The sequence below is a fragment of the Chenopodium album genome, chromosome 12, assembly GCF_948465745.1.
Source record: "Chenopodium album chromosome 12, dcCheAlbu1.1, whole genome shotgun sequence".
Taxonomy (NCBI): domain Eukaryota; kingdom Viridiplantae; phylum Streptophyta; class Magnoliopsida; order Caryophyllales; family Amaranthaceae; genus Chenopodium; species Chenopodium album.
The window spans coordinates 39,613,828-39,671,722 of NC_137845.1; the positions used below are offsets into that span (position 1 = coordinate 39,613,828).

The 57,895-nt window shown below is 36.0% G+C and overlaps 2 protein-coding genes across 4 annotated transcripts; both read right to left on the reverse strand.

The window, feature by feature from the left end:
- Window positions 1–17,167: 17,167 nt before the first annotated feature.
- LOC145572382 (replication protein A 70 kDa DNA-binding subunit B-like) lies at window positions 17,168–21,199 on the reverse strand. The gene is made up of 9 exons (XM_081631359.1): window positions 21,168–21,199; window positions 18,998–19,141; window positions 18,652–18,913; window positions 18,460–18,559; window positions 18,245–18,375; window positions 17,854–18,171; window positions 17,599–17,777; window positions 17,404–17,524; window positions 17,168–17,302 (listed from the first exon to the last, which is right to left on the reverse strand). The coding sequence occupies exons 2-6, from the start codon at window positions 19,139–19,141 to the stop codon at window positions 18,071–18,073; spliced, it is 738 nt and encodes a 245-aa protein (XP_081487485.1). The 5' UTR covers window positions 21,168–21,199; the 3' UTR covers window positions 17,168–17,302; window positions 17,404–17,524; window positions 17,599–17,777; window positions 17,854–18,070.
- An 8-nt stretch (window positions 21,200–21,207) lies between these two features.
- LOC145572381 (uncharacterized) lies at window positions 21,208–49,572 on the reverse strand. Of its 3 annotated transcripts, XM_081631357.1 has the most exons (6): window positions 49,006–49,572; window positions 48,182–48,220; window positions 43,762–43,939; window positions 43,589–43,654; window positions 29,192–29,665; window positions 26,109–28,887 (listed from the first exon to the last, which is right to left on the reverse strand). In XM_081631357.1, exon 6 carries the CDS (start codon window positions 27,839–27,841, stop codon window positions 26,126–26,128), a length of 1,716 nt encoding a protein of 571 aa, XP_081487483.1. In that variant the 5' UTR covers window positions 27,842–28,887; window positions 29,192–29,665; window positions 43,589–43,654; window positions 43,762–43,939; window positions 48,182–48,220; window positions 49,006–49,572; the 3' UTR covers window positions 26,109–26,125. The 3 variants fall into 3 exon arrangements, 2 of the variants coding, with proteins under 2 accessions (XP_081487483.1, XP_081487484.1); XR_014096817.1 differs by lacking the exons at window positions 26,109–28,887; window positions 29,192–29,665; window positions 43,589–43,654 and adding exons at window positions 21,208–21,273; window positions 25,479–25,556; XM_081631358.1 differs by lacking the exon at window positions 43,589–43,654.
- Window positions 49,573–57,895: the final 8,323 nt, after the last annotated feature.

Here is a 57,895-nt window from a genome sequence, read left to right on the forward strand (position 1 = left end):
CGGTACACCTGGTCAAATATAAGAATTTTAAAAACGCCGTAAGAAGATTGTGTACAAATATAAAGTACACGAGCAAAAAAAAAAAATATTCAAAACGATTACCTCCTTCATTTAAAGGATAGATTCATTATTTATATTCCTTGATTTATGGAATTGATTTATTATTTACATTCCATATTAAATTAGTAAATAGAATTTCATTTTTTTTTATTATTTTTTTTATTATTTTTTTTATTTTTTATTTTTTTTTTGTTAAGAGAAAAATTTTGAGTTTATATTATAGAGAGAAACCATGGTATTTTTTGAATTTTTGAAATGAGTTAATGTTTCTATAGAGTTGATTTTATTTTTCTGATGGTTTTTTTGATTGAAAGATGTAATTAACGAACTCTTGTTGAGAGAAAAGGTAATTTTTCAACTTTGTTTTTGTGTTATTTTCTTATGTTGAAGATGATGTTTTTCATATACAGATAATGTTCTTTTATCATTTTCTAGTTGGAATGAAATATATTCATTAAGTCTGAACTATATGTTCTTTACATTATAAATAATAATGTTCTTTAAGGTATAAATTAAACATATTTTTTGGGTATTAGTAATAATACAAATCATGTTATTTTTACTTGAATAATATACTCTTAAATTTTGAATTTATACTTTTGAAATTTAAAAATGATATTTTGAATTATTCTCATTACACTGTACACGTTTTACAATGCATTACTTTAACCATAAAAATTGTTAGTTGCCTATTAGTGAAAAATATAACAACTGAATATTAATAATCTATTCATTGAGACATATCAAATAAGATCCAACATGACTATGTTATGTCTTATATATTAAGGTAATTTAAAGCAACTCCAGCAGTTAGCTAATTTATCTTGTTGCTTGACATGCCTCATCAGATTCTCAAACTACATCCATTTCCAGCTACAATTAGCTCCAATGGTTAGCTACAACTTTTCCTTTTCAAATGGGTCCCACTTGCCACTCAAGATTTTGGACAATTTTCTTTTATTCAATAAAACTTGTTTTAAGATTATGTAAAGTTTATACATGTTTATAACACATGATGTCCGGAAATTTTTTGTAGGGTTTTTCTAAGCTATGCCCCCCAACTTATTGAATTTCTAAGCTATACCCATGCTTTTTCAAAGTTATAACCTGTGCCCTCCACCTCACGATATTTTATCAACAATACCCTTTGACATCCATATCAGTTAACGAAAGTTAAGTTACTTTATCAACAATGGTGTTGTGGCGTTATGAATTTGACACGTATCCCGTTCTAATTGATTTAACACTTTAAAAAAAATTTAAAAATCTAAAAAAAAAAAAAATAAAAAAATAAAAGGTTATTGTTAACATCAAAAGTTATTGTTAATAAAAATTAGTGAGGTTGAGGGCACAACTTAGACGTTTGAAAAAGCATGGGCACAGCTTAGAAACCGAAGACGTTTGGGGGCATAACTTAGAAAAACCCTTATTTTAATTAGGAAAATTTGACTTTTACCACTGACTAGTAACCACATATTGGCTTTTACCTCATCCACAAAAAAAGTTTTATTTTACCACCAAACAAATTTCTAAAATTGGATTTTACCAATTTTACCTCTTCTAAAACTCCGCGCATCACCAAGGGACGCATTTGAAAAAAAAAAGGAGAGATTACAATAATACTAAAATATTTTTATTGAACGAAAATTATTTTATTTACTGAACTTAAATTGTTTTTATAGTTTCTCTATTGTATTTGTTCTTTAACTAATTGTTACCAATTAAAACTCATTTTACTGATTTGAACATATTTTTTCTGAATTAATTTTTTACTAAACTAAAACAACATCGTATGGTCAAGGTTATTTATTTAGGGGTTACTCCGTCGATTAGGGGTTACTCGGTCAAGGGTTACTTGTTTAGTTGGTACTCGGTCAGGGGTTACTTATTTAGGGGTTACTCGGTTTCTACTCCTGCTTGAATCAACATATTGGGGTGAAGGGGGTTACTTGATCACATCAGGGGTTACTCGGTCAATCATGGGTTACTCAATCGGTTGGTCATGGCTTACTAGGCCAGGGCTTACTCGATTGGTCAAGGGTTACTCAGTTAGGGGTTACTCAATTGATCAATGATTAAACCCAAATATGTAACCCCTACCACACAGTGTGGAGAGCCACATATAAATTAAAACTTTGTGAAACTATACTTAACTTTAATTATTTTTTACTGAATATTATCTATGTTACTCTTTAAAGGGAACTCCTTTTTTGGTTGAGAATTTTTCCTTGCCAAAAATACCCTTTAGAAAAACCCTCAAATTTAATTTCTTCACAATTTTTATAAAAATTAATTAATAAATAAATAACTTCAATATACAGTTATACACAATTTAACATTTCAAAAACATGAATATAATGAAGGTAAAACTACCTATACATGAATGTATTGAGAGAAAAACTACCTTGCAGTTATTAAACTACTTCCTTTTTCGCTCTCTCATAATCTTTAGGAATATTATTTTTTCCATCTTAATTAACTGCATTTTTTTTCTTAAATTCTTCATCAATTACTTTGATATCGTATTCTTAGAAAACTATTGAGTCGTTGACATGGCTTAATTGCTCTTTATTTTCTTTTATTTTGCCTCAAAACTTTCGTTCTCTCATTTCGATTTGTAATCCCATTTATTTTGTGGAGATTTGCCACATTTTTTTATTCTAGGTATAATCAAGTAATATATGTTTGAGAATTGAGATTTTGAGACCCTAGACATGCTATGATATCAAAGAAATGTAAGTGGTCTGTTTCCAATCGTTATTCCTCGATAATTTCAAACTTTAGTTACATTTTTAGAGTTAACAATTATTATCTTTTGTCATCTTAAAGATATCTGTGTGTTTTAGATTATTTACTTTACACACAAAATCTAATTTTTTTTTGTTGGTTGGATTTACTTGGTTTCAAATTAACGTAGAATATTTTTATTTTATTTTATTTATTTATTTTATTATTTTTTTTTAAAACACAAAGCAACGAAATTCTATTATCAAACTTGACAAATCAAGCATTACAGCAGTAGTAGCACTACGAACTCTTCTAACTACACCCTCTAAGACATTCATGGCATCATTATATTCCTTCTACAATACCGCCAATGGTGAAGACTGAAGAGAATGTAATCAAGAAGTGGTGGTCAATTGTTGGTATATATCTACTATCCCTATTTATACATAAATCCTTTTATTTTACTTCTTAACTGACATTTGATTATAATTTTGTATTTTAATACCTATATACTTTGTATATTATATTAATTATGTTCGTCAACTTAGGTTAATTAATTGATAGGTATACATGGTGCCTCTTTCTTTGACATCCAACGTTACACATAAGTTGAGAATAAAGTTGAGGAGGTGGCCGGGTTATATATAAAGGTGGATGTATATATATTATCATGTTTGCAAGGTTACCACCATAACACAAGTTGTTTTATTACAAATCTATGTAAGTTTTCATCTTTTTTTTAGATATCAAAGTTTACGAATTTTTTTCAAGTGATTCAGTGTCCTTTTTTGAATTGGTTTTGTTAGTTTATGGATCTTGGATGATGTAGGAAATTAATAAGCAATTGAAATTTTTATCAATTTATATTTTTTTTTTTGTTTATTTTGCTCTTTATATTCATGTCTCTTTATGCATTTCTCAAGTACTTGCAAGTTGCAACTCTGTACATTTGGGGTTGGGGTTGTTAGATGTCATCTTTTAAACTCACCAATTATTGAAGGGCTTATCCTTTTGTAATACGGAGTGTTCCCTTAATGAAGGGTGGTCTTGACTAGAATGTACCCATGTTAATGCATGGGATATAGGTATGCTAATGCATAAGAATTGAGAGCTGGGGTTTTGGAGTGTTGTGAATAAGTGCTACAAAATAAATCTTAATTTATACTGGTATATAAGATTTCTTTATTTATGAAATTATAAAATTATAAAATATATATGCAACAAGACTTTCTAATTATATAATTTGAACTATTAAAAATTGACTTTGTTAAAAAAAATAATCTATTTTAAATATTATGCTTGCGTGCATTTCTTAGCTTGTTTGAATAAGGTGAAGAGAATAGGGTTTACCTTCAATTTTTTTTTTCGATCTATGGTAGATATTTAGTTTAAGAAAACTATGAGAATATGAAATGATGAGTGTAAGTAAGAATGATTGTGTTAAAAAGTTGAAGGTTGTAAGATGAAATAAGAGAGAGCATTTCACTAGTAGAAAAAAGTAAATGGGGAGCGGTTATTAAAATCCGCTTCGATGTCCCTACAAAAACCCACCCAAAAAAAAACATCAGATTTCAAATGGCAAGCGGTTTGGTTTGAACCGCTCCCGAAAATGTAATGGGAAGCGGTTCAAACCGCTTGCCATTTAGGGAAAAAAGCGGGATTTTAAAATTAAAACCCTTAGTTGGTTTTAATTCCAAATTACGCTCTTTCACTCCCGCTTCATCTCTTTCACTCCCACTTCATTTCATTCACTCTTTCTCTCTCAAATGCCGGCACTGTACTCTACCACCACCACCATTGCTACTGTTGTTTCTGCTTCACTTAACCCCCACCACCACCACCAAGTCGTTGCTTCACACATCCCACCACCACCAAGCTGTTGCTTTACTGTTGATGCTTCTACATTGAGTATCGAGCCGGCGCGACTACCGCAGCCACCACCACAACCTCCACCACAGTCGACCACCCGTGTTGCTGCTGCTACATAGTCCCTGCTGCCCATCCCTTATTACATTTTCTCGATCCTTTGCTGCAACTACTTCACACGGTACCACTACCACACCTCTCCCTCTCACCCTACATTCCTTCATTTTCTCACTCTCAAATTAGGGTGAGTTCATGCTGAATTTTACTTCCTTATCTATATTGTCTCAACAATTTCTCATATTTCAAAGTTAGGGTTTCAATTTTAGTTAACCCAATTTTATCTTAATTGTTTTATTAATTATTTGTTTCTATAATGTTAATTTTTACTTTAATTGTTTAAATGTTATATGTTGTTTGAATTTGAGTAGCCTAAAAGTGATTTTTTTGAATAGAATAGGTATTAGTTAACTAGTTAGCTTGTTTAATTTGGTTAGTAAAATATAATGTAGTGGGATTTTTGGCAATTTTAATGAATGAAATAGATAATTTAAATATTGGCAATGCATTATATGAATGAATGAATGGATTGTTAAGTAAGCTTAGTTTGCTTGTAGGTAGTCTAATTAGCATTATAAGAATGAATGAACTTGTGTGTTGTTGAATGTCAAATAAATGGAAATTATTGAATGCTTGCATCGTCATTTGCCTAGATACCCGTTCGAGTCTTTCTCATTAGGAGAAAGTCTTGAACAGTCCTCGGTTGGGACTATTCTTGGATGTTTAATCTCACTTAAATAGTGAATGTATATCTCTTTTTCGATTTTAAGGAATATCTCGGCTTATCATTTTCTCACCATGTTCTCTGGGTTCATATGTAGGTAAGTAATTACCTACATTGTGTACTTAGAGAATTGGGGGGAAATGCTGCCGGATTTTTCTTGAAATTGTAAAGTTGACATACATTCACTAGTGAGATTAGACGTTCAAGGATGGGTTAGGTTGGAGTGATAAGAACCTTTTGAGAGCATTCATTTTTACATTTTTACTTTATGTGCTTAGATTGACATAATATATGTTACATTTATACATTATTATTTGTAATGTGTTGGTATGTTTAAAGGCAATTTAAAACGTCAATGGATCGTGGTTGGATGTATGGTAGACGTAATACATTGGAATTCTTTAATGGGGTTCAAGAGTTTTGCAAGAGTGCTTCACAATATCATCTCTGAACGGGTGTGAATTACCTTTATTGTCCTTGTGTCAATTGTAATAATGTCACAATGGTCGATAGTGTTGATACCATTCTTACATTGTGTGTTTAATATTCCTGATGAACTAGCCAAGAGAAAATCGTTTGAAGCTTTTGAAAAAGATAGATTCAAAAACTTCAAAATTAGTTCCTTGAGAACAAGATGGATCCATAAGATAAAAAGGAAAAGACCGAAGAAAAATGTGAATGCTACTGGAGGAGAAGAGGAACTTGAGAAGAAACCGTGGGATTTATATCTATAAATGACGGTGGAGGAATGGGAGAAGTATGTGGCTATATTAACTACTACTACTGCACTTGTATGTAGTTATATATCAATTAGAGTTGTTTAATAAATTCGGTTCACTACAAATAATGATGCTAACATTTCTTAATGTGTAGGAAAAAAGTGAACAAGCTACAAGTAATGCTGAGAAGAAAATGTATAGCCATCATATGGGTTGTAAGACATTTGGAGAAAGTAGACCAAAGTGGATAAAAGAGGGTCTATACACCACATCCAAAATATCATCATCTAATAAACCGCTTTCGTCCACGGTCACAACTTCGGTAAGTCGTGCAAATGATTGGTGGTGTGCTATGCATGGGATCGACAAGAAAACCGGCAAGTATGTCATCATGCACCCGGACACAAAAATAGTAGCAGATGCACTTATAAGTAACCTATGATATTTATGCTAATATTACACCCTTATTATTAAATATTTTCATATAAACTACGTCTAACTTAGAACTGGTAACTTTTTGTGTTGTTACAGCTCGAGCATATACTTCGGAAGTAGTTGAAGGCAAGCTCACTCTAAGAATAGACAAGGATCCTTTCACCTTGGCTTTGGGAAAACCATACCACCCTGGGCGAGTTCTTGGTTCGAGAGGGAAACAACTAGGGTGGGAAAAGGTTATGGGTTCAGAATACACTAGATCAGAAAGAACTAGATCAAGTGTTGATTCGCCACACCGTATGGATGCCAAGGAAAAGAAATTAATTAAAGCGGAGATACGCAAAGAGGTGCAAGAACAATTTCAAAGTCAATTCAATGCCATTTTGAAGCATATGAACTTGTCGAGATTGTCGTTGCCCTCGATTACCCCGGTGGACTCATGTAGTCACCCAAAAGGCGCCGGGGACGATCCACTTGTTGAGAGCGAGGTTATTTCATCTCAATCAAATTGCAAAATAGGAACTTGGTCAAACGAGGTCTTATGTAGCATAATTATTTTACTATTGTAGATTCCTATTCCTACGCATGCAGACTCACTAGATTGCAAATCCGACATGTGATCCTTTTCCATATGTTAAGTAGTAGCTAATCAAATGTGCTTCTATTAGGCTTACGGTGGTTAGTTCATAACTTATGTCCTAATCAAATGTGTAGGAAGAGACGCCTTGTGAGCTTCTTCACCCTGGGGAAAACATGGATGGAGAGTTGAAGTTGGTGGGGTATAGTAGCGCACAACCGTTTGAAAAGGTCCATTTCAAGTCTAATACTAGTTCCCACTATATCTCAGTTGAGATCAATTCTATAGTAGCTGGGTTTGAGGACTTACCACTACCGGTGCCTATTGAGGAATATGACTTCTTTACGCTGCTTGATGTGAAAATTAGCTTTGTGCAATGGCCACGTGATCGGGTGAGGTTGATAAAAGGGGTAAGTATACACTACTTGTTTTTAAAACATGTCTAAAATATCTTGTAATATGACCATGTGCTTTTATGTTACTAGATTACAAAGGAAAATCAGTCCTCTAAAAGGAAGAAGGTGGAGAAGCCAAAATCCAAGGATGTCCAACCTCCAAAGAACATGGAACAATGATAAGGGTCGAAGGGTAAACACCTATCAAAGAGGAGTTCGAGAGGTTCTACCTTGAGCTCTACTGCACTAGTAGAAGCTGCTGTCCTTTAGTCGCTTTCTAAAGCTTGTACTTTTCTTCACACCCGTGTTAGTGTGGTACCTGGTTTTTAGTGGACAAATTAGTCTATAAAAGTTCCACTTGAGTATCTGATAAGACTTTTAATTAAAAACTTAGAGTCGTTACCTTATTTTTACCCGAATAAGGACGGATTGTAAAATAGTCAATTTTAAGAAATAACACTAAAAACTAACTGGTAACTCCATAAAAAGAAAATTTTAAGGCACAGTCTTGGGTTCGGGATTTAGGTTAAGAGAATCGAACGTCTGGAACTCGTCTTCTCTTCCATTCTAAAGAACGGGCTCTTACTAATGCGTTGTTTAAAGTCAAGTTTTAAGGCATGTTAGTCACATAAAATGATATAATAACTAATATAAGGTAGGTTTGAGCACCAAAGTTGCACTACGTACCGTGGGTTTTTAATCCACGCACGGATCAAAACCTTCGTAGTTCGGACAGATGCCGTGTTTTAAATAACCAATTCCATTGGGTTTTTAATTTGGATAGTTGACATAAACGTCATTTTTGTAAGTGGGATTTTAGTAATCTTTGACGGATTCACTCATAAAATTAAAATGAACCGCTTTGGTTGAGGAAAATCACCTCGATTAGTGATCACCAAAAATGTCTTTTGAACAAGACAATTCAACAAATGCGTCCCGATTGACGACTTTTAGTGGGTCAAAGTATTTTTTTATCTCACTTTGGGTTAAAATTCACTCAAGGATAATTTTTGTAAGGTTTTAAGGGTTATGTGTTTAAGCTTAATGGAATTGGCCAAATAATACACAACACCTGTCAAGGCCTTTTTCCAAATTAAAGGGAACAATAAACTATTTAATCATATCCGATTGTCAATTAATCTATCAGGTAATTATAATAGGATATGAACTTATTTTTACGGATATGGATAATTGTTACAACCTTATACAACTAAATAATTAATGTTAACCTCATGTTTGGAAATGAGGCCATAACCTTATATTAACTATCATTAATTATTAAAAACAAGTATGCAAAGTTATGATTCATTCTGGTATTATAAAAAGGGTTCAAAATAAAAATGTTCATAAAATTATAAAAGATTTTTATTTCTAAAATTTTCTTAAAATAAAAATTAAGTTTCTTAAAACGTAATTTATTTCTAAAGTCGTCTTAATATAATATTAAGTTTCCTCAAAAACAATCATTTCAGAACAAAAATTAAAGTTTATTAAAACTCTTATTTCTAAAGTCATCTCTAGATAAAAATTAAAGTTCCTTAAAACTCTTTTATTTCGAAAGTCATCTTTAGAAAATATTAAGACATCCTAAAAAAAAAATTAAATAAAAAAAACCTAAATAATTAAAGTTCCATAATATAGTGTAATATAGGTTTCACACACCATTAGTTTCTTAAAAACAAATTAATACAATTTTTTTATAAAAAATAATTAAGAAAAACGTGCCTTTTTCTCATTTTAGATAGCTTGAACGAACAAAAAATCATTAAAAATCATAGAAAAATCAAAAAAATTATTGTGAGATGTGGTTGGTAAGCTCTTGAAAAATCTATCACTTGATCTAAAGAAATGGAATTGTTTGTGGACGTAAGGGCTGTTGCATAGGTCATCTTTAGGACGTGGTAAGTTACTCTTTATTCTTGAACATCCTTTACATAAACTCTTACTTTCTTAGGTCTTTAAGCTTACTTTAAAAAGGAAATTATTCTAAATATATATTTTAGACAAACACATAAATGCATTAACACTTTATATTTTTAATGCATTTGTGATACTTTGTATTTTTATGTATTTTTATAAAGTATTTAAGTATTTACGAAAATGTATTTTTTAAAGGCTCGATTATTTTAATCAAATATTTTAAAGGGCTAAAGTATTTTATTTATAAAGTTTTATAAAATTATATTTTGGGCCAAACATTTATTAATTATTTGGGCCTTATTTAAAATATCGTATGTAAACTAGTTCTACATACTCTTATTGGAATAATCCATTTTATTTAAATAAGCCCAACCCTTTATTTGAACCCTTGTGGGTCAAATATTCCATAATTCAAGCCCAATTATTTATTGAGCCCAAACTTAACCCTATTCTCTACTCTATAAATACCTCTCAAAACCCCAAAATTTTCCCACATAAAAAGGCTAAAAATCAGATTTTGTACAATGTAAGTGTTCTTTTCTTTTTCTTTTTCCTTTATTTCTTTTTCTTTCTTTTTTTTTCCTTATTCCTCCTTTTTCTTTTTTTTTCCTTTCGTACGTGAACTCATGTTCACGCACTCATGGCCACGAGATCGCCGACGCCACCTCACGGCTGCCACGTCACCCACCTACGGCGACCACCAACCTCACGCCACCTTGTGGCCACCTCGCATCACCGTCGGCCGGCCACCACCCACAACGGACTCCTCCTCTCTCCTCCTTGTTTTAATTTAATTTATGTATTATATATTTTTGGGTATTGATTTTGATTGTTAAATTATGATTAGTATGTTTTAAAATTGTGTTTTAATCATTAAAGAGTATAAATTTTCAGATTTTGTATTGTTTTAAATTATGCTTTTATAAGGTATTAAAAGTTAGAGTTTTAATTATTAAAGTATTGATTTTTAGGGTTCTAACTTGCAATTGATTTGGGGGCTTTACCCATTGATTGGAAGTGTTAATAAAGCTTAAAGATTGTATCTTTATGGAGTTTTAATGAGTTTTTATTTAAAATTAATTGCTGGAATTTTATTATAAGTACTACTTTTGCGTTTTAATAAAAAGGGGTTGATCACCCATAAGTAAAGAAGGTTTTAAGTGGTATCAATTGAATTTTCAGATTTATTCGAGGGGTATAAACCTTAAAAAGTGTGCTGGAATTTTTATATAAGCACTATAATTATGTTTTTACTTTGTGGTTTTAATTACCCACTTAAAGAAAGAGTTTTAAAGATTTTAAACTAAAATTTCAGCTTATTAGGGAGGTTTTAAGATATTTAAAAGTTGCTGGAAATTAGTGTAATCAAGGGATTAATTGAGTTTATATACTTGGTATTGTAGGAGACTTTAAGTTGAGTAATTTCTAGCATTGTGGCTAGTTGGAAAGACGATTTGAGGTACGTATGCGCGTAGGATATTTTAATTATGCGTAGTACCATGTTAGGAAGTTAAATTGGTGTCAAGTATGAGATTAGTATCATGTTAAGTTGGGTTGTGATACTTGAATTGATTGATTGATTATCCATGTCTTATATGTAAGTATATGAATATATTGGATTAATTATTATGAGCTTGATACAAGTCGAAAGTAATTGAATCATGTTATATTATTTATTATTTATTATCAAGAAGCATGTAATTAATAAGCAAGGCTTATGTTAATTGAAAAGAGCTAAAGTTATATTTATTGAGCATGATTCATAACTTTATTCTCACCCATTTATTATTGGAGTTGAGTCAAGAAAGTTAGTTTATTTATTTACTCACCCACATAGTTGAGGTCGAGTCAAGGAAGTTAGTTTATTACTCACTCAAGTAAGTTGAGGTTGAGTCAAGGAAGTTTATTAGTGCATTTTATGCATCAAGGTAGTAATCGTGCAATCTTGTGCACAAAACTAGGCAAAGAACCTTAATTAAAATAAATAGTATGTGCTCACTAATTAATTCAAGAATTAATTGGAAGAATGTGTTGATTATTTATGTTTATTCTTGATTGATTGGTTGGAGTCTTTACTTGTTAAATTGATAAATCACATAAAGTGTAAGAGGGTAAACACCAAAACTCTTGGAACGTATATACCTTGAGTATGAACATATGGGGGGAGTTATGGGGTTTTATATTTAACCATAACTTCTACAGGGGTACAAGACGTTGTACTTTCTTTTATTATTATTATTTATGCACTAGAATTCCGTCACCAAAGTGTGACATAGTAGGTGCCAATTGGGGGTGGCTCCCTGATTAGAAGCTCCATTTTTAATGGGCTATTTTTAAGGAAGGAAACCCGTTTGATGCATTATCCAAAGCTATATATTAATTAAGTAAAGTAGATTCATGAGTCAAAGGTAAGTTAACTTGTGTTGCATGGAAAGCATGTTTTATTTATTTATTTATTGTCTATTGCTAGAATATTTATGTTAGTGTGATTATTCCTATTGGTGCATATGTACTCAACTTTTGCTGATTCGTACTTTTGTGTTGTGTTTGGCTTTTCTTTGTATTGGCCCTACTATGACCCATTTTATATGGCGAGTAGTGAGGTTGAAATAAAGAGAAGTACAGGTAGAAGGAGCATATCAAGCATGATGGGATTGAGCGAAGAGGGTTATATGTTTCTTTATTTATTGTATTGGATTATTTATGTAATTGTGACATTAACATTAATTATTGTTTATATTCTAGTTTGTTTTTTTTAGAAAGGGTTTTAATGGTTCCAAGTTAATGATTTAATGTAAGTTGGTTTTAAAGTTGAGTTTGTTTTATTAAAATTATTTTATTTGAGTTTTTAAAAGTTAGTCTTCCGCTGTGTGACTTTAAAAATAGCCTTAGCCGTTATCACGGTGGCGGTAATACTTTGGATATTTCCTAAAAAAAAAGTTTATTTAGTGTTTGAAGGTATTTTAAAGAAAGGGAATTTCCAAGGTATTACAACATTAGAAAAAAATGAAATGCAAAATGCAATTAACCCCCTTTTTTATAACCTATCACCTCACTAGTTGGCTTGGCTTTCTAATATGGAGTAATGAAAGATTTAGGGCTAATTTATCACCTAATATCTTCATTACTCCTATTGGTAACATCACATGGAAACAAACATATTAGATAGCATAATAATAATTAAGGAAATTAAGAAAAGTAGAAAATAATACCTTGAGCTAGATGTAGCTATTTTTTAGATGACCCCTTTTGCTTACCAAGTATTAAAAGATACTTAATTAAAATGAAATAAGAGAGGCTAAGTGATACTTTTTGGAATTTTTGAGATATGAAAAGAAGCTAGTGAAAATAAAGCTAATGAACCCCCCCCCCTTTTTTTTTTTTTTGAATTTTTGATTAAAGAAAATAAACTTGAATTAATAAAACTAGATCTTGAGAAATAAATTTTTTTTATGTTTTAATCTAGACTAGGAACACTTAAGCAATTAAACTAAATTTTTTTAACAAAGATAATAAAATACAATAATACTTGAACTTGAAATATTTTTTTTGTGGTTTTTTTTTATAGGAATTAGAGATAATAACAATACTTAATAAAAGTAAAAATAACAAATTAACTAGATGATGCTTTTTATAAGCTAATAAAGCTAGATTAGAGAGATTTTAACTAAAACAAAAGAATAAAGGAGAATTTTTTTAGAGAGAAATTTTACAGAGAGAATTAGTAGGATTTTTTCGTGTGTTAAAATGAGAAAATTAGGAGCATATTTATAGGAAAATAAAGGGATTAATTTGTAAATAAAAAAATATAATTCAAGATTTAAATTGTAAATATCAAGATTTTGGTAATAATGAAAATTTTGATATTAAATTCTTTTGTTTTTTATATAACAAACTAATTAATCAGTTTTACAACACTTAAACTGATAAAATAAAGAAAACAGTAACTAAATCGGACTAATAATGATATAAAAAAAGGTTCTAAAATGCCATGGTATTACAAAAAAGAAAAAAAAAAATATATAACTAGGTCATGTCAAAACTCAAAAATACTCACGTGGGATACGTATGACAGAGTACCTAAACCTATTAAGTGATTATTCATGAATCACTCAATTTATTATACTCACGAAGATACTAAAACAACACTTATAAAACAAATATCTCCCTAAGATGTCAGATCTGAAAGTTACTCAAAGATATTAGGTTACAATACTTGTAGGGTCAAACAAAATATTCTCAAAGCTAAAAAAAAAACTTATGCCCTTATTATACAGTACATATAAATTTACAAAAGGACATTTAATCATACGACAAAATCTTATACGCACAAGTATTACAAACAATGACCCTTACTAAAAAAAATGAGGCATAAAGTAATGTAATTTTTTTTTTTTTTTTGAGGAAAAGTAATGTAAATTATATAAAGTCATACAATAAAAATAATTGAAGTGGTCAAAGTAAAAAAAAAAAAAATACTATGTAAAACCAAATAATATAAAGTTGACGTGGTCAAGGGTAAAGTATACTATGTAAAGTCATACAAAATAAAGTTGACGTGGTCAAGGGTAAAATATATTCCCTTATCCAGACAAAAAAATAAAGTACAAACTTTTATCATGTCTTACTCTATTAAAACACAAATTTACATTTATCAAATCATATTACTTCACTATTGACAATTATACATCAAAAAAAAAAAAAAAAAAAACAAACATAAAAAAATAAATAAATAAATAATAAATAATAAAAAAAAAATTAAACCAACGTAACTAGAAATGCATTTTCCGTAGTTTAAAAAGCAAAAAATAATTGAAATAAGAAACAAGATCCTATATTCTTGCTGCATGTTTTTTGGGTGAAAACAAAGTGGAGATAATTTTATGCTCTAAGCCACTAGAAGTAATAACGCAAGTTGTCTTCCTACTCAACGGTTTCTGCACTATTGAAAATTATAAACCCAAGTAAATGGAAATAGCTAAATTGTAAAAAGTTACGTGAACTTGCCTATAGCCACACAAATGCATACCATGGAAGACAAGAGTCCTTATCGGTAGCTCCTCCACTTGAATTGTAGAAGATTTCAATTGATTTAGTGAAAGTATGACATAGTTTCCTTTCATAAATTAATTTTACGCGTTTGTTTTTTTAGATACTAGGGAGTTTTGTGCGCGCTTCGCACGCAATGCTAGGTTGAAGTATATAATGTGTAATTCGTGGTTGGAGTTGTGGCAATGTGGGGGGTTGTCGTTTTGGTGGTTCTTGAAAGTTATGAGTATGAATTGGAATTTTTGATGGGAATTGTAAACAGAAGTTGTTATCATGGGTTATGTAAGGTGAAAAATAGGATTGTGATTTATTAAGGGAATGTTATAAAATGGTTATTTTGGTTGTTAAGTTTTTTGTAATAATAAGTGTGAGTGAATTTGGAAAGATAGGCTATTTGTATAAGTAAAATAAATGGATAGTCTAAAAATTTTTTATATGGAAGAGAATAAGTTATATAAACTAATTCATATGGATTGTATTTTGTTATGTGAATTGGGCTGTTTATAGATTGGAGTAGATGATATTTTTGGCCCACTTATGAATTGGGCTAGATTTAGCAATATGTTTATGGATAGGTTTAATATTTTGATATTTACTTGACTTAGCAATATGGCCATTGACATTTATAAAGATAATACTTGTAGATTACTAATAGGAAATGATTTTGTCACCAAAAAAAAAAATTGTTTACATGAATGTGTAGAATGGCTATGAATTGGGAAGTCTACATTTTGTATCTGTTGAATTGGGAGTGAGGAAGGGTAATAATGTAGACGGGTTTTGATCACATGTCTTGAGTATCATTCGGCGATTCTGCATGACATTTAGTTGACTAATCTTAGTAAAAAAAAATTGTTTACATGAATGTGTAGAATGGCTATGAATTGGGAAGTCTATATTTTGTATCTATTGAATTGGGAGTGAGGAAGGGTAATAATGTAGAAGGGTTTTGATCACATGCCTTGAGTATCATTCGGCGATTCTGCATGACATTTAGTTGACTAATCTTAGTTGACATTGACTTTAATTTTATTAGTTCTTGCTAAAATAGCCTGGTTTTGATGTTGAATTTTAGGCTAATTTTTTTTTAACGTTCTTTATTTTTGGACTAAGTATATAATATTGTTATGATTGATATATTTTTGTACGAGGTAAAAGGTACTGAATAGAGGTAACAGGAATTAATTTTTAAGTAATGATCATGGTAATGCTAATTTACCGAAATTAACTATATTTTCTTTATAAATTTTCATTGCCATCCATTGCTACTTAAGGGAGTAGTATTGGGTAGTAAAGAAAATTGATAAAGAAAAAAAAAGGTATAAGTTTGAGGATTTGATTGCATACCATGGACATTAGAATGATGTTGTCCTTGTAAAATACACTTAAATCCATTATAGTTATAACTTTTCATTTTATCGGGGAGGGAAGGGGTATTTTCAATTTTCGAGTGATACTGTATTTTTCATCTCAGAGGATTGATATGTTTAAGGTGTTCACTCTTTTGGTGTTTTAGTTTATTTATGACTTAAGATATAGTAGTCTACTATTTTGGACACAACTTGGGTTTAGTGCTTCACGTGTCTTTGGCAATCTTGTTTCCCGCTGATTTAAGGTTATCCTATCTAATATCTTGGGGGGGTTATGATAGGGGTGATCCTAAGAGGTTTTCTTTTCGGTATTAAGTGATTAAGGTCTGTATAGTTTAAAGACTACAATTCTCAATCACAATATTCATAAACATATTACTCAGAGTATTGCAATAGCAAGCTCGGAAAACCTAACATTTCAATTCAAAAATTAAAGCTGCAAGCTTAAGATAGCAATGCTTGAATAATGTATACTATTGCAGAGAAACACATATAGTTTAAGCAGGACAATAATTAAATCTAAACTTAAATAAGTGAATCAAAGCATGGACTGTAGTTTGTGGTGAGCAATAACTATGTTGCTTTGAATTTCTATTATCTAAGTTTAGTTTCCGACTTATTCATACTAACCTGAGATATCGGTTCACTCTCACATAGTGTTATTTCAATAAAGATCAAGTTTTAGTAGAAAATATAAAGATAGAAGGAAACAAAGAGAGTTATGCAGTATATGCTCAGAAATGGGCTTGAGGAATGTTTTTACTATGATCAGCAGATGAGGTTATATAAAATGTGTTGCGGTATAACTGCATAAGTAAACTGGGAAGTAAAACAAGGCTGCTTATGGTTGGTCTAATAATCAGTGTATATGTGCATGTGGTTTGATGCTGGATTTGCAAGGAATATAGTACTTCATATGTATAGCACAACCTCACACATTGGATTTGAAAGCAAGGAGTTTTTAATATATACACTTGCTGTACTCATGCAGTATAGTAAGCAAGTTGAAAAGGCATTGTTTGTTAGCCTATTTGTTATAGTACATAGGGTTGGAATATCAACCTGTTTCATTCAGCAAAAGCAGCAGAAAGGTGATATATGACTTAAAAGCAAAAGAGATAATTTTTGGCAAATTGTTTGATAGCTACCAACATGATTAAGTAGCAATCAAGGAAGCCTCAAATTAGAACACATCCAAAATGATAAGTTGTAGGATTATCGTGGATGATGTGTTCTGATTTGAAGTCTTAGATTGGCAAAGTAGATATTTAGGAGTGGGAAACTGACTGGACCACCCATCGCAGCACCCCTGCCCTGTTTAATGCCTGAGCTGGATGAATTATGATATGCATTGGTGTGGATTTCAGAGCTGCAACAACGTGATCGAAGTCATTCCATTCATCCTGAGAAGAACAAAGGGTGTTGTTATGCCTAGGGTGGATAGTGGGATGTTTTTTTTTTTTTTTTTATCTTAATAAGGTTAACTTGATGATTGATTGGGTACCTGTATTTTCTTGTTGAAAATTTCGGGTGTAGTCAGATTGAAGATTTGCTCACAAACAGGACCAAAGGCAGTGAGTCGAAAGGTTCCAGTATCATCCACAACATCAAAAGTAAAGTTAACCCTACATTTGTAGTGATAGCTAATGTTAAATAAGAGAAATTATTGGTTGTTTAGCATAAGGATGTAAAAGTAAACCTTTCTGTGGAAGTGCATTTCTTATTAGGACAATGTGGGCAGAAGAATGACACATTTGCAGCAACGCCACATCGCTTCCCACAATTATTACAGCCAATGTAAGCAACAACATTGGTTAGTTGTGCATCTGGAATTGTGACTGTCAGTGTGTATACTTCCTCTTAAACAGTGTTATCAACCTGAAATATATTGTATTAGTTTAGAAGAAGAGTGAGAAGAGCAAAGGGATAAGGTAGACTTTTGCAATGGGATTACATTTTTGCCAATGATCTGATCAACTGTTGTGGGAATTGGTTCAGCGCCTACGGTCATGAACTCGAGCTGCCTTGCCATGTAGTCAGTAATGACATCTGGATGTGCATGGGCCCTGATTATTTAAAAAAGGTAGGAGAAGCTGATTAAGTAAGGGTCTAGAATTTAATTTGATGTGCTTGTATTATAATGTGTGTATCATGTCGTAAAGAGTTATGATTTATAAGTTTTTTTTTCCTCGCCAAGTTCTTAAGGCTTCTACTTTTTCACCAGTGGGTGTTGGGTCAATCATTGTAGACATGCTTGACTGGAGTGAAAAACCTGTGGAAATTTGCATTAGTATATTCATTTTAGTAGCATAGATAAAGTGGCAAAGGGTGAAAATAGTTGTTACCTCTATGGGTAGCGGGCTTTAAAGAAGTTAAGCTAACAACCAAGAAAGTGGTTGCCCAATCCTTGAGGTTTTCATAGTCAGAAATTACAAGCTGTCCCCATGCAGATTTGATCATTGGTCGAGTACCAGTGCTGTAAATAGAATAGACAGTAAGTGTAACATGGTTATAAATGTATTTGTGGGAGTGTTGGTAAAAGTTTGTAAAAAACAGTGACCTCTCATCAATGATACTGATATCGCGCACATCAGCCACTCTGCCTGATTTATATGTTACTTGCCAAATATTTTCAGAGTGGACCACAATTCCAAGAAAATCTAGCAAACAATTATGAAGCAGCTATATTATTGTCAAGAGATGAATGTGTTTTAAATAGCAGTATTTAGTTTAGATTAGGGTAAAAGTATACCAAACCGGTCGGATGGACCACTTGTCTTCGGGACATCAACAATAAGGATGTAATTTGGCAAAATTGGCCCTGGAGTTCGATCGAGAGCCTGGATTTTAGTCATTCCTCCAAATGTTAGCTCACATTCTCCTGGGAATGAGCTGAATTTTGGGTTAATTGTTCTGACTGGAGCATTAGCTATCTCATACTTTTTCTTGTGTTCAAAGACTTTTTTGAAGTGGTCACATTCATCGCCGAACAAAGTTGCTTTCATACTGTTACCCTGTACCATATAAGAGGGAGAATCATGTAAAATAGGTGTAAAATTTAGAAATGCAAATCAAATGTTAGAGTGGTTAGTTTGTACTTCCTCATCTTCAAAAACCAGCTTTTGAAACTGCTTTTTGTTGGGAGGAGTTCGGATAGGAGATTTTTCTTTCACAGTGATTCGAACTTTGTATGATTTGCTCACAGGTGAAAGCTTGGCCAAAGGTGTGTATTCAGGTTTCATCTACAACATATATGAATAAAAGTAAGTGTTGTCACATGGAGTAACAATTAATTAAAGTAACATTTGGTACAGGCACAGTATTGTTAGGGAGCACCACAACCTGCATAAGCTATGTACTATATGTGTACATGTATTGGATGATGAATATAATTTTTTTAATTTAAAAAAAGGAAGAAGCAATCCTATATGACGTGGCTTTTTCTGTATAATTCAAGTGAATTTATTCAATGTTGAGGCATATAACTGGCTCTTCTATGACCACATAATTATCTAAGACCACTGTTTTTATCCTTTAGTTAATACAATGTTATTTAGGCATATATAAAAGGAAGCCAAGGGTTCATTTTTTTTACAAGGCTTGTTTGCATTTCTTACTCACATTCCTATTATTTTTTCTCAAAAAAAGGTGAAGAACAATGACATCTAAAGGCAAAGATAAAGTGAATAGTAGTGGGCAATGTGGGCTTCCTAAACAGCCTAGTTTAGAAGGAATGGAAGAACAGCTTGTTTCTCTAGAGAAAAAGGTGGAACAGCTTGAGGCAGTCGTGTCTGCTCTTTGTTTTCATGAACCAAAAAATCAGCAGCCCATGTCAAAGAAAGCAACACCAAATGAAGGGACCAACAAGTACAATCCTCAGCCTATTCTTCGGTGCAGTGACATCCATCACCATTCAAGCCCTTCATATTCACCTGAAAGTGATGCTTCCTATGGTGGGTCGTTTTGAAGAAACTCTTAATTTGTGGCTAGCAGTAGTTATTTGCTTCTGTTTTCTAAATATTAAGAGCTTTATGGTGGTGCTATTTATGTATTAGCAGATAGTTACTTTGTGTTTTTATCTATCAGTTGTTCTATCTTGTTATTTTAAGTATTAAGAGCTCCATGTTGTTGCTAATTATGTATTAGCAGTTAGTTATTTGTGTTTCTAGCTGGCAGTTGTTCATTTTGTAATCTAGTTAAATTGTACTGAGTACTTATTTCTATATTGTTATAACTTGTGTTCTAGTATGTGGTAAATGCTGTGTTTTTTATTTCAAACCAAACTAATATGATATGCATTTGATCATCAAAACATTTAATTATGAAATAAATCAATTAAAAGGTTAATAATTTTGAAATTCACCAATTTTCCTATGAGACTTGTTTAATTTCATGCTCAGTCCTCATATATGGATGGAGTTTGGTGAGGGAGTAAATGTCAAATTGAGATGAATTATTATGCAACAAAAGTCCAAGCTTATTGAAAATCCACTCATATAGAGAACATGAGTTGTCTAATGATGTAAACTTCTTGTATTTTCCTCACTATAGTGTTTAAAATGATCACAATAAGTGTACTTATTAGAGACAAAATCGTACAAAAACATGTGTTAGAAATAAATGAGATAAAAATCTGGCTGGAAAAATGTAAAACAGAGACATATAAAGATTGAAGATAAATGAGTCAAAGCAAATGATAAAAAATTTAAAATATACAAGTCATGCTTAAATAATCACCAAAGTTTAATTTTTGTCAAGATATAAGTTATCAACTAACAAGAAATTAAAGCAAGGTATTCAAAGGTCTTAGTCTTTGCTATGGTTATTTTGTGCAAACATTTAATAGTAATCTTTTCTTAGTAACAAGTAAATGTTCATTTAACCAAATTTCCATTTAAGTACATGAATTTTTGGTTCAAATGTAAATAATAGTGCACATGATGAGAAATTATGTTCAAAAGAGAAGAATCACATTTTAACTTGAATTTATCCCAGGAGATGGGTGTTACTTGTGTGAGTCAGCAAAAACCTAACAGTTCAATGTTGTGTAATAAAAATATTGAAGGCCAAACAAAATTAGGGCTTGTCATGGTAAACAATGTTTTGATCTAGCTACTATGCTATGATATGGTCCTAAACAAGGATGCAATCAACATGTATAAAATGATATGAAATAGGTATCAAAGATAATGTAGGTAAATAGAAGCAAATAAATACTTAATGGAAAGGAGACTACTAAATTCAGAAGAGCATCATTAATGGAGGTACCTTATTGTAGTGGAAATGCAGGCAGATAGTGGTTGCAAATTTGCAATGAGCAATGTAGTAGCAAATCACCACAGAGAATAGAAGTGGAATAAATGTTCTTTTTGACCTGTAAGTAGCTTAAATAAGAGTTAAGTTTTTCAGACTTCAAACATGAAAGCGTCTAAATGTTAAGTGGGTATTAGAATAATGTTCTGATACATATTATTATCCAGTAGATAATAACATGTACAAAGTGAATTTATGTCAATGAGATTTGCTGTGTGGATAATATCAACAGAAGTTACTGGGATAATGATGCTGTAATAGTAATTTGTTTTTTTTTTTTTTTAAATAATCAGATAAAGCAATTGAGTAAAGAGCTGTAATAATTTCAGATGTGAAAAGGTGGAAGTGTATTTTTCTTTTTTTTTTTTTCAAAAAAAGAACATGGTATTGTTCATCAGATAACAAGATGTATGTAGTAAAATATGTTCTGAGGATAATAGAGTGAATGGTTATTGTTGAATGGAACTGTAAAAGCAAATATGTGAGCCAAAAATGAAATGTTAAAAGTTTCTTTTTAGAAAATCAGATTTTCTGCTACATGTGAAGCTTATAGGTATACTATACACTTGTAAACCTAGGATTTTACAAAAGTGTTTTTTTTCGTTTGTAAAAGATGTTAATGTATTATAAAACTTTATGTAATGAAAAACAAAAAACAAAAGAAATTAGTGTTATCATGATGTTGTCATAATTGCAGTAGATAAAAGAGTTTAGTGATAATTTCAGCTAAGGAAAAGCTAGCATGCTAGTTCAAGTTTTCTGTTTCATATGGCTCTACATAGGAGGAAGGTTCTTTAGCAGATGTATGAATGACTTGGAATAGGGTATTGTTTAGCAATTAATAAGGTGTATGTAATGCAGGTGGCAAAGTTAGTATTGTAGCCAAATAAGAAAATGACAGAAATTGCTTTTTATAAAATCAGATCTTGTGAGATATCCAAATTGCAAAGTATTTATAGATTGGAAAACCTAGGTTTTTGTTATTACTGTTTCTTCCTTTTAGTTTTGTATTGAATGCCCAGACTAACCTGAACATGTGATTAATTCCCTGTTAGGAAAAAATCCAAATAATTGCTAACAGGGAATTAATTGATGCAGGTTAATTGATTTAGATCTTAATAACTCGAAGAATCAAGATGAGAATATAAGTTGAAGAATCAAGATGTTGTATTTTTTTGTATTATATTGTAATTTTTGACTCAATTTGGTTGGACTGTTTTTTGGTTTTGTTTTTTCAATTTTTGGTTGTTGATTTTCTGTAATTTAATTTATTCGTTATTTGTCATTTTCATGTTGTAATTTTTTTTTTTGATTATATATATGTTGTAATTTTTTCGATTATAATGAATGAAATTGGTCGATTATATCTAAATTTGATGTTAATTTTTTTTTTTTGAGTTCAATTATATTTAAAGTGAAAAAGAAAAAAAAATACATATATACCTATAATTGCCACCGGTTAACCGGTGGCAAATGTCTGCCAACCCAAAAAAAAAAAAAAAAAACCGCCAAATATAATTGCCACCGGTTAACCGGTGGCAATTAGTTATTTTGCCACCGGTTTTGAACCGGTGGCCTTTTGTTCTAGGACTTGCCACCCCCCAACTGACCACCGGTTCAAAACCGGTGGCATAGGGGGGTTTTGAACCGGTGGCCAACTAGTATTTTCGCCTAGTGTTTTCGAGTTTCAGGCCCAGTAACCTGTGTGCATACTCATGGGGTAAGAAAGATACTTAAGCAGGCAACCCTAATTCAAGGTCATGTAACAACCTATTGTACGGGCATCAAGAAGTTTTAAGGAAGGCATATGCAACAAGAAACAACTTAATTTATCTAACACAACATAACGCGGCTACATAAGCAAGCATGCACTCTTACAATAAAGAAAGCAACATATGTAATTAAAGACAAATGAATTGTACTGCCACTCAAAGTCATGCAATTCATAGTTGTTCCTAACAAAAGACATACAGTAGTAGCTTATACAGAGCAAAGTAATTATCTGATTAAGGCAAGAACCATAGAATGTAAAAGACATAACAAATGCTAAAAACAGTCCCAAAGGAAAACTGTTGGCACAAAACAAAATAACAAATTACTTACAGGGGTATCTGCACCTCCACCCACTGCAAGCTCATAGCTCTGCAACAAAAAAGGGCAAAAAGAAAAGTATTTCAATACCTTCATAATAAGAAACCAAACAAGTAAATAAATCGTCAAAGTGAAACCCAGGTAATCTTAAAATGACTTTAAGATTGTAGAATTGATATAAACCAATAAGGAAACCGAATATTGATTGTTAAGAAACAAAAACAGCCTAATTAGGGTACCATTTTACTGAAATAATACTCAAGCAACAATTCTGTCAGTAGATTAGTGAATGCAAGTCTAATAAGATGCTGTTTGTACTTAATTCATGTGAACAAAGAACAAGCTAACCATGGCAAGCGGAGTCAAGAATTTACTGCTGCATCCATAATTTGTAAACAGATCCTTGAAGAAAGTTCACAAATGTTTTATTTCCATAGTCAGTATTATGAAAGTATAGTAATCCACAGTTGTGATGTTGTTAAGTAATACCAGCTAAACTTAGATCTAAATGAAGCAGTACCTCTAATGTAATTTCCATGAAGCTTAGCTTTGTATATTTCATATGAGAGAAACCAAATGAACCCTCATTTTTTTATGTTATATAACAAACAATAAAGACAAGGAAAACCAAAGCACACTGAGCTAAAACACATTGGGTAATTGAAAGCACCAAATACACTTTTCAATAAAGCAAGCATGCGCCGGCATATATGGTGTACACAGAACATGTTAAATCCATCTACTGTCAATCTAAAAGAACATATTAGCGTCAAAGAAGCATATAATCCCACTGCCCAAAACTTAATGACAATTTAAAAGAAGAGGAACGTTCTTACCCATTGTGTAAAGTGGCAGACCGCTGGGTAATTAAGTGCTTCACGAACAAAAGCAAGCAGATTGAGCATCCCAAAGATTGAGCTGTTAAAACACCAAAAAAGAAGTACACGAAACTGGACTATATAAAGAACTAAACAAATTAATCTTTTTTATTAACATTCACCACTCATAATCACATGAACACATATTTAGCTAACAAACAATTAAGTCATAGCTAACAAATTATACAATTAGAAAGTAGCTATTTATAAGATCTATCTCACAAGAAAATCACAATTACCAATTTAAAAGCCTAGCAAATAACAAATTGTAAAATTAATAGCACTGCACATAATTAGTTCACATTTCACTCACAATTAATCCTGAGCTAACACAACTACAATTAAATAGTAGCAATTTGAGAATGTATATCATTAGTAACTCAGAATTAACAACAAAGAAGCTTAGCAAATAGCACTTTGTATAATTAACACCAAGCTGCCTGCCGTGAAATAACAAACGCTAAACAAGCTTGAAATTAGTACAAATTGCAACTTGATGAGCTTCTGTATTGTTAAATTAATGGTAGAAATCATAGGCACACAACAATAATTAGTAAGCTAGTAATAGTGGTTTATTTCAACAACTCACTTTGGAAATGACGACACCAAGTAATAGGGTGAACCACGTGGCAATGCACATGCAAACAAAATGGGGTCAGTTTTGGAAGCACACTGTAGATAAGAAATGCATAGACAAAAGACATGGGTATATTAGGCATGACATTGTTCATAAACAATCAAGGGATTTGAGCATCAAGTAGGTGAACCACGTAGCAATGCAAATGCAAATAAAATGGGGGCAGTTTTGGAAGCACACTGTAGATAAGAAATGCATAGGCAAAATACAGGGGTATATTGGGCATGACACTGTTCATAAGAAATTAAGGGGTTTGAGCATCTTCTTATTTGGGTTCCGCGGCTTTTATAGGTTAGGGATTATTAATACAATTGTCCAAATTGATATTTATCGGATCCAAAATTAGTCGCGGGAGGGGAATAAATAAAAGTATTGTATTAGTCGGCAGCTTGTTAGGAAAAAATCCAAATAATTGCACGTGCATTTGCTGTGTTTTTTTTAAAGGCACACTTCTGGTAGTGTACCAGTCCAGATTGTAGCTAAGAAGCCTAATGGTAATGTGTTACAAGTTAAAGGTTTCATGTAAGGAAAAAAAATGCAGGGGGAGCTGCAATGCCTTGAAAAGAAAGCATGTAAACTAACAGAATAAAATGGTAGAACAGTTTTTAGACAACTGAATATATTAATTTAAGAACATATGTTACATAAAAACATATTTACCAAAATGATGTTATAAGAACTGAGGAAATCCAAAAAGGCTATGTTCCAATTGCAAGGGAAAGGATATTGGCATTGTACCTACATATATAGGATAAGTAAAATGTATTAGTTGGAATAGGAAGAAGGTGTTATGTAAATGAATAGTGACTGAAATAGTAAGTAAATACATGTGACAAAGTGCATTATGTTATACCAGACAACTGCAAGACATCATAAGCAACGATGTTTTTCAGAATTGGTGTTGTGTAGCTTTCAGAAGGGTATGGCGCAATGACAGTAACATTGTCGGATTTTTTTGCTCTTGACAATGCAACATACAATTGACCATGGGAGAAGCATGGCTGCGGGAGGTAAATTAGGACCTGGTTTAATGTTTGGCCTTGTGATTTGTTAATGGTCATTGCAAAGCTGAGTTTGAGAGGGAATTGAATTTGTTCAAACTGAATCGGGTATTTTGTTGAGGAGGGAGGTCGTAGGTTGACACGATGGATGAACACAAGTTCTCCTTGGCGATGGCCAAGGGCTATAGAACAAACAATGACATTATTTCTAAAGTACTTGCATATAAGACGGGTTACATTGCACAGGCCATCTGCTGGATCAATGTTTCTGAGTAAAATGACAGGGCTGTTTACTTTTAGAATAAGTTAATGTGGAGTCATACCACTTGGGGCAAGCTGGTTGAGGAACTCAGTTGGGTAAATTGCACAGTTATCATCCAGTATACTATCAAAACTCTTGTAAACAACAGCGTCTCCTGGGAATTTATCAATAAGAAAAGCATTGATGGAGTCTACTGCATCATTTAATGGTGTGAGGATGGCTCTCTCTTTGAAAATATCAGGTGAAAAGGTTGTATATTCTAATTCTGGGAATGCAGTAGCAGCCAGATGGTGAATATGTTCATCAGCTTGTTGATAATAACTCACAATTTGAGGAGGTACTTGCACAAAAGCATTTTCAGAGGACTGCAGCTCACCATTGCCCAAACTCATCAGAAATGATGCATATAGGGGATCTTCTCTTGCTCTAATGTTTTCAGTGAGGTGTAGTTTTTCTAACCAAGGCCATATATGTGAATTGACCAAGCTCGTTGCAACACCTTCTCTTTGAGTTTTTTGAGGAACAACTAGCAAAACCTGCCTGAAATATCCTCCGAATACTATAACTTTCCTACCGAATGGCTGATCCGTGTCACAAAGATCACGGAGTAAGAGATCCATTGATTCAATGTTTTCCTTGCGTGCTATTGAAGCCTCATCCCAAATAATCAGAGCCGTTTCTTTTATTAAAGCAGCTAAACTGCCTTGTTTTGGTATATCACAAGCAAGAGATGCTTTTGAATCAAGAGGGGTCTTAAATCTCGAATGAGCTGTCCTGCCAAAAGGGATGTTTGCTGCAGCTATGACTGATGTTGCTGTTGGAAGCACAATTATTCCTGCCAGCCGAACTTCTGCGTATAAAGCATTGTACAAAAATGTTTTTCCAGTCCCTCCAAGACCATCAATAAAAAAACAGCTAGGCTTTACTGCTTGAACACGAGAAATAATCTTGTCAAAGGCAACTTGTTGAGCTGAATTGAGATGTTGCCTACAATTAATACATTCTTGGGGAATAGGAGCATCCAAAGCATCGATGATGTCCTTTGTTCTGTTTAATTCTGCAGGTACCTCTTCATGTAATTGCTGAAGCTGAAAATACACTAATGATTTGCCCAGAAATTCTAAGTGGCGCTCTATTGATTGTATGGTTAGCAATCTAACATGCCCTTCATTTTGTGGGAAACTATGCCTGTGGTCATTAGACAAATCATTGTAGAACTGTAACCAAAGTGTAGTTGGGTTGCTAGGTCTGCAGAAGACCAACACAGCTGCAAATAATCGGCGTAAAGCTGCTGGCATATGTATTTCTGCTGCCTCAGTCATGCATGAGTAAACTACATTGTCTTCCTCAAAAAGACCCCTTTTGATAGCTGCTTCTTGAAAAGTGGCACAAAGGACTCCGTTTATAGTCCGTAGGTCAGCAAATGATTTAGGGCTGCGTACATTAATAAGGAGCAACCTCAGGAAAAACCGCTCACCTTCTGCTGGTGAAACAGTTTCCAGACGGCCAATGACAATGTTCTTATTTCGCCTTTGAAACCATGCCTTAGCACTGGAATCCCATCTGTTATGTTCTATGAATTCGCTGTAAAGGTATCTTGTACCTTGAGGAGAAGCTGCATTTGCCTTGAAAAATTCTGTGAGTTGAGTTTTGGACCTTCGTTCATTTAGCACCGTTGAATCTAGTTGCTCATGAGTCCTTAGCTGAACTGTTTGCATGTTTTCCAAATGCACTACCAGGTGCTGGACAGGAGGGTACATCTCAAACAAATCGAACCCGAAAATTCGCCACACTGCCTCACAAGGTGAAACCCATCGACCAGATTGGAACCTTTCAATTTCATCTATAGCAGTAGTTTCTTCGCCGGTAACATTGAAAGATACCCTGTCATGTCCTTTGTAAACATACTTGTATAAGTATTTCACAGCTTGAATAGATGAGCATATCTCTACATTTAAATGGCAATCAAACAACGCTGAGAGATATGGGTTGTATGGAATAACTGAACGATTATCAAGGTATGCACCTCAAATGCGGACACGCTCTCCTAAATCTCTCCTTTTGTACATTGGATACCCATCATCATGGTTTGTTGTTTCTTGTAAAAATTTTTTAGGGTAGCCATATTTACAATAAGCAGAGTTGCTGTTTTTAGTCACCATATATCCACACTCAGGATTCAGTTCTCCACAAGGGCCATGCATCATATGACTGACTACAATTTTCCGAAGGTGTGGAGAGCTATGAGGTGGCAATTCTGCAGAGACAAAGCGGTCAAAATCTAAAGGTGTTTTAATTTTGTAAATTGGCTTCAGGATGATAAGGAAATGTGCGTGAGGAAGACCTCTTTTTTGGAACTCGACCACATATATCATAGCAGCCACTTTTCCAAAGATATGCTTCTTCATGATTTGCTTCTTCAGGCAAATCAATTTTGCTCGGAAGATACGAGTGACAAGATCTGGCCAGTTTTGAGCTGATTCTCCTGGAGCCAGCTCAGCCTTAATTTCTGGCCAATTTGCATTGCAAGTCATTGTGACAAATAAATCGGGCTTTCCAAAACGGTGGACTAAAGACATAAAATTCAAGTATTGTCGCTTCATGTCTCGTGGACCACCAATGAAAGTGGGCGGTAAAATCACTCGGTGACCAATGTTAATGGGGCTAGTTTCACCATCTTCAATAGAATCTAAGATCCCCGGGTACAAATTAGCTCTGATTGTTTGTTGATTGTGTCGGAAGTAGTTTAGGCGAGTATTTTCAATCTTGACATACATATCAACTATGTATTGTTGAAGACACCGGCCTGCACATAGAAGCATGTTGTTTGGGCGGCATTGCAGCTTGTAAGCGTAGTATTCACGCGCAGAAATATGCCTTGCTGAAGTACCACCTGCATCTGCTAATCCTGTAAGTAACATGTCATGTTTTTTTTCTGAGGGAGTAACATGTCATGTTAATGCAAGAACAAAATGAAGGAAAACAAGATTTAGAAAGAGTATTATAGCTGAACACAGTTTGAGTGCCAAGCAAAAAATGGAAGTAGAAAATTTTGTAAAAGAGTATTATGGTTCAAGACAGTAGAAATGTTACTTAATGCAGACACTTACGGCTAGCTTCCTGTGCAATAAAATCTTCTTCTGTATGTACTATTATAGACATAATGGGGTTACCCTCTGCTGTAGGTTGCTGCTGCACTGCACTGTTGTTTTTCTTCAAACCTTGGCCCCAACCACAATAACCTTTTGGGAATAATATTGGGTATTGGAGAGGGTCATAACAACCATAATTATGGTATATACGATGCGATTTCTCTGACCTTCCTCTTACAGTGATGTATGGTCCATTTGACTCACTTGATGAAGTATTGTCTGGCCATATTGCAGCCACTTCATCTGTTGTGGGAGCATTATAAACACGCTGATCTAGTACAGTGTTTTTGTTTATAGTAATCTGTGTCTCTTCATGAATGTCGATTTCTTTCAAGGATCTAAAGAATCGAGCATAAGGATTTTGCCGAGATACTTCCATAAGGATGTCTATAATATCTGCCCGGATTTCTGGAAAGCTTTCCGTTCTAGCAGCTGACTCAAAATGGCCATCATAAAAATATAGTTGTAAGTATCTAGGGCCTATATCTTTAGGAATTAATGATGTGTTCATTTTATATATATATTTATCCCCGTCCCTTGGTCGTAATTAGTAGTGTTTTTGGCTCCTACGAGCCACTTTTATTACTAATTTGTGTTTTCCAGTGCTTTGGTAGTTTTGCTTGAGTTTTGTAGGAATTTGCGTACTTGGAGCAATTTCCCGGGTTTTTCGAGGAGCATCTACAAGTATTGGAAGACCGCGACCGCTTTCGATAGCCCAAGGCCGATTGGAGGGATCAAATCGGTGATTAAGGGCTCGGTTATAAAGATTTGAGGACTTGGGCCAAGTTCGGAGGCCCAAGAGTTGGAGATTTCGAAGCCCATGAGCATCGCCCAAGTCCACTCTCTCCGCCCGGAGGCGCGCCCGGTCGGGCGGGCCAAGTCAACATGCGCCCGGTGCACGCGCCCGGCCGGGCACGAGAGAAGCTTTTGGGGAGAAAAAGGCGGGCTCGGTCGGGCGAGCCCTTGCCCGACCGGGCGCGTGTCGTTCCTCAGAGACAATTAGCTTTCCGCTTTGTTTTGTTTTAGCGTTAACTCTTGCTTAGTATTAATGTAATTTTATTAGGCAAGATTAGGATCTCTCTTATCATTATTATTAGCCTAGTTTAGTTTTATTTTCTCTCCCTTCTCTCTACCTAACTTTCTCTCTCTAGATTTTATTTTCTTTCCTTGTTCCTCACACTCTTGTAATTCCGCCGTCTTGGTACGATTTCTCCTTTAATTAATCTCAGTATTTTACTCTTTCCGATTTTCTGTTATGTCTTGGTTAATTATTATGTTTTGTTTAGTTTTGATTATGTCCGAGTAGTTTAATTCTAGGGTTTATGGGGATCCATAATTAATATGAAGGGGTAATTTATTATTATTGATTATTGACTATGCATGATAATTTCTTATTGAATTGTTTTAATTCTTTGCAATTAGATTATGAATCGAGCAGATGTAATTTGATTGTGAATGTTTAGCAATATTGAATTGATGAATCGAGCAGATGTTAATTTGATATTAGAGGCTATTTTCAATAGGAACTTAGATCTAGTAAATTGCGAGAGCCTGTTAGATCTATGTTGGTTAATAAATTGCGAGAGCCTGTTAATCATGTTATTTATGCGATGTTGATTTATTGATTGTTATGTTTTATCCCGGAATATTAATTATTGGTGAACCTATGACCCTAGGCCTTCTTGTTATTGACTTTCTCCCTAAACTTAATCTCCGTAGAATAGTTTCACATTAAAAACAACAAATTGGTTACTTTAATAATTTAGACTATATTAATTATTTAGGAGTAGAAAGACCAGTTTCCCTGTGGATTCAACCCTACTTCCCTATCTACTTTAGTTAGAGGATTTAGGTAATACTTTTGATTAGTTTATACGACTTTACCCTGTCAAAATTTGGCGCCGTTGCCGGGGAAACGGTTTTATTTTTTATTTCTGATTGTTTTTATAGTTTAGATTATTTTCTCTTTTGCCTCAAGGGACATTAGTTCTTTGAGGTAGTACTAATATCTGTTTTTTTTTTAGTTCTTTGTTTATGCCCAGGTGTTCCAGATCAGGTTACATTCCATTCGATCCTGAGATCGAATGCTCGTTTCATAGACAAAAGAATCTTTACAGGCAGATCTTAGCAGATTCCGGGAGTAGTGATATTCCTGGAAATCCATTACCTTCCTCTAGTGATTCGGAGTATTCTTCTGATTCAGAACTAGAGATGGGTACACCACCACCTCCACCACCTCGTAAGCTTAGCGATTATTCGCAACCATCGCTGACAGATTTTCCGCATCTTTCTCCTACGCCCGATCTCGAGGGAGTCCAGTTCGAGATCAAGCCCCAATTCATTACGATGATAGAAAGGAAGCAATTCAGTGGAGCAAAGGGTGAAGATCCTAATCTTCACATTGCAGATTTCTGTCAATACTGCAATACTATTAGGCAGAATGGGGTAACGCAGGATCAAATCAGGGAGATTCTTTTTCCCTTTTCTTTATGTGGAAAAGCTAAATTATGGTTTAATGGTTTGAATAGAGCTGCACTTGGTATTACTAACTGGGAGACTCTTGCATTGAATTTTTATAATAAATATTACCCTGCAGAGAAAACAGCTTTATTGAGAAGCGCCATCCAGAATTTTGCCCAAGAGGCAGATGAAGCATTATATGAAGCTTGGGAAAGATTCAAGGATCTGCAGAGGGAGTGTCCCCACCACAATTTGGCGAAGTGGCAGTTGATTCAAGCTTTTTACAATGGTTTAGGAAATGCATCTAGGACAATTTTAGATTCCGCAGCTAGCGGTAGATTTATGAATTTAAATGTTGATGATGCAGGTCAGGTTATCGAAGATATGGCAATCCATAATTCCCAATATGGGAATGCTAGAGGCTTTGCTAACAAGGGCAAGCATCATGTTGATTCAGTCACTTTATTGCAAGCCCAGCTTACTTCTATTTGTCAGAAACTAGATAATCTTACTACTAACAATCCTAATTCTGTTGCTAATGTTTCTGCTGTTTCTAATAATTCTAATGATGCTTTCTGTGAAAATTGTGGAAGTGTAGGTCATTTTGAACAAGATTGCAGGAGTTCAATGGAGCAAGTTAATGCTTTTCAAACTTACAAGCAAAATAACCCATACTCCAATTCCTACAATCCTGGCTACCGGAACCATCCCTACCTATCTTACCGTAGCACCAATGTTCAAAATCCTCCACCTCCACAACAACCACAACAAGCACCCCCTCCACAGCAGAAATATTACCATCCTCATGCCAATCAGAAACCCCCATCACAACCCCCTACTACATCTTCTGACCCTGCTTTATCAGAAATTAGGGCAATGCTGACTAATATGCAAAAGCATATGGAGAGTAGAGACCAACAGATTGACTCTATTATAGCCCATAATAAAGTCATGGACACCCAAATTGCCCAATTGTCTTCTACCCTTCAATCTCGTCAGCAGGGAGCTTTACCAGCGCAGGGAATGCAACCAACGGATCATGCAAATGCAATCACCCTAAGGAGTGGTTCACACTATGATGGGCCCCAAATGCCCAAAGAGGATGAACCTGAATTATTTGACATTGCTAATCCTGATTCCTTTGTACCAATTTCCCCTGCAGGGCTGCAGGGTAAAATTCCTGATGCTAATATTTTTGATGATTCATTGCAGGGTACAACCCCAGGGAAGGATGCACCCCAGGAGAAGAGTAGGGAAGCACCACCAGTTATCAAGCTACCTTTTCCCAACCGTCACTTGAAGACTAAGTTGGATAAACAGTTTGGTAAGTTTTTGGAGGTTGTTAAAAATTTGCAGGTAACAGTTCCTTTCACAGAACTTATTACTCAGGTTCCTGCATATGCTAAATTTATGAAAGACATTCTGACTAGGAAGAGGGCCTTTAATGAGGTAGAAACCGTAGCATTCACTGAGGAATATAGTGCACTTTTACAGAATAAATCCCCTCCTAAATTAAAGGATCCCGGTAGTTTTTCTATCCCCTGTCATATTGGTAATGTCTTCATTGATAAAGCATTATGTGATCTAGGTACTTCTGTTAGTGTAATGCCATCGTCTGTTTGTGCTAAATTAAATATGGGTGATTTAAAAGTTACTAATATAACATTGCAAATGGCAGACCGTTCTGTTAAATACCCCTTAGGTATTTTAGAGGATGTACCTGTTAGAGTTGGTAAATTTTTTATCCCCGTTGATTTTGTTGTTCTAGACATGGCTGAGGACACGCAAATTCCCATTATATTAGGTAGACCTTTTCTCCATACTGCAGGAGCCATTATTGACGTCAAAAATGGTAAACTAACCCTTTCTGTAGGCGATGATAATATCACGTTTAATTTAGGGAAAGTTTTAAAAGGTCCAATGCTTGAAGAAAATTGTTATTTGATTGATGTGCTTGATATAATGGATGATATTTGTGAGGAAAGCTTACCACAGGTTCTTGCAAGGGACCCCTTGGAGGAAATTCTTTGTGGAAATTTGTCTGCAGGTGACATGAGCGTATGGAGCAAGGAGGTGGACGATATAGAAAGAGCTCTTGCCACCGAGGAATCTGATCTTAATGATTGTGTGAAGGTAGTAAATTTGGTTCAGGAATCAAAACCTGCAGAGGTGAAGAAACCTGAACTAAAACCTCTCCCTTCCCATTTAAAATATGTTTTCCTTGATGAGCAGGAATTGTACCCTGTGATCATTAGTACTGCACTGGATGACCCACAAATTTCTCAACTTTTAGAGGTTCTCCGAACCCACAAAGGGGCAATAGGGTACAGTATTGATGATCTCAAGGGTATAAGCCCTGATTTTTGTATGCACAGGATACACTTAGAGGACAATTACAAGCCCTGCGTTCAACCCCAGAGGAGGTTGAATCCTAATATGCAAGAGGTAGTCAAGAAAGAGGTTATGAAGTTACTTGATGCAGGTATCATCTATCCTATTTCTGACTCTAAATGGGTAAGTCCTGTACAGGTGGTTCCTAAGAAGGGTGGGATGACTGTCGTTAAAAATGATAAAAATGAATTAATTCCCACTAGAACTGTTACAGGGTGGCGTATGTGCATTGACTATCGCAGACTAAATGTCGCCACTAAAAAGGACCACTTCCCTCTCCCCTTTATTGATCAAATGCTTGAGAGGTTAGCAAACCATAAGTTCTTTTGCTATTTGGATGGGTATTCGGGATTTTTCCAAATTCCGATCCACCCTGACGACCAGGAAAAGACTACATTTACATGCCCTTATGGCACTTTTGCATATCGTAGAATGCCTTTTGGATTGTGTAATGCGCCTGCTACTTTTCAACGTTGCATGATGAGCATTTTTTCTGATTTCATAGAGTCTATCATGGAAGTCTTTATGGATGATTTTAGTGTTTATGGTTCCTCATTTGATGCATGTTTAATTCACCTAGCTAAAATCCTGAAAAGATGTGAAGAATGCAATTTGGTTCTAAATTGGGAAAAATGTCACTTTATGGTGACAGAGGGAGTAGTCTTGGGTCATATTGTATCTGATAAGGGCATACAGGTGGACAAAGCTAAAATTTCAGTGATTGAGCAATTACCTCCCCCAGTTAATGTTAAGGGAGTTAGGAGTTTCTTGGGTCATGCGGGGTTTTATCGCCGTTTTATCAAGGATTTTTCTAAAATTGCTAAACCACTAACTCAGCTTTTGCTTAAGGATGCCCCTTTTGTTTTTACTGACGAGTGTCTTGAGGCTTTTGACAGGATTAAGCAGGCTTTGATATCAGCACCCATCATATGTGCTCCCGATTGGAACCTTCCATTCGAAATTATGTGTGATGCAAGTGACTATGCTCTAGGAGCCGTGCTTGGACAGAGGAAGGATAAAGTTTTGCACGCTATCTATTATGCAAGCAAAACTTTAGATGAGGCCCAAGTCAATTATGCCACCACGGAAAAGGAGTTTCTTGCTGTTATATATGCTTTAGAAAAGTTTAGATCATATCTTGTTGGTTCTAAAGTCATTGTTTTTACTGACCATGCAGCGTTGAAATATCTAATAGCTAAGGCTGAATCCAAGCCAAGGCTACTCCGGTGGGTTCTTTTGCTCCAAGATTTCAATATTGAGATAAGAGACAAAAAGGGAGCAGAGAACGTAGTGGCAGATCACTTGTCACGCATCAGGTATGATGAGGGTAAGGATTCTCTTCCTATAGATGATTCGTTCCCCGATGACAACCTGTATGCAGTAGTAGAGAATCACCCTTGGTATGCAGATTTTGCTAATTATTTGGTGGGTGGTACTCTACCTCCTGACTTGTCCTACCAACAGAAAAAGAAATTCCTTTCTGATGTTAAACATTATTTTTGGGATGATCCTTTTTTGTTTCGTGAGTGTGCAGATGGATTATTTCGCAGGTGTGTTCTCGAATGGGAAGTTCACGGCGTCCTTACTAGTTGCCACACTTCACCCTATGGTGGACATCACGGCCCCTCTAGAACGGCGGCCAAGATTAACGAGTCAGGCTTCTTTTGGCCTACCATGTTTAAAGATGCTAACACTTTTGTGCAGGCTTGTGACTCTTGCCAGAGGACTGGCAACATTTCGCGGAGGCATGAGATGCCCCAAACTGGGATACTTGAAGTTGAAATATTTGACGTTTGGGGTATCGATTATATGGGGCCGTTCCCATCTTCCAATGGGAATTGTTACATACTTGTGGCCGTCGATTATGTGTCCAAATGGGTTGAAGCCATAGCATCACCAACAAATGACTCCAAGGTAGTCATCAAGCTATTCAAGAGAATCATATTTCCCAGGTTTGGTGTCCCACGAGCTATTATTAGTGATGGAGGTTCCCACTTCCACGAGAGACAGTTGGACAACTTACTTAAGAAGTATGGTGTATATCATAGAACCGGGCTTGGTTACCATCCCCAAACTAGCGGTCAAGTTGAGGTCTCTAATAGAGAAATCAAGGCGATTTTAGAGAAGGTAGTAGCCAAGTCTAGGAAGGACTGGAGTATGAAGTTAGATGACACACTTTGGGCATACCGAACGGCATTCAAGACACCAATTGGTACTTCACCTTATAGGCTAGTTTATGGTAAGGCATGTCATCTTCCCGTAGAATTGGAGTACAAAGCTTTTTGGGCAATCAAGGAGCTTAACATGGATTCTAAGGCCGCGGGCAAGAAGAGACTTCTCCAACTCAATGAGTTGGATGAGTTTAGATTGTCGGCCTATGACAATGCACGCATCTACAAGGAGAAGACCAAGAAGTGGCATGACAAGAGGATCCTACCAAAAGAGTTTACACCGGGTGATAAGGTCCTTCTCTTTAACTCTAGATTGAAGATTTTTCCAGGAAAGTTGAAATCTAGGTGGTCCGGTCCCTTCACTGTCACAAAAGTAAACAAATTCGGTTCGGTGGAGTTGGTGAATAACAAAGGTGAAGAGTTCAAGGTCAATGGTCAAAGACTCAAAGTGTATCATGATGGTGCTACCATTAGGGATGAGGAGGAGACTCTCCTAACTCCACTTCCTAAATGAGCTCAATGGAGGTAAAAAGGTCGTGCGGGACCTAGATAAACCAGCGCTTTGCGGGAGGCAACCCGTATTTTACTTGCTTTAATTTTTGTTTTTCTTTCTTTTTCTTATGAGAGGAGAGAGGAGGGAATTTAATGAGTTTTATGAGTTTTTGGTACAGTTTACAGGAAAGAGTTAGTCAAATTTTGAGGAAGAAAAAAAGTTCGTCAAAACTTACTCTCGGGCCCGGCCGGGCGGAGTTTCGCCCGACCGGGCGCGAGAGTTGACGTATACGGACTAAAAATTGGCCCGACTGGGCGGAAGGTCGCCCGACCGGGCGCGAGAAGAAGATCGAAAATCTTGAAAAATTGGCCCGACCGGGCAGTGAGACGCCCGGCCGGGCGCGAGGCGAAGGAACCCAGGTCCCTCTGATCGCCCGATCGGGAGAAATGGCGCCCGACCGGGCGCGAGAGAGGGAGCTCATGACGAATGTGATCGCCCGATCGGGCGAAACGGCGCCCGACCGGGCGCGAGAACTGAACTGAGTGCCATTCAAGATCGCCCGACCGGGCGCCCTCAAGCCCGGCCGGGCGCGCCTTCCCCATCTCTTTTTCTTCCCGTCTTCTTCCTCTTTTCTCACTTTATTTCTCTTCCTTCGGCTTTATCTCTCTAAAAACTCTAAATTTCCTCTGACTTCTCTCTAAGATTTCTCCTCCTTCTCTTACCCAAATCCAAAACTTTTTACATTTTCTTACTCCTCTCTTCATCCTCTACATTCCTACATAAAAAAATTCTACATTTCCACAAATTAAATTTTCGACTACTACCTAATGGCGGCTAAAAGGGCTCGAAATTTGCTCGGGGGTAGCTCCAGCTCGTCCCAACAGTACAATCCAGCTCTTCAACTCGTTCAGTGGCCGACGATCAAGATCGCGACGGCGGAGCAACGGGAGAAATTGGAGGTGCTCTACGGAAGAGAGGTAATTCCCTCACGGTGGTTACACCGTCCCACTTTAGAAGCTTTAGGTTTATATGGTTTTGTTAGGAGATTTTTAAACGATATTGGTATGCGTAAATTTGTAGATATGCATTATGCGACATACCGTGAATTAACTTGTGAATTTTTGTCTTCTCTTGTTATTCAAAACCATAAAAGTGGTCCTAAATTAATATTTAGGCTTAACAATAAAAATATCACTCTTTCTTTTGTGGAATTTTGTAATTTATTTGAACTGGAACCTGATTTGAACAGACAATGGAATGTTGAATTTAAAATGGAAGATGCTTATTTAGCTTTGACCGGCATTTCAAATGTTTCTGCTCAACATGCTAGTGCTAGGCCCATTCACCACCCCATCCCCAAATTGTGGCAAAGATTTGCCGGTGTATGTTTCCTAGGTAGAAATGAACCCCATAACTGTCAGACCAATGAACTTGCTGTGATTGGCCATTACATTTCTGGGTATGAAAAACTGAACATCGCCCGGTACATTATTCACCACCTAGGTAGGCACGCTATGGCCAGCAACCACCACACTACCCCTATCCGTCTTGGTGGCCTTATCACTAGGATAGCCATCAAGAAGGCCGGTTTTGTAGAGAGTGGACCTCATAAGATGACCAACATGGGACCCGACACCTACATGACCTCTAGGTACCTTGAGGAGCTTGGGTGGTTGCGGGTAGACGAGAACCAGGTCACCCATTGGTGCATTAGGACAGGGACTGAACAACCCTTGCCCATTTTTCCTTTGCCCAACCCAGACCTGACCGCCTTTCCACCAGGGCAAGAGTCCTACACTTACGCCCTGTTAGTTGCCCATGCTAGGGGTGAGGATCCACAACAGGCCCAGGCTCAACCACAGCTCGTAGTTCAACCCATTCCACAGCCACCATCACCACCCCGACAGTCCCATTCCGTCCCTCACGGTGACTCTGACCCAATTTGGGACCTGCAGAGTATTGGCCAGGCCATAGGTCGCATAGAGCAGACCCAGACCGAGTTCAGACAGATGATTGGTTCTGTCGACCAGAGGCTAGGCTACCTAGAGAGGAACCAGGGTAGGGGACTCTACCCCATTTATGATGATTATGCTCGTCGGGGCAACATTCCCGACGATGCTGTTTACCCAGACTGGTTCCAGCCCCCACCTCAGGGATATGATAGGGATCCCACTGCCCATGGTATTTACACAGACTATTCCTCGTTCCATGGGTACGGCCAGGACATTCCTTTTGGGGGACCGCCGGGGGGGACTTTTCAAGCTAACTATTTTGGTGGTAGCTCTTTTGGTGCAGATGGTGCAGGTTCCAGTGGTGGAGCAGGTGGGTCCTCTCATATGGACCAGGATGAGGATGAGTAGCCAGCTGGGCTACTTTCGAGCCAATGAGGACATTGTCCGATCTTGGTTTGGGGGAGGATTTTTGGATTTGGTATATACTTTTCTCTTTGACTTGGTTAGGAATGTGTGATTAGTTCCTGGTATGTCAATGAATTTGAGTATTGATTTGCAACGATGAGTAGTGTTTCATAACTCGCTATTATGCACATGTGGAGGACGAAGGCATTTGTTCTTTTAGGTAGCCTTCAGATTTATTAGATACATTTGTTCCCTTCTTGCTACCCCTGTTGTTGCCTTGACTTTTTTATTGTTTTTAGCCACATTACAAGCCATGTTTGCCCCATTGGTTACTAGTCCCAAGCTTGGCTTGGGGGAGCTATTAGTGAGTGAGGTGAGGGAGTTTGTAGTGTGCACATTATTTGCACAATTTGGGTGAGAAGTATTTTGTTCTTGATCATATTTTTGTTTTGATGAGTTTAAAAGTGTATATATTTGAGAAAAATAAAAGTGTGATGAAAAAGAAAAAAAGAAGTTCAAGAAAAAAAAAATGAGAAATTGAAAAAAAAGAAAGTGAACTTCTAATGAAAAAAAGAAAAAAAGTGTTTCATGTTCAAATTATCTAAGTGAAGGTTTATCAAAAGAAAAGAAAGAAAAATTTGAGTTTCAATGTAAATATTTGAGTTTTGAGTTCAAAGTTTGTTATTCACTCTTGTTCTATATTATCATATTTTTATGAGTGAATTTTTTTTTTTTGTAAGTATTGGGATTGATTTTTATGATTGGAGTATGTTTGGTGATTTATGTTGGAGTTAGTTTTGTTGGAGATGATTATGACCATTATTTTTGGTCATGTGTTTATTAGGATATGGCTCCCTTTTTGCATAGCTTTTCTCTCACATATTCCCAAATTTATCCTACCCTTTTCCCTAACCTTACATTACAAGCTTTAAAAGACATTTTGACCTTGTGCATATGGTTGTGTAAATATGAAAGTGTTGTTTATCAATGCAAGTTATGACTTGACATATTCCGAGTCGACTATTAGGTTGAGTATATGTCTTTTTAAACACACGAGTGTTGTGAGTTTGGGAGGGCATTGTTCATATTAAAGGGGTTGGGATGGAGAGCGATCGAGTACATCTTTTACTCGCCACATAAATGAGAGTTGAGTGTGTGAGCACTAGTCTTGAATTCTATATGCTCTTGTGGTTTGCTCTATTTGACAATTGTTGGGGAGGAAGGGTGATTAGATGGATAAGATTGGTTGATTTTGAAGCATGTTCACTTGATTTACCTTGAATCGTTTGTGCTTGATTTTTATATTGGGGTGAGGCATGTTTTATTTGTTCATTGGGGAGCTCTTTGCTTAGGGACAAGCAAAGGTTTGGCTTGGGGGAGTTTGATGTGTTCATTTTATATATATATTTATCCCCGTCCCTTGGTCGTAATTAGTAGTGTTTTTGGCTCCTACGAGCCACTTTTATTACTAATTTGTGTTTTCCAGTGCTTTGGTAGTTTTGCTTGAGTTTTGTAGGAATTTGCGTACTTGGAGCAATTTCCCGGGTTTTTCGAGGAGCATCTACAAGTATTGGAAGACCGCGACCGCTTTCGATAGCCCAAGGCCGATTGGAGGGATCAAATCGGTGATTAAGGGCTCGGTTATGAAGATTTGAGGACTTGGGCCAAGTTCGGAGGCCCAAGAGTTGGAGATTTCGAAGCCCATGAGCATCGCCCAAGTCCACTCTCTCCGCCCGGAGGCGCGCCCGGTCGGGCGGGCCAAGTCAACATGCGCCCGGTGCACGCGCCCGGCCGGGCGCGAGAGAAGCTTTTGGGGAGAAAAAGGCGGGCCCGGTCGGGCGAGCCCTTGCCCGACCGGGCGCGTGTCGTTCCTCAGAGACAATTAGCTTTCCGCTTTGTTTTGTTTTAGCGTTAACTCTTGCTTAGTATTAATGTAATTTTATTAGGCAAGATTAGGATCTCTCTTATCATTATTATTAGCCTAGTTTAGTTTTATTTTCTCTCCCTTCTCTCTACCTAACTTTCTCTCTCTAGATTTTATTTTCTTTCCTTGTTCCTCACACTCTTGTAATTCCGCCGTCTTGGTACGATTTCTCCTTTAATTAATCTCAGTATTTTACTCTTTCCGATTTTCTGTTATGTCTTGGTTAATTATTATGTTTTGTTTAGTTTTGATTATGTCCGAGTAGTTTAATTCTAGGGTTTATGGGGATCCATAATTAATATGAAGGGGTAATTTATTATTATTGATTATTGACTATGCATGATAATTTCTTATTGAATTGTTTTAATTCTTTGCAATTAAATTATGAATCGAGCAGATGTAATTTGATTGTGAATGTTTAGCAATATTGAATTGATGAATCGAGCAGATGTTAATTTGATATTAGAGGCTATTTTCAATAGGAACTTAGATCTAGTAAATTGCGAGAGCCTGTTAGATCTATGTTGGTTAATAAATTGCGAGAGCCTGTTAATCATGTTATTTATGCGATGTTGATTTATTGATTGTTATGTTTTATCCCGGAATATTAATTATTGGTGAACCTATGACCCTAGGCCTTCTTGTTATTGACTTTCTCCCTAAACTTAATCTCCGTAGAATAGTTTCACATTAAAAACAACAAATTGGTTACTTTAATAATTTAGACTATATTAATTATTTAGGAGTAGAAAGACCAGTTTCCCTGTGGATTCGACCCTACTTCCCTATCTACTTTAGTTAGAGGATTTAGGTAATACTTTTGATTAGGTGATACGACTTTACCCTGTCAATTAAATCAGGCAAGTAATGGTAAATCTTGCCATGTAATTTAAATACATAAATTCCTTTATGTATTTTTGCTTTATAGTCACCACCAAATGAGCAAAATGCAAATAAATTATTATACAAACGAATATATCTTCTAAAGTGTAGTGCATCTTCTTCGTTAGATGTTAAAAGTCTATATAGTGCAGGGGGGTATTCATTAGTGGCTAGTTTAATAGCTCCATTTCCACAACAGAAGTAAAGTGTTTCATGCTGGAATTTTTTTGCATTGCAATGTGCACAAAGGTGAGGTGATTTCAGTTTTAGAGGTGCTATAGGTAATTTAAGCCCAATAACAGCAGGTGGGGATTCTGTTTTCCATCCATTGAATGTTAGTCTAATCAACTAATGCATGCTAATGTATAACTAAATCATAAGGAGAGATATATAGTGAAACTTACTCGTCTTTCTAGTTCTAGGTAATTTCACTATCTGTTTTTGCGCAACCACAACAGCTGCCTCTTCCATATGCAAATTACATGTTCAGATTTTATGTAATTAAGTGTAAGTGATAACAAAGTAGCTTAGGATGCAAACAGGGATCGTTACTTTTTTTCCGAGCTTTCCTTTTCTTCCCAGGTTGTATTGTTTCAGTTGTTTCACTGTTAGTCTCAAGTACTACAGGTGAAGATGCCTGCTGATCTGTAACCAACATTTTTCCTCAGTTATGCCATAATTAGTAGCCATTGGTATATATTTATATAAAAATAATGTTGATTTATATCATGACAAGTACACTGTTAGGCAGTAGGAAAGCTTCTCATTAACAATGTGTCTGCTGTTTATGGTGCCATAAATGCTATACTTGTCAAGCCAGTATTTAAGTATACACAATATCTATTTATTGTGTATTACCTACTGTATATTAAACTTGTTCATTATAACTCACATGGTGTTATATTCTCTTTCTACGTAGTAATTTTCTTCCTTTCCTTTTTCAACTCTTAGTTTTTTACTTTACCATGGCAGAAAATGAAAGCAGTGTATTTGCTAAGCAACCTTATGTGTGCCAGAAACGCGACACGCAATCTAGGCTTCAGGTTCTAAAACTTGAAGAAGCTAATTTACAAGGCCAATTAGTAGACGCAAGAGCCATTCATTTTAATGTGGGAAAGAGGATTGTCATGATAGAAAAGCAACTAGCTCAAGTATCAACTGAAATATCATAAATTGGAAGCTGTAATGAAGAGAAAAGAGTCAAGAAAAACACTGAAAAGAACCCTCATCACTCTGTGGTTATGGCTCAGCAAGGTGAAACTCAAATATGCAAAAATGAAATGGCTGCCAATGTTGGTTCTGATGTCCTGCAGTTATCTAGTGAGGATGCTCTAAAGATTAACAGTGGAAAAGGCGAAAGCAATGTGGTGGTAAGTAAAAATTATTGGTTTTGGTGATGAATGAGAAGGCAAAATTTTAAGAACAATAGTGGCAACAATAAAGATAATAAATTTATGAGTGTTTGCATAACATTTTAGTTACAAAGTTGTTGCCTATAATTAGCTAACAATAATAGAATTAGGTATGATAAGTCTGTAATCTGATAATATTGTTCATTTGGCTAGCCATTTATAACATGACAGGTGTGCTTTTAGACAACAAATCTATTCATGCCTGGTCTTCAATTCAACTGAGCAGATAAGTAATTGTAACAAATTTCAATCAAGATATACTCACTGGTATTTTGAACTCGAGGTTTCTTTGGTTTTTGGTTTCTAGTTCTACCCTGGGCACTTGTTTCACCTGGTTCGCTGTATAGGCAAAGGAAATAGTACATAAAAAATTATAAGTAAGGCCATATTAGCATAATGAGTTTAGTGTTTTTGTAGCAGAAAAGCAAATGAAAGAACCTTATTGAAACAGGTGTCTGAGACATAGCCGCAATTGTTCGCTGTCGCTTGCTAACCCGTGGTTTGTCACGAGTTTTTTGGTACAACATGCATCGCCCCGAAAGTGCGGGACCAATAACTGTTTCTCCAGCTTGTGCATTACTGGGTGTAACTTCATCAGCAGGCAAAGTCTGGGAGCCTGCAACCTCAAACTTCATCAGTCAAATGCAAGGGCAAGTAACAACATATAGCATCAGAAAATATGCATAAATTGACAGCGTTTTTGTTGCTAACATATGTAGGCTGAAACACTGCTCTATTTCTCTCTTGTATCAATAATGTTTTGTAAGTAAATCACAACAACAAGGTTATTTACATATCTCTATCCATTTTTTGCTGACACTAAGTATATAATATATAGATAACTATGCTTACTATTCATTGCAAGGTGTGGGCTTGCAACCCCTTGATTGTCAGCATTTCTTGTGTTAGAATTTCCTAAATCAATGTGTAGAGAATACTGCTGCTAATTTCTGGTTAAGTTGGTGTCATTTAATTCTCTTTATGATGAAAGAAATTAGCAAATAAGAACACCAGCTAACCATAGCAGCAAATTATTTTTTTATGCGCAGCTAATATCAACAAATAAGCACCTTATAGAAACAGGTGTGTTAGACATAGCTTGAATAGCTTGTAAACGTTTACTGACCCTAGTTTTTTGAGGAGGCTTTTTAGGCAGTAAGCAATGATCTGGAAATTATGCAAACAAGATTTGTAAGAAAATAATGTCTTGCACCTTATGGTGTAGGATTATTTGTAAAGGTCGCCGGATTTACTCATGATAGCAATATAAGATTTGATCTGAAAACAGCAAATAAGGTTTGCAATGAGCACTGTAGGTAAGCTGCTAAAAATGAAACACTGCTACTATGCAGCTGCACCTAATGAAACTTGCGAAAGGGAAAATGCATACTTGTCAAGGTGGCTTTTATTTTTTATTTTACTTTTTTTTTTTTTTTTTTTTTTTTTTGTTTTTTGCCTCAAACCAGTGGTCAATTAATACATAGCACCAAAAAACAATGGCTTAATATGATGCATGTACAAAAATGCACATTTGGGGTCATAGGGGACATGATTTCAACAGCATAATCTGAGAACACAAACTAAAGCATGAAAAATAAAATATGGCAAGAAATTTAAATTTCATTGATGAAGTTCAAAAGAAGGAATACATAAGATGTTGAAATGGCCACATTTTTCTTGCCAGGCTAACGCGTACGCCATAGAAAGCAACTAAAATATAAGATAAGAAATATAAAATGAACCAAACCAAAAGGCCTTAGTTAAGCAAAAGGAACATAACACCTAAGGCAGCAAATCAAGCCCCTATGCGAGATGCCGCTGCAAACTAATCATACTTCCTACGCTTAAAATAGGTATCCAACTCAGTTGGCACAGGCAATGGCTGCACACCATAGCGATCACCAAAAGATGGTCTAGCTCTTGGCTTGTGAGGTGGTGGCGGAGGAAGAATAAGAGATGGAATCCTATGTTCAGCAGTCTTAGGTGTGACACAATCGTCCTCACCTAAAAAAGGAGCTAAGTGCAAAGCACCCTGAATCCCCATCACACGTTCTTTAGCTGCTAGGTAGCTTTCCCAAGCTAAAGAACACTTAATGCCAGCATAGACCCCATTTCCATAGTTCAAATCAATGATATCAAGATTATAAGCAGTGCGAAGGAAATCAACAGCCTTATTAGCTGCATCTTGCTTGGTGGCTCTAGAATCAACACGGGTAGTGCTGAAAATGCACTCCATTCTAGTAGCAATTGAAGTAGCGTAAATTGTAACCCATGATATAAATTTTGCTGGCCCAACCTTGTAAGTGTTTACTTCTGAAACACGCGCTTTAGTCTCTAAAGCCAGTATGCGCAATATATCCATGTAATCAATGCACAAATATTTCTTGCATCGCTTTTGATTAGGCACAATTGGCCACTTCACTGGCACCTCACTGGATTCTCTCTCCATTGATTCAAGCTCAATGTGTTTCATCTGATATAGGAATTCACAATGCTCAAGCTTCCTGATTTTCTTAAATGTCAAGTCTTCAACTTGAATGTTGTATTCCTTTCGTAGGGATCGAACAACATTTTCTTCAGCACTTTCACGTGACTCCTCAACTGTTTTAGCTGGACCGCCCTCATACACAGAGGGTTCCAAGCCTGGAGTGGTCTCCATGAAAAGCTTCACAGAGTTCTTTCTTACACCCACTAAATAGTAAGCTGGCGGGGGGAGTTTCAGGTATTCCACAACTTGTTGTAGAAGGCACGAAAAAGCAATAGACACTTTCACTAGTAGAAAAATTGAAAAATACAATGCTCATTGGCCACCGGTTTTTGAAAACCGGTGGCTTAATTAAGTGGCGGGATGAGGCAAAGAACAATGGCCACCGGTTCAACCAAACCCGTGGCAAAAATTGGAAAGGCCACCGGTTTTGAACCGGTGGCAATAACTAATTATATTTTTGTTAAAAAAAAACCGCCCTTTTCTTCCTTCCTATATAACCCTCCTTTTCCTAAACCCTAGCCCCATCACATTCTCACTCCTCCCTCAATCTCTCCTCTTATTCTCTCTCCTCCTCACATTACTCTCGATCTGATCTCACTCCTTCTTCCTCTCTTCTCTCCTCTTCCTCTGTTATCTCGCGTTTTTTCCTCTCTTCTCTCGTCTTCCTCTCTCCCTCATCCCATCACGATCGTCACCTCCTCCCTCCTCTTACCCTCTTTCGAGCACCACCGCCGCCGCCACTATTCAATGCCGCCAAAGGTTTTCAGGTCAAATTCGACCAAGAAAACTCTAGATCTAGAGTTTTCTTGGTCGATTTTGACCTTTATAACCCAAATTCAAGCAAGATTCGGGGTGTGTTGGTGGGATTTGAGGTAAGTTCTCTTTTTTTCTTACTCTTATTTTATTTTTGAGATTTTTGGTGGAATTTGGTGGTTTGTGGTGGTTTTTGGTGGTGGCTTTTTATGGTGTTGGTCGGTTTGTGGTGGTTTGTGGTGGTTTTTGGTGTCGGATGGTTTGTGGTGGTGTTGGACTGTTGTGGTGGGTAGTTTTGGTGGGTAGGGTGATAGATCTGGGTTAGTTAGATGGTTTAAGGTGGGTGTTTTGTTAATTAAACGAATTTTTTGTGTTTAATCAAAACATGCATGCGGATTTCTGGGTTTTTTCGGGTTTTCTGGGTTGTTTTTTGAGGTTTTTTGGTTTTCTCGGGTTTCTTGGTTTTTTGTGTTTTCTGTTTTTTACTTTTTTTATTTTGGGTTTTCTGGGTTTTCGGAATTTCTGGTTCGTGATTTTATTAATTTTTCTTGTTTTTTTTTTTTTTTTTTTTTTTTTTGTCAAGTAATTTTTTTTGTTTTAATTGATGCAGGTTAATTGATTTAGATCTTAATAACTCGAAGAATCAAGATGAGAATATAAGTTGAAGAATCAAGATGTTGTATTTTTTTGTATTATATTGTAATTTTTGACTCAATTTGGTTGGACTGTTTTTTGGTTTTGTTTTTTCAATTTTTGGTTGTTGATTTTCTGTAATTTAATTTATTCGTTATTTGTCATTTTCATGTTGTAATTTTTTTTTTTTTTGATTATATATATGTTGTAATTTTTTCGATTATAATGAATGAAATTGGTCGATTATATCTAAATTTGATGTTAAATTTTTTTTTTTTGAGTTCAATTATATTTAAAGTGAAAAAGAAAAAAAAATACATATATACCTATAATTGCCACCGGTTAACCGGTGGCAAATGTCTGCCAACCCAAAAAAAAAAAAAAAACCGCCAAATATAATTGCCACCGGTTAACCGGTGGCAATTAGTTATTTTGCCACCGGTTTTGAACCGGTGGCCTTTTGTTCTAGGACTTGCCACCCCCCAACTGACCACCGGTTCAAAACCGGTGGCATAGGGGGGTTTTGAACCGGTGGCCAACTAGTATTTTCGCCTAGTGTTTTCGAGTTTCAGGCCCAGTAACCTGTGTGCATACTCATGGGGTAAGAAAGCTACTTAAGCAGGCAACCCTAATTCAAGGTCATGTAACAACCTATTGTACGGGCATCAAGAAGTTTTAAGGAAGGCATATGCAACAAGAAACAACTTAATTTATCTAACACAACATAACGCGGCTACATAAGCAAGCATGCACTCTTACAATAAAGAAAGCAACATATGTAATTAAAGACAAATGAATTGTACTGCCACTCAAAGTCATGCAATTCATAGTTGTTCCTAACAAAAGACATACAGTAGTAGCTTATACAGAGCAAAGTAATTATCTGATTAAGGCAAGAACCATAGAATGTAAAAGACATAACAAATGCTAAAAACAGTCCCAAAGGAAAACTGTTGGCACAAAACAAAATAACAAATTACTTACAGGGGTATCTGCACCTCCACCCACTGCAAGCTCATAGCTCTGCAACAAAAAAGGGCAAAAAGAAAAGTATTTCAATACCTTCATAATAAGAAACCAAACAAGTAAATAAATCGTCAAAGTGAAACCCAGGTAATCTTAAAATGACTTTAAGATTGTAGAATTGATATAAACCAATAAGGAAACCGAATATTGATTGTTAAGAAACAAAAACAGCCTAATTAGGGTACCATTTTACTGAAATAATACTCAAGCAACAATTCTGTCAGTAGATTAGTGAATGCAAGTCTAATAAGATGTTGTTTGTACTTAATTCATGTGAACAAAGAACAAGCTAACCATGGCAAGCGGAGTCAAGAATTTACTGCTGCATCCATAATTTGTAAACAGATCCTTGAAGAAAGTTCACAAATGTTTTATTTCCATAGTCAGTATTATGAAAGTATAGTAATCCACAGTTGTGATGTTGTTAAGTAATACCAGCTAAACTTAGATCTAAATGAAGCAGTACCTCTAATGTAATTTCCATGAAGCTTAGCTTTGTATATTTCATATGAGAGAAACCAAATGAACCCTCATTTTTTTATGTTATATAACAAACAATAAAGACAAGGAAAACCAAAGCACACTGAGCTAAAACACATTGGGTAATTGAAAGCACCAAATACACTTTTCAATAAAGCAAGCATGCGCCGGCATATATGGTGTACACAGAACATGTTAAATCCATCTACTGTCAATCTAAAAGAACATATTAGCGTCAAAGAAGCATATAATCCCACTGCCCAAAACTTAATGACAATTTAAAAGAAGAGGAACGTTCTTACCCATTGTGTAAAGTGGCAGACCGCTGGGTAATTAAGTGCTTCACGAACAAAAGCAAGCAGATTGAGCATCCCAAAGATTGAGCTGTTAAAACACCAAAAAAGAAGTACACGAAACTGGACTATATAAAGAACTAAACAAATTAATCTTTTTTATTAACATTCACCACTCATAATCACATGAACACATATTTAGCCAACAAACAATTAAGTCATAGCTAACAAATTATACAATTAGAAAGTAGCTATTTATAAGATCTATCTCACAAGAAAATCACAATTACCAATTTAAAAGCCTAGCAAATAACAAATTGTAAAATTAATAGCACTGCACATAATTAGTTCACATTTCACTCACAATTAATCCTGAGCTAACACAACTACAATTAAATAGTAGCAATTTGAGAATGTATATCATTAGTAACTCAGAATTAACAACAAAGAAGCTTAGCAAATAGCACTTTGTATAATTAACACCAAGCTGCCTGCCGTGAAATAACAAACGCTAAACAAGCTTGAAATTAGTACAAATTGCAACTTGATGAGCTTCTGTATTGTTAAATTAATGGTAGAAATCATAGGCACACAACAATAATTAGTAAGCTAGTAATAGTGGTTTATTTCAACAACTCACTTTGGAAATGACGACACCAAGTAATAGGGTGAACCACGTGGCAATGCACATGCAAACAAAATGGGGTCAGTTTTGGAAGCACACTGTAGATAAGAAATGCATAGACAAAAGACATGGGTATATTAGGCATGACATTGTTCATAAACAATCAAGGGATTTGAGCATCAAGTAGGTGAACCACGTAGCAATGCAAATGCAAATAAAATGGGGGCAGTTTTGGAAGCACACTGTAGATAAGAAATGCATAGGCAAAATACAGGGGTATATTGGGCATGACACTGTTCATAAGAAATCAAGGGGTTTGAGCATCTTCTTATTTGGGTTCCGCGGCTTTTATAGGTTAGGGATTATTAATACAATTGTCCAAATTGATATTTATCGGATCCAAAATTAGTCGCGGGAGGGGAATAAATAAAAGTATTGTATTAGTCGGCAGCTTGTAGTGGTTAAAAAATATGTACATTCAAGGATTTTCTTTTAGTACTATGACGTGTAGTACCTTTTTTTACTACAGGAAAAGGAATATTTGTCATTTCCCTACCTTGGTTGGGCATGAGTCTTTGGAGTAGTAGACTTTATAGATAAGTTGACCAAATAATCGAGTATTGCACAAGTCGTAAAAATCACTAGATAAAATAAAAAAGTACTCTAACACTCTAAATGAACATACCAATATACTTATTATACTTTAAAGGATTAAACAATACTTGTTTATAGAAAAAATGACATATTCCCCTGGCGAGACAAAAATATTGTACTTTCATACTATACGATTGTTATACATATATAAAAAAAACTACGGTATAAAATACCCACTTTTTACTATAAAAAGAAGATTACCCTTATCCAAATCTCCATTCACCACTTATTTCTTATCTTCTTCTATCTCCCTCCTTACTTGAAAAACCAAGCAAAACCACCATTAATTTTGGCCACATGTTTCAAGATAACCAGGAAGATCTGTCTGTCTTCACCTTCAAGGAAGACATGAGGATGATACGGGTGTACTTCATGTAACGTACATTGTGGGGCTAGTGATCCTCCTAATAGCTACATTAATTTACTTGCTAATTAGCATGTGAAGCCCGAAATTACTTTGACGGGCAGGGTAAAAATGCATGTAGTGTTAGCTATATTTCAATATTTTGTAATTTAGTAGTTTAGAAGTACAAATTATAACATGTAATTTGGAAATTATGAATAAAAAATTATTATTGTTGCTCGTTTTTTTTCGTTTTAAATAGATTTTTAAAAAATGTCATTAAGTTTATAAAAATATTTTAGCAAAATAATAATAATTATTGCAAAAACAACAATGATAAAAAAAAATAAATAATAGTAGTAATGATAATCACAATAGTAAGATCAAAATTTGGTGTCTACAGTTAGTGAGTTTCCTAGGGGTAGATCTATTAAAGTGCATTTACCTAAAACAAGCATAACATGCCACAAAGTTAATATATGTCACAAGAAAAACACAAGGTAGTTGCAGTAGCCCAAGCAGCTGCAGCAATTTGGTAATTTGTGATTTTTGGTGAATTTGGTGAATTTTTGTGAGTTTGATAAATTTGGTGAATTTTGGTGAATTTGGTGTCTAATTGTTTGTGAATTTTGATGCCTAAGTGTTTGCGAATTTTGGTGACTAAGTGTTTGTGAATATTGTTCTAACTTGTACTTGAACTTGTCATATTTGTTCGTTTATGTGAAATAAAGTCTTATAATCCCAAAAGTAATCATAGTTGATGTAACGTAAGGTGATACCTCATTTAGTTCACTACAGAATACATAAATGCGAAAGAGAGAAGTCATTTTAGGTTTGTTTTGGTGCTTTTTTATTCTAGATTGTCCTAAATGTTGTCAAATAAAGACTTTTAAGTCATACAAGGCCTTTATAACACAAAACTTATGTTGTTTAACATGTTAAAGGTGTCGCTTATCCATTTCACTATTTAATACAAAAATGGGAAAAGAACAAGACATTTTTGGCCTTTTATGGTTCTCTCTTGTTCTAAAACTCATCTACTTATCACTTCTATGTCACATTTAGCTATAAATTCACAAACATACTCGTATATGATGTAAACTAAGTGTTTGTTCCTTCATTTGTACACTAGAAAAAAAAACCTATTCATTGTTTTTACTTGTACTTAAACTTGTCATATTAGGTCATTTATGTGAAATAAAAGTCTTACTTAGCTTACTAAATTTGTCAATGACATACAAGTTTGTGAAAGAAACAAGCCTATATATAGCCTTTGAAATATTTGACATTTTTTGTAATACGCATGATAATGTTTGTGTTTTTTTTTTCTTAAGGTTTGCAAGATTCAAAGGGAAGGCCCGTTAACAAGCAAAGAAATTAATGAAATTCGCGACATGTGGGCTTTTTTCATGACATTTGATGGCATCTAGAATTTTCGGAGTTGGTGCACACACACCAAATTAATTAGTGAGTTTGAGTTTAGTTATATAAACATTATTTTAGTTAATTTAAGTTTTTTATATATTAACATTAATTATAATTAGTACGTAGTATTTGTGAATGTTATCTTTGTATATTTTGGCATAATTAAATGTTTTTGTTAATAAGTATATTAATGGTGTTACTTTTAATATATATAATTATTTCATGTTATTATTGTATTATTGTTTGTAATATTAATATTATTATTAATTAATAATATTAATATTACTGTGGCAAGTTTCAGTTTTATGTGACAGGTGACTATTGATATTATGACAGGTCACTAATATTATTATTATTATATTACTATTATTATTAATGATAATGTGGAAAAAAAATTTAATGGGAAGCGGTTTGGTGCCAAAACCGCTCCCCATTACACTTTACACATCATGTGTGAAATACAAAAGAGAAGCGGTTTAGCGCCAAAACTGCTTGTCATTCACTACAAATGGGAAGCGGTTTGAACTGCTTGCCATTTAAATAGGCAATGGGAAGCCCCCCCAAGCCCAAGCAGTTCAAAACCGCTTCCCATTAGGGAGTTTGAACCGCTTGCCATTTATATTTTTCTACTAGTTTATAAAAAATGTAAGAATGTAATATAAATTATTAACAAGGGAGATTCTTTAGCGGGTAAATGTTATGGGGTACGTAAGAGAGGTATGATGGTAAAAGGAATATCCCAAAAAATGGAAACATATCGATCCTAATCTAACATAACCTCAAATGACTATTATTTTCATCATGTATAAAATCATAAAAGACAATTTAAGGGGATTATGTGAATTGTGCTAAAGTCAAAACGTGCTAACAAAATAAAAATGGAAAAATAAATTTATTTGAGATTGAACCAATTACAAGCAAGGGTTGAAGAATATAATTACTTGGTAAATGGAATAGAGATGAGAATTGTCAAGGTGCATGCCATAGTGAAGGTATAATATAAGTTAGGTATGCAATTTTGCGTACTTAAAACACACCCTTTATATATATATATATATATATATATATATATATATATATATATATATATATATATATATATATATATATAGTCACAAGGGCAGTGATGTAAAAATGATTCAATCTTAGAATTTTTATACCAATCTCAAGACTTTAACCAACTAAGTTACTTGATATTCACATACTCCAAATCTTAGGATAATCACACATTATGACAAGTACTTCTCATTCTATATCCTATATCCGTATCTTCTCGTTTAAAAAATTCAAGCAAACTTTTATGAATAGTGTGCGTACATTATTTATATCCCTGAAAATATTTTTTTTTTTTAAAAAAAGAAAAAATTATTTTCCCTTATTAATATTAACTACCGCGTTTTTGAATTGTAAAAATAATGTACAGAGATTTGTATCCTAAATATATTTTACCTTATTAATGCTGCCAACAAATAAATTTGTAGCCAAACCGAAAGGGCTCCACAGACATGACAAGCTATGATGCACATGATCCCTAGTAAAAAAAATAATTTTACATCAATACGTTTTGAAGAGGATGACTACAAGGGGTAAAATGTGCATTAGGTTATATGTATTTCTAGGTAATTTTTTGACAAAAATGATTTGAGATTTTGTGTTTTGCCAAAAATGACATAATTTTCACTAATAAATTATTAAATTAGCTTAACTTTATATTAGGAGAAATACACCAAGGAAGACTTCTCTCATTTGATAGGTTTTACTTTAGGTCTTGAAGTTTGAATCATAAAGTGAAGGTGTTTAGGGAGTGTTTCGGGTGTTTTTGTCCCTTGGGAGAGTTACAACTCGAAGACTGGTCCGGAGGGCTTCTGTACCTGCAAAATCAACGAAGACACCGTTTGGGTGGTGCTCCGCCTCCAACGCTCAAGTTAGTAACTTGAAGGAGAGTAAAAAGTGCGGAATTTAAGGGGGGGATCTGCTTGGATTCCAAGCCCAGGAGCTCTCTGATGAGAGAAAATAGGATGTAATAAATGCTTGGTGAATTTCTGAAAATTGTTCCCCATTTTGGGGGAATATCTCCCTATTTATAGGGTCCTTGGGAAAGGTGCCCTCCCCTAGGTCATCTGACCTAGGACAGATGGGCTGCGCCGCAATCAATGCGTTTGGGAAATTGGGCCTCTGAAAGCCGCCATTCTGAGAATGTATCTGTGAAGGCCACGTGTCAACTGGGGATTGATCAGAGGTGACCTGCCAGCCCTTGACACGTGGCAGCCCCTTATTGGTCCACGCTGCTAGGGTAAAAAATCCCTAATCATTTGCCCCTCACAGGTGCCACGTGGCAGGCCACGTGGTGCCTGTGACACATGTCACCCTGTGAGAGGTGAGCAGTAAAAACGGCTAGGGTTAACGGTCATTTTTCCGTTTACCCTGCCTATAAATAGGAGTTTACCCCCCCTTTTTCTCTTCTCTCACTTCATTCATCATTTTCATTTTCTAGAGAGAGAAGGAGAAGGTTTTAGAGAGAGGTGCTCTAACTCCGACTGTGTACTTGCCATTTCAAGATTCCCGCGTGCTCACTCAAGAACACCCGGTCACCGGCTGTAGCTGCTTTCAGATTTTTCAGAGCTTTTTTCAAAGTAAGGTAACTATCCGTTTCCTTCCTTCAGTTTTCTTTTACTTGTATACATTCTTTTTTCAAAACAAAATAGATGGACTCTTCATTCACACACACGGCACGGCCTAGGACTCTCAGCCGGTCTCCTGGTACGGCAGAGTCTAGAACCGGGGGTGCCCTTTCCAGACAATCAGATCTCCTTTGCTCATCCCCAAATCCCTCCCTCTCTGTGTCTGTGCAGGACACAATGGCCAGAGTTAAACAAACGGCTATCAAGCCGAGACACCGGCGCGCTGACGAGGTTTCTAGGGAGGAGGGCTATGAGAGTCCGGATGAGCCGAAGATTTCTGAAAGTGGCGCCTCCTCACAAGAAGTGAGTGAGTCAGGCGGCGAAGAGGCCGCCTCATCCTCTGAACCAGAGGAAAGAAATGGGTCAGGCGGCGAAGAGGCTGCTGAGAGATCAGGGTCGGACGCTTCCGGCTCTGCACAAGAGAACTTCGCGGCTGACTATCAAGTGCCGGCGAAGACTGCAGATAAGCCTGACCCCAGAAAAATAAGAATGCTGCCGGCTGACAGGGCCCTACTAAAGAGCAGCTTCAAGGTCTTTAAAGAAAAGCATCCATTTGGGAATGGGTGGTATGTGACGGTTCCGCCTGCGGACGCCGTTATGGCCTGGAAGGATGATATCCCAAATGCAGACAACTACTTCGTCTGCTACGAGGCGGTTATTGAAGCCGGCCTCCGATTCCCCCTCCATACTAGGATCAGGAAGATCCTCAAGGGGTATGATCTAGGGGTCTGACAGTTAACTCCGAATTCGTGGGGGAATATACTCGGGTATATTGCCGCCTGCGAATTCCAAGATATAGAGCCTAGTTTTTCGGCCTTTGCTCATATGCACTATTTGAGCAGGGCCCCAGGCGGTCATGGGGCTTGGTATACTCTCACAACCTTGCCCCAATATCAAATAACTTTGGACAAGGTGTCCAAATGGGCTGGATGGAGGGAAAGGTTTTATTTGATTTCCTCTCCATCCCTTGAACACAACCGGACACTGCGCCAGTACAATCAGGAGCCGGCACTCCTGGGCAGGAAATGCGCTCTCCCGGAGCTTTCTGCACGAGCCCGCCGGCAGATCATTGATCCTGGTTTCTTTGAAACCACCACGGCGCACATGGACGACGGGACGGAGATAATTGTCCCTAAGAATTGGATCCCCCATCCGGATTTTTTCAAGGATGAGAGGTTCCTATCCGCCTGTGGGCTTAGCACAATGTTTCCCCAGGGTAGATCCCTATACTTGAAAAACTTTGCCTTGCTTTCAATAATAATTTTTCTCTTATGTTTTTCTGTGCCTGATATTCCGTCTGACTTTGCAGCCGAAGCTAAAAGGATGGTGGATCCGGCAAAGACTCCGGCTAAGCCTGCTGCCTAGCTGCGCAAGGAGCAGCTGATGGCTAAGAAAGCGTCCTTGGAGGCCAAGGATGCAAAGAAAGGCGGGGTATGACCGCCTGCCCCAATGTTCATTTTAATGAATTTGCTCAAGTATTTTGCCGGCTACTAACATTTTGTTTTCCTTGCTGCAGGGCACCAACAAAGTTATTCCACGCTCCTTCACCAAGCACGTAAAAAGGACTGGTGAGGAGCTCAAGACCCCGGCTGCCAAGGTCAGGCGGACCCCTTCCCAGACAACCTCCACTGCCAAACCAGATCGTCCTACGACTGGTGGCAAGTCTCCCTCCAAAGTACAAGCGTTGAGCGAAAGCTCAAAGAAGACGGAGGAGAAAATGCCGGATGCCTCAGAGGAGGCATCGAAGAGTGGCGTGCCACTCAATGCTGCAGCCGGCACTGCAGCGGCTGGGGAGGGTTCCACTCCACAGCCCAGAACTCAAGGTAAGGCTACCATTGAAATCCCTTACCCACTTGACTTTATGAGGGTCAAGACTAAGGTAGACCCATCCGGTGGCTCAGTGAGCAGCTGGGGACGGATGAATGCTGCCTATGCCGCTTCCCTCTCACCAAGTACTTCTTTTGGTGCAGATGCTACCTCCGGGGCACCTGACTTTCCGGGCTTTGCCAAACGGATGGTGAGGACCCTCACCCGGACAGAGAAAGCCTCAGTACCTGATTTACAGGTAGTGGACTTTGACCGGATAATGGGCCAGCTGGCGGAGGTAAACTGTCTTAACTCTTAGGCTTATATTTTCGTTTTATTGTGTTAAGCGCTAACTTTCCCGGCTGGCTTACTCAGGTAATGCTGAGAGTAGACGGGCTCCGAGTGCCCTTCAGGCGGAAGCAAGAAGAGGTAAATGACGCCAAAAGAAGGGCAATCGAAAATCTCAACTCTGCTGAACATGCATATTATATGTCTGAACTTTCAATTAAAGCAGTGGAGTTGAAACAGGAGGAGCTGATTCAGACCCTGACGGCTGCTAACGAGGCTGCGAACAACCGGGCCAACGATCTTGAGCAGAAATTGAAGACTGCTGAATCTAGCCTCAAGGCGTTGGAAGGTGCTGATACTGAAAATACTCGACTCCGGGCTGATAACTCCCGGTTGGTGGTGGCGTTGGCCAACCAGAAGACTGAGCACCAGGATGAGCTTGCCAAGGAGATTGCTAAGGAGCAGGCCCGTCTGGTCCAGGAGAATGAGAAAGACACAGAAGCCCGCCTGCGTCTAGCCTGGAAACTCCTCAACCCAGAAGTGGACTTCGAATATTACAAGCTGAGGTACGATTATGCCACGGCTGTGTATGATGCTCAAATTCTGGGAGAGGAAGCACCGCCTCGCTTCAAGGTGTGGGCTGATGAGCAAGGATATGATGTCTCCGACGAGGAAGAGGAGCAGGCAGACGGTCAAATCGAAGAGGACCAGCCTGAAGAGGCTGTGAATGCTGAAGCAGACCTTCCCCCGGCGCAGGACCAGCCGGAACCCCAGCAGCCAGCGCAGCAACCAGAACAGCAAACTTCCCAAGAGTAATCAAACTCTTGGATTCAGCGGCAGTATGCCAACCAATCAAACTTTAATTTTCTTTTGAATTTCCGGCCTGCGTGCCGAGTAACTGATGTATCCTTTACCGACCACGGGGTCGGGTAACAATGGTTTCTCTTCCGGATGTATTTCCGAGTAACAATTATTTTGGCCCTTTGAGCCAATTCTATTTATGAAGTATACCGACTCAGTCGGTTTTTCTTATACTTGCAATTTTTCGGTTTTCTCAATTTTTCACTTATGCGTATA

Excerpts from the sequence above, each read along its gene's own strand:
- LOC145572382 (XM_081631359.1), bottom strand. The coding sequence starts at position 19,141 with ATGAAACCTGAATACACACCTTTGGCCAAGCTTTCACCTGTGAGCAAA. Across the intron at positions 18,376-18,459 it reads ATCAGTATCATTGATGAGAG|CACTGGTACTCGACCAATGA; the intron begins GTCACTGTTTTT and ends TTCTATTTACAG. Across the intron at positions 18,172-18,244 it reads AAAGCCCGCTACCCATAGAG|GTTTTTCACTCCAGTCAAGC; the intron begins GTAACAACTATT and ends AAATTTCCACAG.
- LOC145572381 (XM_081631358.1), bottom strand. The coding sequence starts at position 27,841 with ATGTACCCTCCTGTCCAGCACCTGGTAGTGCATTTGGAAAACATGCAA.